The sequence below is a fragment of the Orbicella faveolata genome, unplaced genomic scaffold (genome assembly GCF_042242905.1).
Source record: "Orbicella faveolata isolate gen_17 unplaced genomic scaffold, um_ofav_v1 contig_34, whole genome shotgun sequence".
In the NCBI taxonomy this organism is placed as follows: Eukaryota; Metazoa; Cnidaria; class Anthozoa; order Scleractinia; family Merulinidae; genus Orbicella; species Orbicella faveolata.
Genome location: NW_028301563.1, coordinates 29151288 through 29207500, shown reverse-complemented (window position 1 = coordinate 29207500; position 56213 = coordinate 29151288). Strand labels below are relative to the sequence as shown.

Here is a 56213-nt window from a genome sequence, read left to right as displayed (position 1 = left end):
ATGGCCATTTGATGGCGGTCGCTGGGTGATTACCTCGTGCTGTTTCAGGTGTAGATAATCACTTTTATAATGGGTAATGCCATACTCCTCAGAAATCCAATTTATACTTTACTGCGCAGATGACGACGATGGCACGATCAAAAACCTCGACGGTTCTAGATATTAAGTAAAGACCAGAATAAATACCTGGAGGGACCTGACATGATGGATAACAGTACCGTGGTCAGCGAGTTGAAAGAAAGCTTCAGACTGTCTCAACCTACCCTTAGCCTTATTTTCGGAGGCATTTTGTTTCTCGTCGTCGAGGCAACAAACTGCTTGTTAACCATTCCATCATGAATGTTCCCGGAGTTATCGTCGTGTATAAACGGTTAAGAATCCGAATATCCTTTCACTGTAAACCTCTACTAATCCGAATACTCTAAAATTGATGAATCCAGGAACTTTTACGAATCCAAAAAAACTCCTTTAGTGTAAACCTAGTCCTAAATCGACCACTGTAATGTTTACATGATTTGTCTACCAGTGATATGATCTGCAAATTTCAGGTAATCGATCAAACAACCAAAGTAGAAAAGATGGATTTTTTTTCCCCAGTATGATTGAAACTTAAACGCAATTTCTTCCTCGGCTAATTCAACTCAAGAAATTCCAGGTTTTCTAGCTGAGTTTGAGCATATTGTGTAGGTACAAATTTTCTACACAGCTAGAAGAGCTGAGATGCCGTCACGCAGTTAGTAGTTTATAGAAATTATGGTATTTCCACTTGACTTTATTTGTCATTTTCTCTTGTTTGTCAGTCAATGATTCAATTGGCATAAACCATAGAGAACTGGTTAAGTTTATCTCTAAAACTGCCACTGTATTATAAGTTATCAGTGAAATCTATGAAACAAACAAGTGTTAAAATCATTTCCCGAAGTACTGTAGTAACGTTCTTTATCAGGGATGTCGTGGGTGTTGCAATGCAAATGAAAAAACATATATATTTATACTAACTTAAACAAAAAAAAAACCATTTTCCATTATTTTATTCACACAACTTTTCCAAAATTGCTTTCATCGGATTGCTGGAAACGAATCTTTTACTCGAGAGTGGCTCTCCGCGTCACGCAATTGTTTACATCCCAACGGCGGATTTTGGGCAAAATCTACGAGAAACACAGGCCAAGGCGGGCGACTTGAAACCATTTGCCCAGAGATATTTTTTGATATCCTAACAGGTGGGTGTATATTTAACCCGTAGAAAGTGTTTTTATGGTATTTTAAGTTATAGCCCATAGAAAAATATGGCGATGTTATAATGCAATAATTCTCCTGCGGCATACTGTAAAATTTTGCGTGTCAGTTTTATCTCTTTTCGGGCCCAAAACTAACTTTGATTTATTTTATTTCTCGCTCAGACATACGACGAAGACCTGAACTGAATATAAAATCTATTGAAAGATTCTCAAGTAGCTGTTCTGCGGAGCGCGAAGCAATCAAATATTCGGAAAATTCAGCAAAACCGGAAGTAGATTTTGAGCCCAGTCGGGTCGAAATCGTTTTTGGCGTATTTCTACCAAAGAAAGCTGTATTAGCAGAAACTAACTATGGTCCGTTTCTATTCTTACTAGGACCTATCTATGGACAAAATACAAGCGAAATCAATTTTTCGACTTGTGCCAATGATAGGCGATTTAGGTCCATTTTTATAGGCATTCACTCTTAATGTACCCAATAAGACTGAAAAAGAGGGCAAACCATTGTCCTTCGTCTTCCGGCAACTTTCGGGAAATTTTCGATTAAGCAAATTTGCAGATTTATAGCAACCCAAAAATGCTATGAGCAAAACGATGAGTGTATGGTACGATGAGATTACTTTACTTGATTACTTTAGCATCAAGAGAGGAAAGTTGACCACCGATGCAAACGACTAGCGCATATAAACAGAACATTATGCCTACCCTTTATCCAGCTGTTTTGCTTGTCTGCGCCAAGTCCCTTTCACAGCAGATCTCAGATTTGGCAGATCTCGTTTCTTTCCTTTACCAGCGGAGCCCTCGAAATAACTCAGAATGACTGCAAAATAGGAATGTAAATGAATACCTTAGAGTCTAGGTTCTTACGCCTCCGATACCTTTTTAAATTTAGTTGTCTATAAATGAAAGAATTAATGCAAAACAGACAGCGAACAGTGTCACTGATTCCAGCACAATGTACCATCACTGCCCCGTGTGCAAGCAAGAGAATTATAGGAATGAATTTACCAACGTTTAAGTTGCTTTCCACTGTTTCTTTATAACTGCTGACTGCTTGCAGCACAATAGCGCCAGTAACGGTTTTCTGAAGTGACGGCTTCTTAAGGCCTTTGGAACGACAAACGAGCGGAGATCCTGGAGATCGGCCGTGTTCCATTGAAAAAAACGTTTTTAACGGATTCGGCCATTCGAGATACTAGTGTTATTACGTCATTGAAAATGACAGCTGCTGGTGTTATGCAATTTTTACTGGTTGATGAAAAAGATAAACCGCAACAATCTGACAGTGGAGCCATCATTTTCGGGCATGGCATCACGCGCGCGTTGATTTGCATTTGTTTGTTTTTTGTTTTTTGTTTTTGCAGCGCGTGGCGCTGGGAGTAAGTACGACCGCTTGCGGTTTATCGTCTCGCGTTTTTTACTTCCCAGGGCGGGATTGATTGCTTTTTCGAAAAAGTCACAGCCAGAAAAAACAAAAAACTCACTTTTTTACCAGCTAGGGACAGTGTTTTAAATAAGTTTTTAGCAAGCCAGACGCTGAAAGAAAATCCCAGCCAGTAAATAATCTAATGCTAATATTTCCCAGCCAGCGTAATTGTAGCCTGTCGAGCGGGTTTTCTGTCGAGCGGCTCCGTCGGGTACTCCTGAATCGACCGTCGGAAGTACCAATGGCTCAACCAATTGTTTCTTTAAAGCTTTGGTGGCCATGTTTCTGATCTTCTTGAGTGCAGATAAAGCTGCAAAGCACGATGATACGTTCTTAGTTACGTGTTCAGCCCATTTAAGGTTTTCCTGAATCCACACACTAAGGGATTTGTCATTAAGGTGCGGGATTGCAGAATATCAAAATATCAAATTAACTATGAGATTTTGAGATTTTGAGATTTTGATATTATCATGATAACTATATCAAAATATCAAATTAACTGTGACATTTTGAGATTTTGAGACCTGGATATTTTCATGATATTATTTTGATATTATCAAATGATTGTTGATATATCTTTTGTATGCCATCTCACGGTGATATTTTGATATTATCAAATGTTTGTTGATATATCTTTCGTATGCCATCTCACGGTGATATTTTGATATTATCATGATATTTTGATATATCAAAATATCAAATTAACTGTGAGATTTTGGTGATATTATCATGATATTTAATATAAAAACCATAATCATCACAAATGTGTGCTGCCTCGTTCTTTAAGCGCATGCTGTATGATCCTCGTTCTTTAAGCGTGCGGAGCATAACTCACGGTCTTTAAGCGTGTGGCGCTAGAAATGCGATCACAAATGTGTGTGATTTTGGTGATATTATCATGATACTTTATATAAAAACCATAATCATCAGAAATGTATATTTATATAAAAACCATAATCATCACAAATGTGTGCTGCCTCGATCTTTAAGCGCTTGGTGTATGATCCTCATTCTTTAAGCGTGCGGAGCATAACTCACGGTCTTCAAGCGTGTGGCACTAGAAATGCGATCACAAATGTGTGTAAAATCCTCGTTCTTGAAGACTGTCGCGCTAGAAATATGATGAGTGAACACGCGTGAGAATAAATCCCTCTTTAATATCGCGGCGTGCAAAAAGCAATAACATGTGTATTAACAATGCCCATTAATTTTCACTTCGTCCGCCTAAAAAGACCTAAACATAAGGTCTCAAATAATTGCATAAAGAGAACTGCAGAAAATGTCACCGTTTACAACAACTTCTTTTGCGTTAACTCCACCTCAAAGTCGAGTATTATAACATTTTTGACAAGCCAGAACAAGACGTTGAGTAATATTTTGTGTAAGGTCAAAATTCCTTTTTGGATCGCTCAAACCCCTGTTTGCAAGATTCAGTTGTCCTCGCAATACGTTTGCTAAATTAAAAAGATAGAAAGGTAAATCCTAAGTTAAATGAGGGCAGTTCAACATCATTAATTTGGGCAGAAAGTTCTACATCATGGTCTTGTTGTTGCTCGAAAACCTTCGAATACGCTTCCACTTCTTTCAGCTCTGCATCTGATAAGTTCATTCCATTCAGATTTGATAGTGTATTTTGTTCTCTCAGGAATTTGCCTTTATGGGTGATAAACCATTGTAGAATCTGGCATTCTTCCTTATCTCCCAAAACTTCTGACGGTGGGACGCGGAAAGTCGTACTTGCAGCATAGTATTGCGTTGGCTTGTTGTTGGCCCTTATATAGCAAAGACTGTGATACATCACTTCACTTTCTCCGCAAGCGAGTTCTAACTCTTCACTCTTGTACACCATACTTCGCATGCGAATGAAACGTTTTTGGATTGACAGAAATTCCTTCCTTGAAATCTTTATAAACGAAGCGTTGCTGTTTTTCAAGGTGGCTTCTAACACACTGTCAACTGACAGTACTAATCCGTTATGCATGTGTGTGGCCGATCAATACTACGACTTTACTTTTGATCCTTATGCAACGAATGTTTCCTTTTAGCGTCTCAAGACGATCATGCATTAATAAACCGTTTCATAAATGACAGAACTAGATACTGGAGGCCCCAAGGGAATTTAGCATGCATTAATATTGGTTTGCAATAATTAAACCTTTGTAATCTCTAGTTAAGCAAGATGAACTGATTTATAATCAGTGTGTTTTAAAAAGTTACCTTTTTTTACAATGGACTCACGATATTTGTGATAACACGAGAATTACTTTACTAATTAACTAATTTTCCTGATTTGGAAATCGCTATTTTAGTTTGTTAGGAATGAAAGGAACAATAGTGTCGCACGAGACTGTAAAATCCAGATCAACGATAGCGCACGTAAACAGAGAACAGAATTAAACGAACACAATGTCTTTCAGCGTTTACCTCAAGAAAAGTGATAGCACGTGAATATACCTCCCTCTTTAATAGCGCAGTGTGCAAAAAGCAACAACATGTCTGTTAAGAATGTCCTTTTATTTTCACTTCGCACGCATAATAACACATCACAATTAGTACTCCAATGATTTCAATAACGCTACTACAGAAAATGTCCCTGTTTACAACAACTTCTTTCGTTTTAACTCTGCCTCCAAATCAGTATTGAAGCGTTGGTTGACAAACCAGAACAACACGTTCCTCTTAAACTGAGTCATCTTGCGAGTTAGGTCCCAAAACAATAACAAGGTTCTTGGTGCATATGACGAACTAACTCAGTTTTACAATATGCTTGACCATTACAAGACCAACTCTACGTTGGACCGAAAGACACTGCTAGCCCTTAACGGAGGAGCGCAATGGACACGGGACTTTAAAAACGGTTCAGCGACGATGGATTCCACTTGCCTTAACATCACCGGCTTCATCCAACCTGCTTACGTTGTTAAGTTACTCTCACAAGATAACTTCGATGGCTTTAATGACCGACAGCTATATGTGTGCCTTGTAGAGCGAGATGTTGATTATGACGAATTGGTACCATTTGATCACAACCACAAACCCCCAACTGAAACGTGTCTACGAGATCATTGGTAATTTCCACAAGGCCCCAGTTACCTACAAAATGGAGAAAGATGCCCACGAACTGTTTAAAAACTATCACGACGAGCTCAAACGAAGAAAACTTTCTATCAAGTTTGACGAAAACCGGCGCGGAATCATCGCAAAGGCGATTGGTCAAATGGCACGCGTGTGTATGATTGTTCATGTCTTAGACAACGCTGTTGAAATGGCACAACGACATCTTGATACTGATGAGCACAATGACACTCAAGATCAGGTTTCGTCCACCATCGGAAAACATGCTGCTCTACAAGCAATTACCATTATGAATTACGTTGTGGACACAAAGTTTGCGATGATGCCACCAGAAGAGAAACTACAGGATGCACCTGAACCAGCACTAAGCACATCAGCTATGCCTGTCAATGCCGAGAATTCTTCCCAAACCCTAGCCTCCTACTTTCCACAAGAAACGCTCACAGACCTTTATGGGAAATACGTCAAGAAAGTGTTGCTGCACAAGGGAACTGTAGTTAAAGCCAGCGAAGTTTCCGGTCGCCATCTCATGCCCCCTGTCAATCCACTGCCCAACACAACCAACCGCTATCCAACTTTGGCTGCAGAAGGTTTCCTAAAGTCTATGGAAAGTTTGGGACTCGGAGACATTGACCGCACTGCAAACGGTAAAAGCATATTACTTCGCAAGAGACGCCTCGAAGACATGCCAACAGAGGCCAAAAACAAACTTAGAAAAATCAAACTCAGTGATGACGAATATGAACAATCCATGGAATAGACGTTTCCCTTTGGAATAAATTGAACAAATTTCCAATAAGTATTTTCAACTATTTTATAAAGTAACTTTATTATTGGAGTCTTCTTATGCTGTAACTTATATAAACATCAATTGCTATAAGATTTACAGGTTTCCATTCATATAAAAATGTGATGTTACATATTCGCAGCATTTTCTTTCCTTCCAACTCTTGTAATAAGGTGAACATGATTTAAAAACAAACTTAGAAAATAGAACTCAGTGACCAAAAATATGAACAATCCATGAAATAGACATGCTTCTTTAGAATAAGATCAATATATTTCCCATTTTTCAATTATATTGTAAAGTAAGTTTAAATTGGAGTCTTCTTGTTGCTATAACATTTATAGGTTCCTGATATTATCATAATATAAAAACATCAAGCCCCTCTACACTTCCTTACATCTTTGCAAACATTTGATATTATGAATTCTATGTATCAATATTTTGATATCATGATATTCTGATATTATCATGACATATGAAAATATCAAGCCCCACCACACGTAGTCTCACGGTTGTGACATCCACGCAAACATTTGATATTATAATATTTGTATCGATATTTTGATATTATCATGATATTCTGATATCATCATGATATATCAAAATATCAAGCCTTTCGACACTTAGTCACATCCAAGCCAACATTTGAAATTATGAAATCAATATCGATATTTTGATATTACCATGATATCCTGATATTATCATGATATATCAAAGTATCGAGCCCCTCCACACTTAGTCACATCCAGGCCAACATATGATATTATGATATCAGTATCGATATTTTGATATTATCATGATATTCTGATTATATCATCATATATCAACCAATCTTGTTATTTTGATATTAGCATGATATGTCATGCCATTTAGCAGTGGGAATATCAAAATATCATAACCCTTTATCAAAAATGATATATCATGATATTATCACTAAAAACTGCTAGAAATGTATGACAATAAATTTGATATATCAAAAGTGATAGCAATGCTTGATATAATGATATTCTGCAATATCGCACCTCACTCGCATTTGTGCAGGGTAACTCTTTCTAACACGTTTCCATTTGCGCTTATCAGGGGAACTTGATCCTCTAATTTATGCACTGTTGACATTTGGTGTATGGTGATTAGCATTAATTTGCTTGGTTTTTTTGCATTAACGAGTAAGTTTGAATTGCTCGACCAGCTTTCAAGGGTTTGCATGGCGCCATTCAATTCTTCAACGGTAGTGTCCAGATTTGAAGAGGCACAGTGTTTAAAGGAGTAGGTCACTCCAAAAACCGTGTATTTTTTTCCATCACCAATAAAAAGTTCACATTGAGTTGAGTTACTCACCGTTGTTTTAGCTTCTGAAGTGGATGCGATCCCAATGAAAAAGAAGTGAAGAGTTCGACACCGGGAGCCGCCATTTTGAAAGGATCTTGAAGGCCAGGCCGCATATTCGGGACGTCATTCCGTCCGAATTGGCGCAAAGCTCAAAGGCTAATGCTCTTCTTTTCTGTTCTAAATTCAGTTGTGAGCTGAAAAATTTGGCCCGGGCTGTAAAACCGGAACCGAAAAGGATAGAGAAAGAGGAGTGACTTTCCTTAACTTGCCTAAAAAGAACAAAAAATTGCCAAAGAAGTGGTTCGAACAGCTACGTCGGGATGAGAGATTCAGGCCAAAAAAAAACTCGAAAATGTGTATGTGTGCAACGAGCATTTCACAGACGACTGTTTCAAAACTCAATACCGATTTGATCTTGTGGCTGGAAACACAAGAAGGAGGTCATTGAAGAAAAATGCTTTCCGACAATTTTTCAACGGAAGGCCCTTGTAAATGCACGTATGGCAAGCGAACGGCGCATCGCAAGGAACGAAAAGAGGTAGCTATCAGTTATACTTTTCATTTTTAAAAACATTTTTGCCCGGCAGAACTGTCGTTGACTTGATTGGGTAAACATTATTTCTACGCAAGAAATTGAAGCTCCTCGCTGGACTACAGGGCTTGAATTTCAAGAAAAAACCTTGGGGCTAGCTGGCCCCTAAGTTTTCAGGTTTGGTCGCCAGCACAAGTATTTTAGTCGCCAAAAATTTTCGACCCCTCAGGCAATATATTTTCACGAAAAAGACGCTAAAACGGCGTGAATCACGGGTCAGTTTCATGTATAATCAGTCTGCCGCTTTTTTTTCTATAATAACAGGGAAAATGACTGAATGAAATTCTTTTCATCATTTACCAGTCTTACCAGTATTTATAAAAAAACCTTCTATGTTACAAGCTTTAATTCATTATATTTCGTAGACTGGCGCTAGGGTTTCGTGTTTTCGTGTTCATTGATGCATAGCGACTGCAAGCGTTTTTTGGAAGTGATTTATTAAATTTCTTAGGGTACCGTGGGAACTTCAAATGCCCTGCAGATTTCTTTAAAATTACAACTCAAACTAACCCGGTACGGTTTTCTTTTATAGAAAAAGTATTTTTTTTTCGCTGTATAAATCTCTTGTGTGGGCCAAAATCAGAGCGTGTTTAATAATCGGCCTTGACAGCCAGGGATGAGTTAGAATACTTACAAATTTTTAAATGCTATCTAATTTGATTTGGAATACATCGGAAGAAGTAGTTAACTGTACATCAGTCCTATCTACATATCGACAATTACCGATAACAACTCCTGCTATAGCGAAATCCGATATCCGCATGTAAATAATATTTTGTCTGAAATGTGTTACAATTTGTTTTCAATTTTATCAGCACGATTCATCATTAATTAAGGACAGTGTTTTTGCATTCACATCATTTTGGGGAAATACAGTTGCTAATGAAAGCAAATATACGGGAAAAAATGAAGCTTTAATTTTACTGCATGCTTTGTCAAGTAACGAGGCGAGTAAACACGACACATGCGATACGGATAAACACACTACCAGAGTGAATTTTCCTTCATCAGCTGATGTTTACGTATGTAAAAGTTCCGTAAACTCTTTTCTTCTATCCAAAATCTATTACATATGCTTAGCTTTCCAACAATACAAATTACAATTTTCACAAAAAATCTTATGTAATGATAAGGAATGTCGTCAATTTCACATTTCACGTCAAAGACGTCGATTTCACTTCGCATCTTACATGTAAAGTCACTGCGTATTTCAGAAGAGTCCACGTAGTCCATAAGTGTAAAGAAACCTGGCAAACGCGTACGAGCACGGACAAAAAGTATCCAAATTTTATAAGTAAAAACACGGACTTGTGAGGTGGAAAGCATTCGCTCGATTTAAACACACCATTGAAAACTCGTCAGTTTCTGTGATACCAGAACTCCCTCCGCATGAAACCACCAGTAAGATAAAAATGGAGACAAATCAGGTCAAAAGCATTATACTGGGGATTTATTTAATCCACCAATTCAATTCTAAGAGCAATATACAATTAAAAATAAACTTCCTCTTCCGCTAACTGCGTTCATTGCAATTGTACTGTAAAATGTACCTTCCATCTTGGTGACCTACTCCGGCTGTTCTCGGCAACAAACACATTCTCTTTGCGTCGGCATAGTTGCACATCTCTCACAAGTACACCACAGAGCATTTTCCAACCAATCGTTCCATTCAACTTGATTATTATCATCCCCGGAATCACTAGCACGTTCTAGCTTCAAGCGCAGCCATACTAAAGCTCAAACGAACAAACATTCTCGGACGGAATGACGTCAGGGATATGCGGCCTGGCCTTCAAGATCCTTTCAAAATGGCGGCTCCCGGTGTCGAACTTTTCACTTCTTTTTCATTAGGATCGCATCCAGTTCAGAAGCTAAAACAACGGTGAGTAACTCAACTCAATGTGAACTTTTTATTGGTGATGGAAAAAAATACACGGTTTTTGGAGTGACCTACTCCTTTAATAAAGGTCGTGTCGTCTGCGTATTGGAATGCGGTGCAGTCATGGATGTCGCTAAGGTCGTTTGCATATAAATTGAATAAGACTGGCCTCAGTATCGAGCCCTGTGATACTCCGAATTGCACGTCAACAAGCTCAGATGTTTTGTCGTTTATTTTTACGAACTGCCGTCTATCACCAATGTAACTTAGAATCCAGGGTTTCTAAATCAATACCCCTACTAGGCACGCAAAGCAAACTGGTCGGTCGACAGAGTGTCTTAAAATAAAGCATGAGCTTTGTCAATAGATGGTAATGTTTCAAAACATGTCAATCATTCATTATTTGGAAAAAAAAAAAGAAAAGAAAAACTATTCATTATTACAGATGCTCGAACACTTAGTAATTATTATTCAATCTCGTGTAAAACCGGTCATTCATTTTATATTCATTGTTTCGCCAGCACTGAAGCGAATCGAATTGGCGGTGCCAATAAGTCGCTATTTTTCGTCGAAGTCTTCAGCGTTTCTGTGTAACTACTGCGCAATATGGAGCAACCAAGCAAGGGCGGGGGAAAAAAGCAAGCAAGAAAACAAACACCTTATCCAAACGACTTCTTAGAGCCGTGGAAGTTAAGTGATGTGGTTCTTGTGGTTGAAGAAGAGAGATTTCATGTCCATCGAAGCACGCTTGCCTTCTGGTCGCCAGTGTTTGAGCGGATGTTCACGTCTGACTTTAAAGAAAAGAACTCGGATGAAATTCCACTTCCAGGGAAGAAAGCGAGTGAAATTAAAGAGCTGCTTCAAATAATGTACCCATCGTTGGAGGAGAAAGTCATATCAAGGAATAACTGTTATTTCCTGCTGGATCTTGCTCGAGAATATCAGATAGCCTCCATAACTCAAAAGTGCGAAGATTTTCTAGTTTCCGCGGTGAAAACAAGGATGGAATACGATGTATTAGCCGTGCTGATCGTTGGGCAAAACTACGAGCTACAAACACTGATAAAATCATGTGTATATGAAGCTCGTCGTTTACGTTTGAAAGAATTGAAGCAGCACACGAAGCGCGGAGAGATTGACCCAGACAATTATCTGCAGATTGCTGAAGGAATTATTGAACGACTCGAGAACCAGTGCAAGGATGTTAAAGCTAGTTTTTCAAAAAACTTGCTTGAATCGAGCAGATGCCTTTATCAGTATGCAGTAAGGAAAGGGAATATGCCACCTTATCAGCCGTCAGTACACTATGGACCACAGGCGGCCGGTGCATATTTAGATGCCACGTTACAAGCAAAGGATACTGGTCTAGGTGAGGTTGCGAAGCATTTGAAGGAATTGAAAAGCGGATTAGACACTCTGCCATAAAAAAAGGAACTTTTGCATCGTAGATTAGGGTACAAAGATTTATCTTAAAGGAGCTCAGTCACGGTATTTTGAGTTATTTTTGCCACATACAAAATTACCTTTAAATGGTAGGAAACCTGAAAATAACAGTTTAATAAGATAGAAAAACACCGAAGAGCTAATGATAAACCGTAAAGGAACAAGGATGGCTAAGGATGGAGAAGATTAACACGGCGGATTACAAATGACGAATTTGAAAAATTGAGGCTAAACTTTTCAATATGCGCAAACCGGGACTGAGCTCCTTTAACTAGACGATGTACGGAACGTCTATTGATGAGGTCTCAATGGCTATACACGATGAAACGTACTCGTTTCAGTGCTGGATGGCGACCGGCTTAATTCGCTTTTCCGAAGATAGGATTCCCGAGTTAACGTTTAGAGAAACACACCACCATTAGTAGCCGTCCAATATTCCTGCTGTGTTCGTTTGCCTACTAACAACTACTTTATTTATGTAGTCTAGCTCACGACGACGTCGTTAATTCACGAGGACATTCAGAAGAAAGATTTACTGATTAAGGTTCATGTCTGGACTGCTCTTAACTTGATATTGGATTGATGACAAAAACCTCCGCCTAATATTACGCTGCCGTTTCTTTCAACTATGAGCTTTCGTGAGCTACGGCTGAATGATTTCAAAAGTCATGAGACGTACAGGTAAAATGAAATACAGTCAGACATTTACAAACAGATTGTTGAGGGAATGGTAGAAAAGCATGAGGTGAATTGAAATTCACATTGTGGGATAGTCCCCTTTCCTAGGTCAGCTTTTTATGCAGGGCCAATCGTTAGTAAACCGCACGGTATATAAATTATATGTTTTGGGTGAGATTAAACTTTGTTGGCCGATTGATCAATCAGTAGCTAGTGAAACCGGCGGACTGATATGTGCCAACCGAGTGTTAAACCTAATGTCGTAGCTGAATGTCATAATTAATCTTGCATTGGCCAAGTCAACTATTTTTTAAAGTTTATATTCTAAGGAGTTATTCACGAACTCTCCGGAAAGCTCTTCCGAGAAGTTATGCTCTCTGAATAGTGACTATGTTCGCTTTCCTAGAAAAACGCATTTTTACTTCCGGTTATTTCTCCTATTTCACTTCCGCTGACTCAAACAGAACTGAGAGCTTTGGTTTCTATTCTAGGCGGACGATCGGATGTTCTGGGAAAATTCGAGCACAGGTTTCGCTCTTTTTTTTTTTCTGAGAAAAAAAAGAGCCCTCAATATATATACTATTTTTCCTTATTTTGTGGCAGGCATTTGTTAGTCATTTAATTGATTGTATTAGCTCATCATTTTGGGGAACGAAGTAACAATACTAACAATAAAACACCTTTTTAAGGATCATTTGAAAAGATGGAAAATTGATTTTTGTCAGGTTTTTTTTTTTTAAACAATTTCTCTTTTATCTATTTAGTATTTTCCCCCGCATAATTTCACTATATGTAAAAAGTTAACTTAAGTAGGATTACATAATACGTATGCTGTTGCGCAGATCACGTTTTTATACCTTAACCTTTTGTATGCTAGTGAGCACTTGTAGAATGAAGTACACAACTTGAGTTTTTACTGAACGGTTTGAACTAATAAAATAATGTGGTGTGTCTGTTATGTTGTATTTATGTTTCATTTTTTCCCCTATATTTGAAGGAAATATATGTGGGACAGTTTTTATCTTTTTTTATGAAATTGAAAGAAAGATCTATTAGCGTATGTCTTGAGCTTGGTGAATTTTTTTTTTTCACGAAAAATATATCTATAAATAAGGTTTGAAACTTGTGCAAGCGCAATCAGTGAAATCCTAGTTGCCACACAAACAAATCATGAATAACCGCATGGCCGTAAGAGTCCGTAATCTGACGGCCAAAATTGAAAGACAGTTTGATTAACATCAGCGTTAAATAAACACGGTGAACTACATGTAAGTTACCATAGTATTATGCATGTCATATATTTTCTCTGATCACAGAATTCGATCTGTTTTACTACTGTTCAATAGCATCCTCTATAGTAAAAATTCAGAGACGTGGAAGTTTAGCGACATCGTTCTTGTGGCAGACGTTTTATCTCCATCGATCGACTCTTTCGATGTGGTCGCCTGTGTTTGAGACGATGCTTACAGCAGAGTTTAAAGAAAAGATCATGTATGGAATTACTCTTCTAAGCAAAAAGGCAAGTGAGATCAAAGAGCTTCTACTGATTATTTATCCAAAAATATCATGGGAACGTGGAAAAGCGTAACGAAATAAATAAAATTCAGAGGCCAGAGAGAGTTACCAGTTTAAGGTATGAATGTAGTCATGCCACATGAACTTCCCAAAGCTCTTCCTGGAAGCTTGGAATAGCGTCAATTCGCTTTCCTAGAAACTCGTATTTATGCTTCCGGTTATTTTCTCCTATCTCACAGCTGATCCCTGTTCCTAGGAAAAGCGAATTTTCTCGATCGTCTCATATTGTGCAATTTTTCTGCTTTAGTCCTCGCAGAAACATCCGAGTGCGTCAAAAAGAAATGTCAAAAAATTGTTATGATACATTGCATCATATACACGTAAAATTATCTTTTAGCCCTTACTCGTGTGTAATCTAAGCTTGAAGTCACTGGGTCTTAGTGCACGAGTTTGAAATTGAAAATAAGAGTCTATTACAATCCTCAATTTTCTGTGTTTGTTTCAACTTCTGCTGGCACCCTCATATTTTCGAGATTTTTCCGATCACAATCCCCACAGAATTGAGCGAGTAATATTTGCCTATCTAAGCTCTGTCAGGCTAGTTTAATTGGCTTCGACGTTACCACAGCAACGGAGGATGACGTCATGTGTTGTTGCTATTCTATATGTTATTCTACGCCCTATAGAAACATGGTTCGACTACATTGTTAGATTCCGCATTTCCACATTTCCTGAAATTTCCAGACTTCCAACCTTGGTAAGAATTACTCAAGAAATATTTCCACATTTCTAGATTTCCACATTTCCAGACTTCAAAAGATTGTAACTAAACTATTAAAGACATACTTCCACAGTTCCACACTCCTACTGAGTCTGCGAGTTGACCATTAATGCGCAAATTTGCTCTACAGTGGTTAATTTTAGTTTCTACTCATGTCATTCTGATAACGCGTTCTGTGCTCTTCTATCCCAAGTAAAAGCCCTTTCTTTGAAGTCACACCACAGGGAAGAATTGAATCCGCCATTTTTCGAGTTTCCACAGTCCAGTTGTAATCCATCGCTTCTGTTTGAGTTACTGTGCAATGGATAAACCAAGCAGTGCTTCACCTGGTCCACCCGACTTCTCAGAGCCGTGGAAGTTTATGGAGTTCCATCCCCGCCAAAAATCAAAGTTGATCACAACATTCAACTTGACAGTCTAACTATTAACTTGGCAAACATCAACATCATATTTCACTCTTCAACTTTGTACTTTGTATCACAATCACTGAAACTTTAAACATCAACTTTCAAAGTGACAGTTCAACGTTCAACTTTATCCATCAACATTCATGTTAACATGTCAACAATGATCTTGACACATGGGCTGTCAGCGAAAGATGAAGTTTGAATTTCCAAGTCGAATGTTGAGTCACCAAAGGCGCACCAATCCCGCCAAAATTCAACTTGAGAATTCGACTTTCAAGCTGATAATTTAACATGAAATGTTACGTGTTAATATACGCGTTTAGCCATGAACATTGCTATTGCTGATGACGTAAATATGTTCACCATGACGTTATGTTCAATTTCTCAAAGTTGGTTTCAACCTCATTCCCAGGGTCCTCTCTCTTCCTCCCTCGAGAAAGTAGCCTGGTTGCGGCTGGTCGCGTGTCCGCTAGATATTTTTTGCAGATTCCAGAAAAATGATTGGAGGGAGGGGCAGGACAGTTAAAGTTTGTCTCCACTAAGCTCACCTACTGAGCCCAGTAGGGAGTGGAATTTGTAACTTCGGCCGAACTCACAGCGAAGGCACTGACTCATTCGACATTGGAGTTCAATGCATCAAAGTTCGTCTTAAAGGTTAGCCCTGCATTTGGCTGAATTTTCCCATCGATAGTTGAACAGTCTCTGTTGAATTGGACTTTGTGGTGGTGAAAATAATTGACAAAAAACTTGGAAATGACGACCACAACAATAAATGAACCGCGCGGTGAATTTAATTCATTTTTCATTCGGCAAAATCACAACGTAGGTATTTACTCATTCGTTTAGAGTTAAATACGTCGTTCGTTCGCCTACAAAGGTAGTTTTGAATTTCATTGAATTACTCCCATCGGGAGTTTGACGGTCATTCCATTCTTTTGCGGCGAAAAAAAATTACGAAGAACTTGACATCAACAACGACTGAGTGCTGAATACTAATAACTTGATTAAGCAGCTTATATTTTTCGATCGGCAAAATCACAACGGAGACATTGACGCCTTCGTGTAGAGTTTGATACGTCCAGTGTTGGGCCAAGAGACTAGCTTTGAATTTGATTGAATTCATCCAATCGACACTTTGACGGTCATTCGGTTCTCTTACTGTGAGAAATTTTATGAAGAACTTGACAACAGCGACATCGGTCGCGCGTTTGCAAAATCCAGCGGCTTTCGTTTTAAAACTGTTTTAGCGGTGAGTCCAATTTTCGGCCAAGAAACTAGCTTCTCATAGAAGTTCAGATCATGGCGACGAAGCATTGGTCAGGCTGGATCTCTGACAAACAACTTGCTTCACGTTCAAAATAAATAATGTCTGTATAACAACGAAACATTTACCTCCCTAGACAGTGTTGACTAAATTTAAGTTGAGGACCCACCCTCTGTGCGGCTTTGGTTGGCATACGTAGACTCGTGACCAGCCGCAACCAGGCTACTTTCTCGAGGGAGGAAGAGAGAGGACCCTGGGAACGAGGTTGAAACCAACTTTGAGAAATTGAACATTACGTCATGGTGAACATATTTACGTCATCAGCAATAGCAATGTTCATGGCTAAACACGTATATTGACACGTAACATTTCATGTTAAATTATCAACTTGAAAGTCGAATTCTCAAGTTGAATTTTGGCGGGATTGGTGCGCCTTTGGTGATTCAACATTCGACTTGGAGATTCAAACTTCATCTTTCGCTGACAGCCCATGTGTCAAGATCATTATTGACATGTTAACATGAATGTTGATGGATAAAGTTGAACGTTGAACTGTCACTTTGAAAGTTGATGTTTAAAGTTTCAATGATTGTGATACAAAGTACAAAGTTGAAGAGTGAAATATGATGTTGATGTTTGCCAAGTTAATAGTTAGACTGTCAAGTTGAATGTTGTGATCAACTTTGGTTTTTGGCGGGGATGGCGATGTTGTACTTTTGGTTGAAGAACAGAGATTTCATGTTCATCGAAGCACGCTTGCCTTCTGTTCGCCAGTGTTTGAGCGAATGTTCACGTCTGACTTTAAAGAGAAGAACTCGGATGAAATTCCGCTTCCAGGGAAGAAAGTAAGTGAAATTAAAGAGTTGCTTCAAATGATGTATCCATCGTTGGAGGAGAAAGTCATCTCAAGTAATAACTGTTACTTCCTGTTGGATCTTGCTCGCGAATATCAGATAGCCTACATTACCCAAAAGTGCGAAGATTTTCTGATTTCCGTGGTGAAAACACGCAAGGAAAACGACGTATTAGCCGTGCTGATCGTTGGGCAAAACTACGAGCTACAAACACTGGTAAACTCATGTGTACATGAAGCTCGTCGCTTAAGTTTGAAACAATTGAAGCAGCATACCAAACGGGGAGAGATTGACCCAGATAATTATCTGCAGATTGCTGAAGGAATTATTGAACGACTCGAGAAACAGTGCAGTGAAGTTAAAGCTAGTTGTTCTCAGAGGTTACTTAATTTACGCAAACGTCTATACATTCACACAAAAAAGAAAACTAGGTTATTTTTTTCGTCAGGTTTCGAATACATCAAGTACCCAAATAGTCCAACTACCGATGATTATTTGTATGCCTTAAGTAAAGACAATTCTGAACACAAATGCAACTCCAGCTCGACGCCTCTCTGTCCTGGGTTAAGTGAAGTTTCGAAGCATTTAACGGAATTAAAACGGAAGATTACAAACTTTGCCATAGACAGGAACTTTGGCATCGTAGACGGCGATAACATTTGCTCGATAAACATGTTACAGTGGTTATTTTGATGGTGTAAGCTGTTCAGCACCATGCGTACAATTGCGGTATCTACTACATTATTCAAATATTATAGTAGTACGCAATTTTCCATGAAATAATTTTTTCCCCCTAATATTACAGTCTGGAGAAAAAAAAAAGAGGATTGAAATATTGTCAGTATATATTAGCTAACAGTTATATTTGGCGGTATCTTGTTGTAATCAAGGATAATTAATTTTACCGGCTACACTTGAAGTCACATGTATTTTAGAATTTAATGGATATTGTGATGCCTTTAGAGACGGTGTAGTGGAAGATGTAGTTTTAAGTCACTTGCATTTCTTTTGCTAGTGATCTAGTCCTGTGGACTTCTCACTAATAAATAGCACAGTTTATCAATCTTTGGGGAGGCGCGGTGGCCTCATGGTTAGTGCGCTCGTCTCCGGATCGAGCGGTCCGGGTTCGAGCCCTGGCCGGGGACATTGTGTTGTGTTCTTGGGCAAGACACTTTACTCTCACAATGCCTCTCTCCACCCAGGTGTATGGGCCACTTGGCTCGCATGCAGACTTTGCCTTATCAATCTAGCTAGTCTGATCATGACAATGTCGAAGGGTACAGTAATAAAATCTTAGTGTAATGTCTATTAAAATGATACTTAAAAAGTGTTCAGTGGAGTAATTATCCAACTGGGCGGGTTGTTCAAAGCCCGATTAAATTTTGATTTGAGTTTTGTAACTTTGCGATAATGTTTTCTGTAAATAATTTTTTGCCCTTTTGTTTTGAGTTTGAATAATCTCAAACTAAGCAAAACATAACCAGTGAAAAACATTTTTACGCAAGAGAATTTTATACTTCGGTTAAATTTTAATCTTGGGCTAACGTTAACCGGTTTTCGAACAAAAGTGGCCCTGACTCCCGGCAATGGTACTCCGGGAAGCTAATTTGCTTTCATAGATCGTTTTCACGAGACGTAATCAGGGCCACCAAAGTTATTATCCTCATCAGGCATGAGGGGTGACAAATTTATATCTGTTTACAATTTTGCAGCTCAATAGTGTGCCACGGAGGTACACCAGCTGTTGTGAAACCGTTTGGCTTTTCAGCTCAGAACTGAGTGGAATCCAACTTTACTGCGGAGTCTTGGTTATACACTGAATTCATTCTTGACTATTAAGCGCAAAATCTATCTAGTTAGCTGGGGCGGATACAGGATTCTAGACAAGGTGCCTCGAGATACGGACAGGCGAAGGCGATCCACGGCTAACCAAGTCTTAGACGGCTAAGCCCGCATGTTACACCGCGTTATAATGTCGCATTTTTTTTAACTTTTTTTTTTTTTTTAATATAGAGGTTTTGACCGAATCCCTGACCCCCTGATCCCTCCCCCCCCCCCCCCCTCCCATTCCTCCTCATTATCCACCCCAGAGTTAGGGAAAACTGTTAATGAGATTTTTTTCTTCAAGTTACACACAATTTCAATGATTTTACTGCAATATTTCTACTATTGAAATACGCTAGAGGTTTCCTTAGTTACGTTTGAACTTAAGTTACAACTGAGGCATTGACATTGGTTAGGGTGCTATTTGGTGGACTAGTACACACTGCCGTGTTAGTAACCATTTCTGTTGAACACCCGAGGCAGGATTACGCAGGCTAGGCATCAGAAATTATTTTGAAACATGCATGAAGAAAATGTGTCTTGATGACTCAGGAAGTTTTTGACAATCAATGTTTAAATGCAGTGTTTGAAGACTGCGCTATTTTGACTTAGCAAATGGCAAGTGGAAATTATGCATGGCGGATATTATTGCCCTGAAAACCTTCAAAATAATAATATAAACATCTAGAAAACTCAAGGCACCCGTCTTTCTGACTCTCCGTCTCTCAAGCGTGAAAGCCTTTAATTTGGTTGAATCATTTTCATGCTCATTGTCGCGCGACTATCATGATTGTGATCAAGTCACGTGAAACAGGCAATCTGCATGTGTACGTGTGAGTCGCCATTTTCTGCTCAACTAGTGCCACAACGAATCATATCTACAGGAATGCGTTTCGCTCTGTTCTTATTCTGTGCAATAGCTACCTCAGGCGAGCCTGATTTAGCTGCTCCACCAGATTTCTCAGAGGCGTGGAAGTGTAGCGATGTCGTTCTGGTCGTCGAAGACCAGAAGCTTCATGTCCATCGTTATACCCTTGCAATGTGGTCGCCGGTGTTTGAGAAAATGTTTGCGTCAGAGGTTAAAGACAAGAACTCGTATGAAATTCCTCTTCCAGGCAAAAAGGCAAGTGAGATCAAGGAGCTTCTATTGATTATCTATCTTAATATATCTGGGAAAGCGTGGAACACCGTAACGAATCAAAATTGCTACTTCCTAGTCAAGCTCGCTGATGAGTATCAGATGGAAGAGATTTTTAAGAGGCGCGAAGATGTTTTGGTCGAGTTGGTATCTTCTAAGCCAGATAATACCTTCCTTGATGATCTGACGTTTGCACAGACGTACAAGTTAGAAAAACTGCTCGGAACAATCGTCAACAGAGCTCGTCAGCTGCAGCTGCGAGATTTTAAGAGTCACGAGATGTATGATAAAATGGATCCGCATATTTACAAACTGATTGTGGACGGAATCATAGAAAGGCTTGAGACGAACTTGAACTACAGATCTCGTTATAGATAAGGGTTCTGACGCCAAATAACTGCAAGTACAGACGTATAATCATTTGAGATGACGCAGGCGATGAAAAGTGTACGCATTTTTAATAGAGTACTCTTGCAGCTCGATTATTAATACTTTTGCATGCGGTATGAGATTCGTTTGATTTGAGGAGATGAAAATAATCTCAGTTTGTCTCCGGTTGAATTAGTATCAGGCTGATCCGAGGATGTGCGCAATCGCTAAGTAAGTCATATAGTTATGCTTTTCTCTATACATTTTAACTTGAACCACACAAAACTTTCCCTGGAAGGCAGGTACAGTATCGACTCGCTTTCCTAGAAATTCACATTTTCATTTCCGCTTATTGTAATCTTTGTTCCTGTCGGTGCCTATTCTGCCAAGATAATCCGAATTTTCTTGATCGTCCCTGACCGTGTCATTTTTTTTTCCGTTTAGTCCCCGCTGCAGCATCCGAGTACGCAAAAAGGAAAAGGCAAACAAATCTGACGATACATTGCGCGTTGAGATTAACCTTGTTTACCGTTCATAGAAAATTCCGGAAATCTCGGTCAGAATGTAAATTATAAGACTATTTTAATTATGGCTCGACCTGCCAGAAGATTTTCAAAATAAACGGAACGTCATGAAATTGACGAAATTGCTTAGCATTTACAATTCTTCACCGCCATCTTGGAATTATGATTAGGTCGATCGAACTCGTTCTTGTCTCTCTCGGTAAATTAGGGGCTATTGCTGGTTTTCAGTGTCACGCCATTCAAAATAGATTAAAATAAAAATCAAAACCGTTCGATAGATTAAGTCCAGAATCTAGGAAATGAAAGAAGGTAAATGTGCAAAGACTCTCGCCAAACCTTCTGGTGACAGCAATTTTTCTTATGCCAGATATGCGGGGAAATTTTTACCCAAGTTTATAGGGATTTGTATGGAGACGCCATGCTGGTGCCCGTCCGTATGGGTACCAACATGGCGGCCGGAAACCAACAGGAACATCTGTTACCGAGTTTTGCTACAAAAGCGTGAATTTATCCCTCGAGGAACTCTAAAACATTAAAATAATACTTTTTCTAAGACATGAACTGTTCAGATAGCCAAATTCCCCGAAATAAGTCACTTTAACCATCATGACAGCTCTGTAGGCCGTCATGTAAATGCCGCGTGACGCAAAAGTTTAGAAATTCAAGTGTAGTGTATCACAAAACCAAGAACCCATTCGGAGCGAACATTTGTATGAATATTAGTTTTCAGCTGCTGTTATACATCATCAAAGTAAATGTCTCAGGAAGATCAATAATTTTATAGTTTGAATTTTAGTGACGTCATGTGAAAAACAGCTATTGAGTAACTGGTAAGAATGGCCAATCCGAACGAACTTATCATCCAGCATTTTCGATTACCATTTGTGTTGACCAACCGGTTTCTCCGTGAAAATGTTAAACAGTTTAACTTTTAACCCCACCCCTAATTGTGTAATCTGGAACAAAACGACGCATCATGGCAGTGGCATATATATATATATCTAACCGAATTCGCAAAAACATGCCCGCATTGACTCAAAGACAGTCCCAGCGGCCAGGAGTCCTCTGACCACCCCCCTGGCTAGGAGATTGGCTCCTCCCGCATGCACGTGGCATGGACCACTCCAGCAGGGTGCCATGTCAACACAGAAGCCTCAAACAAGGTCAAACAACTGAGTAAAATACCCAGAAACACAGTCAATATCGAGCTTATTTAACACTGAAAACTCAAGGTCTAGCTAGTTGGGGGTGTCAGTACAAGACACCCTCCCCTCCCCCCTGCTTTTGACAGCTCGCCGCCAGCAAGCCACCAGCAGATAGGCCAGTCATTTTGCCATGCGCTCAGTCTGGCCCTGACGGAGCCCCCTCTGGGTTTAAAGTCGCTGGCTTAGCCGGCGTTAGAATGATGTGGTGCCAGAACGAACAAAGGAGGTAAAAACCTAAACATCGGGCTCGAGAGACAAAAAGCTTGGTCAAATTGATGCATAAAAATATCTCTACAAACGTGTCGCTTTCTGGAAGTAAAGCTACAGCAGTCTCCGACGAAGCCGGACAAAGATAAATTTGATAAGAAACTATATACTGTACCAAGCTCGATCTCAGGCTCTCTCTCCTTTGCCTCTCTTATCATCAAGGAGAGAGACCCTGGTTGAAACAGTTGGTCACGTGGTGTACTTTTCAAGAACAAACTGATTTAGCTACTTTTATATAATGTGTAATGTTATCAGAAAATGGAAAAAAACATTTACAAATACGCTTACATGTAACTGATTTTCCGGTTTATGTGCTTTCAGAGGGAATTTTCATGACCCATAGTTCCCTATTCGATTCTATGCAACCGCTTTTGGGCTAGCTACATTATCAACTGATATCAAGCTTCAGAAAAGTTTGTTCTTGATTGGCATCGGCGTTACCACAGCAACGCACTATTGACGTCACGTGTTGTAACTCCATGTCTTGCAATGTCCTGCAGAAACGTGATTCGGCTATGGTTAGCCAAATGTTGCAAAATTCAACAACTTGCACCTTCATATTCAACAACTTATATTTATTTATATTTAACAACATGTTAGACTGCAAAACAGTCGTATTTTTTCCGAACGCGAGAGACGGTCAATATTCGAACGAAAGGTCTGGAGCGAGTGTAAAAGCGGCGAGGGAGAATGGGGAGAGACGCTAAAAAAGCGGAGCAGCGTTGTGGATGATTTCACTGGCATCAGTTTTACGCTTTCAGTGTTTCGGGTACCCAAAACACTAGGGATTTGTGACAGCGTTCGGGGTAGTTCGGAGGGAGGGACGGGGAATTTTGTTGAATGACGATATTTTGAATGTCCGGGGAACTTTCAAAACTTTTGTCATAGAAGAAGGTATGTTATTAAATCACTATGCATGATAGAAGCTGAATAATTATTATTGTTGAATAATAATAAAAAAATAATTGTGATCGAAGTTGAACAAATATTGTTGTTAGATGAAATTGATTTTGGTAGAAGCTGAATAATTATTTTTGTTGAATGAAAATCATTTGGGTTGAAGCTGAACAAATATTGTTGTTGAATGAAATTATTTTTGGTTGAAGTTGAACAAATAGCTTTGTTGCATGAAAAGAATTTTGGTTGAAATTGACAGAAAATGCGTATTGTTGAATATAAATATAAAATGTTGAATGTAAAATATATGCTGTTGTACATAAATATAAGTTGTTGAATATGAAGGTGCGAGTTGTTGAATTTTGCAACATTTGGCTAACCATATCCGGCTGTATAAATGTATAAAATTTGATTGTAAAATATACCTCTACTAGACACTACATTATATAAAAGTGAAATGGTTTCTGGCATTCTAATTAAATCTCTTTTTCGAGAATATTCAATATGTTCTTTCAGTAAAATAAGAGGCCCGACAAATTCCTCTCTGGTTAACATACTTGATACTCTGGGAAAGCTTCTGCAGTCTCGACCCGGGCTCCCTGTTCCTTTCCTCCCTTGTTTCTTAGGACAAGGGAGGAAAAGAAGAGAGAGTCTAGGATCGAGTTGCAGTTTCTCCCGCCTGTCTCCTATCTGCTGAATACCTGATTGGCTCACGGTCGTATCATCAAGTCACGTGAGGATGGCATTCCATGAGTTGCTGTTTTCTCTTCAGTGTCGATCAAGGAGTGCCACGAAACAATCCAGACAATTACTCAAGAGTCCTGTGATTTTCACAAATATTTGCAATGGCTACGTCAAGTAACATGTCCACTTCAGCTACCCCACCAGATTTCTCAGAACCGTGGATGTTTAGTGATGTCGTTCTTGATGTAGGAGAACAGAAGTTTCACGTCCATCGCTTTGTTCTTGCCATGTGGTCTCCGGTGTTCAGGAAGATGTTTTCGTCAGAGTTCAAAGAAAATGACTTGTATGAAATTCCACTTCCACTCAAAAAGGCAAGTGAGATCAAGGAGCTTCTTCTGATTATTTATCCCACTGTATCAGAGAAGGGATGGAAAACTGTAACGAATGAAAATTGCTATTTCCTGGTTGAGCTCGCTGACGAGTATCAGATGGACGCCATTAAGCAGAGGTGCGAAGATTTCTTGGTCGAAAAGGTAAAAAATACGTCCGGAAATACATTCCTTAATGAACTGAGATTTGCACAGCCTCACAGACTAGAGAAACTCGTTCAAACCATAGTCAACAAAGCCGTTCATGAGCTACGGTTGAATGATTTCAAAAGTCATGAGATGTATGGTGAAATAGAGCTAAACATTTACAAACAGATTGTTGAGGGAATGGTTCAAAAGTATGAGGGGACTGTCAGTTATATCTCCTATAATATGCCTGCTGGACGGATCATTTAATGATACTCACGTTATATAAAGTACGTTTTGAGCTGACGATAAACTTTGTTGAAAACTATCAGTTTTGAGTCCGGCGGACTGATATGTGCAGATCAAGTATTAGATAACTGTCGTAGATAAATGCTTTAATCTTGTATCGTGCACGTCAGCTATTAATTTTTAAAAGCATTCTAAGGAGTTGTTCACGAACTCCGAGAAATTATGCTTTATGAATAGTGACAATATTCGCTTCCTAGAAAAACGCAATTTTACTTCCGTTTGTTTCTCTGATTTCACTTCCACTTACTCATGCTTTGGTATCTAATCTTGGAACAAGATTCCATTTTAGGACGACGATCAGATGTTCAGGGAAACTTTGAGCACAGATTTTGCCTTTTTTTTTTTTGTTTCCCTATTTCTTGAGATAAGTGGAAGGCATTTGTTAATAACTGTATTAGCTCATCAATTTTGCAAATGACATAAACAGCACTAAGGCGGATAAAACATGCACTTTTTTAAGAATCATTTGAGTATATATAAAATTGATTTTTGTCAGCTTTTTTTTTAACAATTTCTCTTTTTATCTATTTACTAAATATTTTCCCCCAGATGATTTCACTATATGCAACTTAACTACGTTGGATTACATAATACGCTTAAATTCATGCTGTTGCAGATCACGTTTTTATACCTTAACCGTTTACTTCTGTATGCTAGTGAGCACTTGTAGAATGAAGTACACAACTTGAGTTTTACTTAACGGTTTGAGCTAATAAAATCTAATTAAATAACGTGGTGTGTCTGTAATGTTGTATTTACGTATAAATGGAGACATAAATGGTATTGTAATGCCTTTAGGGACGATTTAATTGATAAAACAGGCAAAAGAGTCACCAACCTTTAATATATTACAATATAGTTTTGTAAGTAAAGCCTGATATTTTTTACTGTGCCAATGAATTATCTATAATCACCAACCCTCAGTCTCCATCGGGAAAATCACTTTTCAACGATTCCTTAAGAAAGTTTAATTAGGGTTGGTGGATCCGTCGCATTTCTCGCAGCCATGGACGTGTTGTACCTCTTTGTACTTTATTTGAGATAGTCGCTCATGGCGGCAAGGTTTTTTCGAAGTCAGAAACGGGCAGGAAAATTATGGCGTGCATTATTCTGATGAAAGCCCTCAAAATTATAATGATAATAACACAAGCTACCCATTCCTCCGCCTCTCAAGCGTGAATGTGTTTGCCTGACTTAATTTAATGACCATTGTCATGGCAATAAGTCTTGTTCGAAAGGCAATGTTTGTGTCGCCATTTTTCCTTGAACAACGATTCCGGAGTGATTCGCTCCGTGATATAATTGCTGTGCAATGGCTGCATCAAATAACAGTTCAGTTGGTCCACCAGATTTCTCCGAGCCATGGAAGTTTAGCGATGTCGTTCTTGTTGTAGAGGATCAGAAGTTTTACGTCCATCGATCGACTCTTTCGATGTGGTCGCCTGTGTTTGAGACGATGTTTACATCAGAGTTTAAAGAAAGGAACATGAATGAAATTCCTCTTCCAGGTAAAAAGGCAAGTGATATCAAAGAGCTTCTACTGATTATTTATCCAACTGTATCGCACACGGGATGGAAATCTGTAACGAATGAAAATTGCTACTTCCTTGTCGAGCTCGCTGATGAGTATCAAATGGACGCCATGAAGCAGATGTGCGAAGACTTCTTAGTCAAAGAGGTATATAATACGAGCGGAAATAAGTTCCTGGCTCATTTGCCACTTGCACAGACCCACAAACTAGAGAAGCTGGTCAAAACCATAATCACCAAAGCTACTGAACTCCAGCTAGATGATTTTAAAAGTCATGAGTTGTATGATAAAATGGAGCGAGACATTTACAAACAGATTGTTGAAGGAATGATAAGAAGGCTTGAAGGGAGATTTAGGGTTTCAGAGCACAGATTTCAAGGTGCACCGATTTTCGGTACCGGGAAATGATTTCAAAATATCAAGATACCGTATCAAAATATCCCAATGTCAAGATAATATCAGAATATCATCGTGACATATCATAGTGCATGATGTTAAAATATCATGGTAACGTCAAAATATGAAATATTTTACAATACCTCGAGATTTTGGAATCCCAAACCTTTAGTGCCGGAATGATTTCAAAATATGAAGATTCCGTATCAAAATATATCCAATATCAAAACAATATCAGAATATCACTGTGAAATATCATGATGCATGATATCAAAATATCATGGTAATGTCATAATGTCAAATAAACTATTTCATAATATTTTGATATTCCGCAATTTCAAATCTTTTTGCCAGCTGAATGAGGTGCTGTATTGCAGAATATAAAAAAATCAATTATTCGTATTACTTTTCATATAAAAATTTTTTTCTCACATATTCTTAAAATGATTTTTGATAGCAACTGATAATATTGTGATATTTTGATAGTGGTAAAAGGCAATGATATTTTGATATTCTGTACTGCTTAAAATATCAAAATATTATGATGTTATCAAAATTTCAGTGACTATCAAAATGCCATGTGTTTGAAAGTGTTGGGTTGTAACTGATATACTCAATGACAAATGACAATGAAAATTTATTGTGTAATACGCTTCGCTGTGTGGGTTAGCTGACGTAGAACGCCGAAAGGGGCTGCAACAGCAAACCAGCTAGTTTACAGGTATCGCACACTAACATAAGATGAAAATTAAAACAATATAAAATTTAACATAGTTATGAAAACGTCTGGGAGCTTCTGGGACAATTGGATGTTTTGCACAAATTTGCGCTAAAATCTTGTAATTAATAGCATCAAGTTTTGTCAGTTTTGAGCAACTTCTATTATTAGCTGCAGTATTTAGTTTGTTGTTATTGTTGTTGTTGCTCTTGTTGTTTTTGTGTATTACAAGATTTTCATTGCTACTTAATATTCTTTCGCAAGGTTCTTGTGACAATCATAGCCTAGCTTGAAATATTTTTTTTTCTGTTACATTCTGCAGAAAATGAGTGATTGAAATATTGTCAGTATATATTAGGTAACAGTTTTATTTTGTATAGTTGAAAACAAGCTATTAAGTATTATTAATTTTACTGGCTGCACTCTAAATTATTATATAATTTAATGGATATTATAAAGCCTTTAGAGACGATGTAGTTTTAAATCACTGTCAGTTCTTTTAGTAGTAAACCAGTTTTGTTGACCTCTTACTAACAAATAGCACAGTTTATAGACCCAGCTAGACTGATTGGTACCAACAATAAATGATGACTGACGCAGGCTAGATTAATCTCACAGTAATTTCTACTAAAGTAACGCTTTAAAAGTATTCAGGGGAGTAATTTTCCAACTGATTGCCAACAATAGTACCCCAGAAAGCTTTTCCTAGAAAAGCTTTACCTAAAAGTTAATTCGCCTTTTCCTAGAAAAGTATGTTTTAACTTCCGGTTCCTTTTTTCGAAATCGCTTCCGTTCCTCGCGTAGATCATTTTAACGTGACGTCACCATTTTCTAAAATCAAAAACTAAAGAGCCACCAAAGTTTTCATTCTCATCAGGCATAAGAGGTGGTAACTATATATCTGTTCAGAATTTTACAGCTCAATAGTGTGCTTCGTTCGAATACTAGCGCAGTTTGAATTTCAGAGTTATGGCGGTGCGTGACACAGAGTTTGTGGAAAAATATAAACATATCTCATGAGTTTTAGCCTTTTTAAAAGTAAGGACAATTTCTTACGTAAATCCTTGTTTGTTTCCTACAGATAACCAGTCACCTAGATAGCCAAAGTAAGCCCGGTTTACACTATTTTCGGGCCGCCATGTTGGTGTACCACGCATGTACACCAACGTGGCGTTTTCACACTGGGCCCTGTGAATTTCTGTGAAAAGTTTCGACGAATATCTCAAGTTTGGGAAAACGCACAGACCTAACACTCGTAGAAATGTCTTCTTTTTTTATTTCCTATAACATCACAATTTCTTGACATCATTTTCTTAGTGGTTTTCCATCTATGTTTTTATTGCGTGACAGTGAAAACGATCTACACCTGAAATCCGATTAGATGGCGGACTCTACCTTACCTCGAGCTGGTTTAATACCTTCCTGGTTACCTTACAGAGTCCTTACAGTGTCTCATCTTAATAAGCAAGCTATCGAATGCGAAAATAATTCTGTCCAACTAAAGGTTGATGCATCACCTTACACCACGCAAAACGTGGTTTGGCTTCTTTCACTTCCGCATTGATCCAACGAACGTAAAGCAAGTTTGATCGTCGTACACGGTTATTGCAGCGGTCTTCAAAACATTGGATTTACCCGCAAAAGAGTGAGTTCCATTAGGATAGATAGTGGAAAAGAAACGAATGTCACACGCTTCGCCAGTTCTCGCGGAAGAAAGTTTACAAAAAAAACACTCGGGTAGTAAAACTAATCATGTAATGAATGCATTTACGGTTCTCTTTGCAGGACGTCTTGTTCGTCATAAACACTGCGAACGCTCCATAGTAGTATATAGGGAATTGGGCAAATACCGTTTCGCAGAGGGAGCTTTATTTCACCGTTTCGCAACCCCCACCATCAAGTCGGCCCTCTCAACCTCGGGCCGACTTGATGGTGGGGGCTGCGAAACGGTGAAATAAAGCTCCCTCTTTGAAACAGTATTTGCTCAATTCCCTATATACTACTTACCAAAGGGAGAGCCACATATTAGAAACAAGCGAGCCCGTTGTTATACCGCCCGAGCCGGGATGACACGAGCACCAAACAAGTGCGGGTGGCTGATGCGGGGCCGGAAAGAAGGCTGCGGAAAGCGATGTTACGGCGTTTATTGCGGGCAGCACAACTACCAGATGAAAAAAGGAATTATAGGAGCGCATTTGTTTTTTCGTCAACCAATTTTTCGACAGCCATTTTTGGAGAAAGGACACATCTTTTGGTTGCAAAATAGATGCAGGTATTTGTTTTTTGCGGAGAACAAATTTTCGGTTGTCGAAAGTGCACCCAATACTAGGAGCGCACTTTTTCGACAACCAAATTTTCGACAATCAATTTTCGACTAGGACACAGCTTTTGGTTGCAAAAAAAAGTACAAGGTCCTGGATCTGCGAACAAATTTTCGGTTGTCGAAAGTGCGCACAATTGAACAATAGAGCCAAACACAGAACAAACATGGGTTTGCAACAAAAACTTGTGGATTTCGACAACACAACAATAGTTCTACAACCTGCCAATGTTGTTGCTCTATTTTTCCCAAGAGCCAAAGACACAGCAGAAGCAGTCGAAGACGACGACGATGCAGCAGCAAAACAAACCTTCGAAAGAGAAGACGAAGACGAAGACGCAGCAAAACAAACCTTCGAAAGCGCAGATGCGGCAGCAGCAGACGAACACACAGCAAAACGAACCTTCGAAGACGAAGACGCAGCAAAACAAACCTTCGAAAGCGAAGACGCAGCAAAACAAACCTTTGGAAACGCGGACGAAGACGCGGCAAAACAAACCTTCGAAAGCGCGGACGAAGACGCGGCAAAACAAAACTTTGGAAGCGCGGACACAGCGGCAGGCGAAGACACAGCAAAACAAACTTTTGGAAGCGTACACACGGCAAAACAAACATTCCGAAGCGCAGACGAAGCCGCAGCAGCCACAGCAAACACAGCGACAAAACAAACCTTCCGAAGCATGGGCTTCCGGTGCGAAAAATCCGTCGCAACGCACCTTCTTCTGGAAAACGCGTACCAAAGCAACCTGTTGTCCGACATTTCCAAGGTAGACTATCTGGAAGGGAACCTCGGTAGCACGAATTTGCGCCCGCTGGAGGGTCTGCCGGCCTTCGTAGACGACATATTTGTCTTTTGCTACGTTTCTCGAGAGGAGTGCGTCTTCCAGAGAGGAAAACTGTGCTGCACAAGTGGGGAGAAGGGGGCGGCAAAACTAGTGGTGGCGAGCATCGCGAACGCTTTGGAAAGAGCCCTGGGGAAAAGGGGCTACATGCAGACGTCCCTCGTGCACACGGTCGCGGTCGGAGAAGCTGCAACCAGCACAATCCGCGCAACAATTGCGAAAATCGAGAAGGACACACTCTGCAGGGCGAAAGGAAAATGGAAAGAAATCCACCCGAAAAAAGCGATTGCCGGGTATTTCGTGGCGAAATGCGATGTTTCCGAAATCCCTCTGGAGGATATCCACAGCAGTCTGCATGTTTTCGAAAAATGTCTGGAGGGCTATGGCTACGGAATCTACAGCATAGACTACACGCAGGATTTTTCAGGAGTTCTGGATGGCGAAGCGCTTGTGGCCCACCTTGGTTTTCGAAAGGCGGGGGATTTCTGCACAGCAATCGCCAAAGAACAGCCGACGATTCTAGAAAACACAAAAACCGTCGGGAAGCACGTCTGCACCTGGATAGCGGCACCCGAGGAAGGGCGCACAGCGCGCACAAAAATATACAACAAAGTCGTGTCGAATTTCGAGGCAGGAGAAATCCGCGAACCTGTTGGCGGCCATCTGGCAGACTACGCCGACTGCCCGAACCCGCACCTCCGCCAAACCTTCCTGCACCCGGACGTGCAAGCCCGAGGATGCACACGCATCGAAGTCTCTCTGTACGCGCCCCCACAAAACGAACTTTCGAGCAAGAAAGCCACAGACTACATCGAGAAAGTCTTGGAGCAAGTTTCCACCGAAGACGAGGAGGACGGCCTCTTCGTGGTTCAACCCCCGAGCAAACAGTGGCAAAACCTTGCCAAAAACCTGGATCGGTGTCTGGTTCTCGCGGACAGACCGCAAGGAAATATCTTTGTCGGCTGGTACGCCCACACAGAGACAGGAAGAATTTCGGGGATCCACGTACGCCCCACACCAGCGAAAGTGCGAGACGAAGAAAAGTGGGAAAAAGCTGTCTTGTGGGCGGCGGGGGACTTTGGCTTCCGGAATTGCCCAATTTTTCGGGTAAACATCCTTGCCGCAGACAAAGAAGGGGTGGAGCTTGGTCCGCTCCGTTGCTACACAAAAGACGAAAACGCTCGCACAATACTCGCCGCGAGCAAAAAACCAACACAGCTCCACCCAAACGGGGGCGACCCGTCGAAGCTTCTTCCGCCAACAGACAAAGTTGTGTGGGAATGGCGGGACAAAAAATGCCACGCAATCGGCAACGATTCTTCGAAATACAAGCTACAAGAAATGCAAGAAATCGCAGAACAGCGCAAAATATCCGCACTTTCGACAAGAAACAGAGAAAGAGTTCTCGAAGAGATTTGGCACGCCCGCACAGCCGAGGGGTGGAGACGAGAGATTTGGCAAAGAGAAGAACAACAGCGAAAAAAAGAGGAGGAAGCGGCAAAGACTCGAGCAGCGGAAATTGCCAACCTGCGAAAGTACGCCGAGGTGAAGAAAAACATCGAAGCAAAAAGCATGGAGATTCGTGTAACAGTGGTTGGCAGTCTGTCTGGTGCGACAAAAAAAGTTGTGGAATTGCCAGCAGGCAGAAAATGGGATGTCCTTGGTTTTCGAGGCAAAGAAGACAAAGTCCGTGTTGTATTGCGGCATGGGAAAAAAGCGGCAGTTGCTGTTTGGGCGACAAAAGGTTTGCAAAAAATCCTTCTAGAATGTGAGGACAGCTTCCGTTCGGACGAGAAAGACAGCACTAGTCGGCAGCTTTTCTGGCTAGTGTCTTTCACAGGTGTCGAAAAATTTGGAGGGTTGGTGCTGCGAATCGAACCTTCGAAAACTTTCAAAAACTGGGAAGGAAAAACCATCGTGTGGAACCCCATACAGGTGGTATCCGCGCCAGACAGCGGAAGACTTGCACTCTTGCAGACTCTAGGATCAAAATGCGAGGAGTACGAAGTCGTTCGTGTGGAATTGGCCAAAAACTGTCTGCAGAAAATCCCCGCGCCGGGAAACAAAACGACGAAAAAAACAACAGACTTCCCGGAAGGGGAGTACATATGCAAACGTTTCGCTACTACAACCTTTCGAAACGCCTCGCGAACAATTCTGTTCTTGCTCCCGCTCGGAGAAGATGGGGAACCGGCAACAGACGAAGAAACTCCAACAAACGGAGTCTTTCTGGAAAAAGAGATAGCGGCGATGGGCGGCATCGAAGCGCTAGAAAAAAGAAAAACCCCATTGCGTTGCTGGCTTGGCGAGGAGAAGACAACACCGAGCAAGAGAAAGTGCCGCAGAGTTGCGATAGCGTAGCCGTGGGGCAAGCCCCACACCCCAAACTTCTACACGGGAACAATAGTTCCACCTTCGAAGCAGAAAACAAAGTCTCCATCGCAAGCAACAACAAAGAGTTCTCCAAGATTCCAGTCCAACCATTTTTTCGCTGTCTCCGAGTCGATATGGCCTACAATGCGCGCCGATTTGTTTTCCAACGAAGAGACATACTTGCAAAGAGCGGACCAATCCTTCCAACAAACCTTTTCTTCTTCCAGCTGCTGGTATTTTTTCTCGCATGCACGGAATTGTTCGAAACGGAAACATTTCCACAGTATTTGCACAGTATTTGCACAGTATTTGCACAGTATTTGCACAGTATTTGCACAGTATTTTCTTAACATTGCACAACATTTGTATACAAGAGGGGGAATTGCTGCACAAACAAACAAGACACCAGTTGTTTTCATTTGGAATTATGCACAAACAAGACACTAGTTGTTTCCATTTGGGATTCTGCACATACTGCTATATTTGCAAACATGCCTCCTGCAAAAAAGCTTTCTGCCGAAGAAATTCGAGAAATCGTTGCCGCGCGGGGAAAGGAGTCGCCCGCATCGATCCGGGAGCGCTTCGGGATTGGCACAACAAAGCTATACAGAATTTGGAAAGAAGCCGCTGCAATCGAACCGAAAGAAGCCGCTGCAATAGAACCGAAACAAGCTGCTTAATCCTCTTTTTTTCGCTGTTGTTCTTCTCTTTGCCAAATCTCTCGTCTCCACCCCTCGGCTGTGCGGGCGTGCCAAATCTCTTCGAGAACTCTTTCTCTGTTTCTTGTCGAAAGTGCGGATATTTTGCGCTGTTCTGCGATTTCTTGCATTTCTTGTAGCTTGTATTTCGAAGAATCGTTGCCGATTGCGTGGCATTTTTTGTCCCGCCATTCCCACACAACTTTGTCTGTTGGCGGAAGAAGCTTCGACGGGTCGCCCCCGTTTGGGTGGAGCTGTGTTGGTTTTTTGCTCGCGGCGAGTATTGTGCGAGCGTTTTCGTCTTTTGTGTAGCAACGGAGCGGACCAAGCTCCACCCCTTCTTTGTCTGCGGCAAGGATGTTTACCCGAAAAATTGGGCAATTCCGGAAGCCAAAGTCCCCCGCCGCCCACAAGACAGCTTTTTCCCACTTTTCTTCGTCTCGCACTTTCGCTGGTGTGGGGCGTACGTGGATCCCCGAAATTCTTCCTGTCTCTGTGTGGGCGTACCAGCCGACAAAGATATTTCCTTGCGGTCTGTCCGCGAGAACCAGACACCGATCCAGGTTTTTGGCAAGGTTTTGCCACTGTTTGCTCGGGGGTTGAACCACGAAGAGGCCGTCCTCCTCGTCTTCGGTGGAAACTTGCTCCAAGACTTTCTCGATGTAGTCTGTGGCTTTCTTGCTCGAAAGTTCGTTTTGTGGGGGCGCGTACAGAGAGACTTCGATGCGTGTGCATCCTCGGGCTTGCACGTCCGGGTGCAGGAAGGTTTGGCGGAGGTGCGGGTTCGGGCAGTCGGCGTAGTCTGCCAGATGGCCGCCAACAGGTTCGCGGATTTCTCCTGCCTCGAAATTCGACACGACTTTGTTGTATATTTTTGTGCGCGCTGTGCGCCCTTCCTCGGGTGCCGCTATCCAGGTGCAGACGTGCTTCCCGACGGTTTTTGTGTTTTCTAGAATCGTCGGCTGTTCTTTGGCGATTGCTGTGCAGAAATCCCCCGCCTTTCGAAAACCAAGGTGGGCCACAAGCGCTTCGCCATCCAGAACTCCTGAAAAATCCTGCGTGTAGTCTATGCTGTAGATTCCGTAGCCATAGCCCTCCAGACATTTTTCGAAAACATGCAGACTGCTGTGGATATCCTCCAGAGGGATTTCGGAAACATCGCATTTCGCCACGAAATACCCGGCAATCGCTTTTTTCGGGTGGATTTCTTTCCATTTTCCTTTCGCCCTGCAGAGTGTGTCCTTCTCGATTTTCGCAATTGTTGCGCGGATTGTGCTGGTTGCAGCTTCTCCGACCGCGACCGTGTGCACGAGGGACGTCTGCATGTAGCCCCTTTTCCCCAGGGCTCTTTCCAAAGCGTTCGCGATGCTCGCCACCACTAGTTTTGCCGCCCCCTTCTTCCCACTTGTGCAGCACAGTTTTCCTCTCTGGAAGACGCACTCCTCTCGAGAAACGTAGCAAAAGACAAATATGTCGTCTACGAAGGCCGGCAGACCCTCCAGCGGGCGCAAATTCGTGCTACCGAGGTTCCCTTCCAGATAGTCTACCTTGGAAATGTCGGACAACAGGTTGCTTTGGTACGCGTTTTCCAGAAGAAGGTGCGTTGCGACGGATTTTTCGCACCGGAAGCCCATGCTTCGGAAGGTTTGTTTTGTCGCTGTGTTTGCTGTGGCTGCTGCGGCTTCGTCTGCGCTTCGGAATGTTTGTTTTGCCGTGTGTACGCTTCCAAAAGTTTGTTTTGCTGTGTCTTCGCCTGCCGCTGTGTCCGCGCTTCCAAAGTTTTGTTTTGCCGCGTCTTCGTCCGCGCTTCCGAAGGCTTGTTTTGCCGCGTCTTCGTCCGCGTTTCCAAAGGTTTGTTTTGCTGCGTCTTCGCTTTCGAAGGTTTGTTTTGCTGTGTCTTCGTCTTCGAAGGTTGGTTTTGCATTGTGTTCGTCTGCTGCTGCCGCATCTGCGCTTTCGAAGGTTTGTTTTGCTGCGTCTTCGTCTTCGTCTTCGCTTTCGAAGGTTTGTTTTGCTGCTGCATTGTCGTCGTCTTCGACTGCTTCTGCTGCGTCTTTGGGTCTTGGGAAAAATAGAGCAACAACATTGGCAGGTTGTAGAACTATTGTTGTGTTGTCGAAATCCACAAGTTTTTGTTGCAAAACCATGTTTGTTCTGTTTTTGGCTCTATTGTTCAATTGTGCGCACTTTCGACAACCGAAAATTTGTTCGCAGATCCAAGACCTTGTACTTTTTTGCAACCAAAAGCTGTGTCCTTGTCGAAAATTGATTGTCGAAAATTTGGTTGTCGAAAAAATGCGCTCCTAGTATTGGGTGCACTTTCGGCAACCGAAGATGTGTTCTCCGCAAAAAACAAATACCTGCATCTATTTTGCAAACAAAAGATGTGTCCTTTCTCCAAAAATGGTTGTCGAAAAATTGGTTGACGAAAAAAAAAAAATGCGCTCCTATAAAGTCGGCCCGAGCTTGAGAGGGCGGACTTGATGGTGGGGGCTGCGAAACGGTGAAATAAAGCTCCCTCTGCGAAACGGTATTTGCCCAATTCCCTATATACTACTCTCCATTGAAACAAGTATCTAAGCCATGAACAAAATCGTCCCGGCTCCGACCTCACTGAGCTCTTACCAAAGGCATAGAACTGATGGATCTATTTAGAAAAATCAGCTCAGTTTTCACTTCTAAAAAACAAGTTTGCCAATGTCACTTTTAGTTCAAGAAAATCAAGTATCTCAGATTTAAACTTTAGCACATATTAAGAATCTTTTATTGTTTACACTCAAACCTTTGCAGTGTTTGTATTTTGTGTTCCATTAAGGATTAAAGCTAACATCTTCATTAATAGGCCCTTTGCGGCTGGGGTCACGTGACTATATCTTTCCTAGAAAATTGTTATATTTTGGGCTATAACTTAAAGAATGACAGAAATGGAAAGAACGCATCGAAAATGCCAAAATGGCCAACTTTAGCAAGTTTATACGACAGTTTGAATTTTCGGAAAATTTAGAGGATTTGTATGGAAAATGTTGCTGGAGAGCAAAGTCTTGCTCTCCAACAATTTTTTGCATACAAATCTTCTTATTCTTTCAAAAATTCAGACCGTCATAAAATCTCATTGATGGGGGCCTCAAACTTGGCCATCTTGATATTTTCAACATCCTTTTTCCATGTCTGACATTCGTTAAGTCAGAGCCCATAATTTTATGAAAAATAGGTCACGTGATGGCTTAGCTGCAAAGGGTCTATTTCACCAAAAACATTCAACATCACCCATTCAATATTCATGACGAGAGCTTTTAGATGAGATCGTAAATTGAGAATTATCAGAATTGTAACAGCCAGTAAAACCGACACCTGACGCGTGATAGTGAACATTATTGAAACTTCAGAATATCGTGTCGCTGTCGCGATAAAGAGATTGCAGAGAGACAAAAACTGTCTCGTAGAAAATACATGGCCAGTATTTTCAATAAAGTATTTTCTGCGGAAAAATGAACTCGTGTCTCTCCACGGCGACATGATATTCTGGAGTTTGCCTATTGTTCACGGTCACGCGTTTTGCATGTGACATTGACCAATCAGCGTACATTTAATTTGGATTTAAGTTTCATCAGAAGTTATAATTATGATTACCATGTGCATTTATTAGCAGAAAATTGGCCCACAAGCCGATTGCTCTGCTTTCTGCTGCTACACCGTGCTGCCGTGACCTAACCCGGGTCGAAACTTAACGTCCAGGGTTGCGATTCTTGGCTTTCAGTTTGGAGTCTATCATGTTATTGTCTACGTAGTAATCAGCCTTTCTTCATTGTTATATTTCTAACTTTTTTTTTTACAGATCCTACGTATACCAGCAGCTAGCATTTTCGTTTGCTGTCCCTTGCATCATTTGCATTTTATGGTTAGCATTTTTTTGTACGGCTAACGCTTAAAATGTTCCAACTTTTACGCTCACCGGCTACATTTTTGGCCCGTTTTACGGCTACCGGTTTATCCCTGTGAGATCCACTAACATTGTACAAACCGTTAACGAACCGATTTCTCTGTTCAAATGATAAACAACTTAACTTTTAACCCCATCCCTTGTGTAATCTGGAACAGAACGACACATCATAGCAGTGGCATAGATACATACAACACGCAAAACAGACAACAGTCTTGCACGGTAAAGAGCTAGCGACATTTGAATCATGTTGTGCCAGAAGAAACAAAGGAGGTAAAAACTAAACATAAAGCTACAGGGTCAGCAGTCTACGACAAAGTAAGACAAAGCGAAAATTTGATAACAAACATCATACTGTACCAAGCTCGATCTCAGGCTCTCTCTCCTTTGCCTATCCGTATCATTAAGGAGAGAGACCTTGGTTGAAACGGTCACGTGGGGTGCTTTTCAAGAACAAACTGATTTAGTTATTTTTATATAATGTGTAATGTTATCAGAAAATGGAAAGAATATTTACATGTAAACTTACATGGAAATTTTCAGGTGTATAAACTTTCAGAGGGAATTTTCATGACCAATAGCTCTCTATCCCATTCTATCCAACCGCTGTTGGGCTAGCTACTTTACCAATAGATATCAAATTTCAGAAACGGTTTCTTTTGATTGGCATCGGCGTTACCACAGCAACGCACTGTTCACGTCACGTGTTGTAGCTCCATGTCTTGCAATGTCCTGTAGAAACGTGATTCGGCTGTACAAATGTATAAAATTTGATTGTAGTAACTCTTACTATTAAAATATACTCTTAGTAAACACTACATAATGTAAAAGTGAAATGGTTTCTGGCATTCTAATTAAATCTCTTCGAGAATATTCAATAGGGTCTTTCAGTAAAATAAGAGGCCCGACTAATTCCTCTCGGGTTAACATACATGATAGTCTGGGACAACTTCTCCAGTCTCGACCCCAGGCTCCCTGTTCTTTTCCTCCCTTGTTTCTTAGGACAAGGGAGGAAAAGAAGAGAGAGTCTAGGATCGAGTTGCAGTTTCTCCCGCCTGTTTCCTATCTACTGAATGCCTGATTGGCTCACGGCCGTATCATCAAGTCACGTGAGGATGGCATTCCATGAGTTGCTATTTTCTCTTCAGTCTCGATCAAGGAGCGCCACGAAGCAATTCAATTACACAAGATTCGCCGTGATTTTCGCAAATATTTGCAATGGCTGCCTCAAGTAACATGTCCACTTCAGCTACCCCACCAGATTTCTCAAAGCCGTGGATGTACAGTGATGTCGCTCTTAATGTAGAAGGTCAGATGTTTCACGTCCATCGCTTTGCTCTTGCCATGTGGTCGCCTGTGTTCAAGAAGATGTTTACGTCAGAGTTTAAAGAAAAGAACTTGTATCCAATTCATCTTCCAAGCAAAAAGGCAAGTGAGATCAAGGAGCTTCTACTGATTATTTATTCAACTGTATCACACAAAGGATGGAAATCTGTGACGAAAGAAAATTACTATTTCCTGTTCGAACTCGCCGACGAGTATCAGATGGACTCCATTAAGCAGAGATGAGAAGATTTTTTGATCGAAAAGGTAACAAGTACGTCCGGAAATACCTTCCTTGATGAGCTGAGATTTGCACAGACTCACAAACTACAGAAGCTCATTCAAACCATAGTCAACAAAGCTTTTCATGAGCTACGGCTGGATGATTTCAAAAGCCATCATATGTATTGTTATTTAGAGCCAGACATTTATAAACAGATTGTTGACGGAATGATAAAAAAGCACGAGGAGAAGCAGAATTTACAGCTGCATGGGATGGTCACCAGACCTTACTAGGCCTGGTATTTTTCCTGTTCCAATATATCGTTAGTAATCCGTACGGTATATAAAGTGTTGGTTTTGGGTGAGATTAAACTTTGTTGGCTGGTTGATCAATCAGTAGTGAAACCGGCGGACTGATATGTGCAAAACGCGTATTTAAGTAAACGGTCGTAGATAAATATCTTTATCTTGTATTGTACAAGTCAACTATTAATTGTTAAAAGTATTCTAAGGAGTTGTTCACGAACTCTCCGGAAAGCTCTTCCGAGGAGACATGCTTTATAAACAGTGTCAATATTCGCTTTCCTAGAAAAACGCATTTTTACTTCCGGGTTATTTCTCCGATTTCAGTTTCGCTTACTCCTGAGAACAAGATTTCATTTTAGGTGGACCATCAGATGTTCTGGGACTGTCGAGAATATATAGTATATTTTCCTTATTTCTGATATTAGTGCAAGGCATTTGTCAATTAATTAAAAATTGTATTACCTCATCATTTTGGGGAATGCAATTATCAGTACTAACGATAACACACCTTTTTAAGGAGCATTTGAAAAGATGTAAAATTGATTTTTGTCCGGTTTTTTTTTTTTTTTTTGACAATTTCTCTTTTTATCTATTTTAGAATATTTTTCCCCAGATGATTTCACTTTATGTAACTTAAGTAGGATTACATAAGGATAAAATAATACGCTTACATATAAATACACGTTGTTACTGGTCGCGTTTTTATACCTTAACCATTTTGTCTTGTATATCTCTAGTGCATGAGCACTTGCGCATTGAAGAACACAGCTTGAGTTAATGCTTTGAACAAATAAAACAATGCGGTGTGTTTGTGTTGTTGTGCTTATGTTTCACTTATTTCCTTTATTCGAGGGAAATATGGAACAGCTGTAGAAGAAGATCGATCTATTATGATTGTTGTCTTGGTGCAATTGTTGAAAAAAAAATGAGAGAAAAGAAAAGGATAGTAAAGAAAGGAAAGGAAAGGAAAGGAAGGGAAAGGAAAGGAAAGGCAAGGAAGGGAAAGGAAAGGTATGGAAAGGAAAGGAAAAGAAAGAAAAACTAAACAAAGACAGAATTAATTTACACGCTACTATTGCAAGCGCAATCAGTGAAATCCTAGTCTCCGCACCAACAAATCAACCGACATATACATCGCATCGGCGTCAGCATATTAACAAAGTTACCATAGCATTCTCTGGTCACAGAGTTCGAGCTGTTTTACTAAAAATAATTGCTGTAAGATAGGCCTGCTTTAGTAAAAGTTCAGTTGGTCCACCAGATTTCTCAGAGCCATGGAAGTTTCGCGGTGTCGTTCTTGTGGTAGAAGATCAGAAGTTTCACATCCATCGATTGATTCCGTTTTGATTTAATCGCCGGTGTTTTAGATGATGTTTACATCAGAGTTTTAAAGAAAAGAACTTGGTTGAAATGCCTCTTCCGGGCAAAAGGCAAGTGAGATCAAACAGCTTCTACTGATTAATTATCCAACAAGTTAAATCTGCGAAAGCGTGAAAAGCTGCAACGAATGAAAATTGCTTCTTCCTGTTCAACTCGTTGATGAGTATCAAAGAGATCGTTGAGGGAATTACAGAAAGACTTGAGGAAACTTGGAGCTAGCCGATTGAAACTTCCAACGTTACGCTCAATGTGCTATTTACACAGACCTACAAGTTTGGCAAACGTCTTTGCACAATCGTTAAAAAATCAACAAAGCTGCGGGCTAGAGATCTTGAAAGTCATAAGATATATCACAGAATTCATAATGCTGAGCAACAGATTTATGAACAGCTAGAATCTGAGTGGAGGAAGAATTGAAGAAAGTATTGGGAAGGATTTTAGCAGCTTAGCTAGCAGCTCTGTTATAGATACTGAAGGGTTTCAACTAAGGGATGCCGCAGACTTGTAAGACTTATAGCTATTTGAGGTGACACTGAGGATGAAGCATGCATAAGCATTTTGAAAAGGGTAGGTACTCTTGTAACTCATTTTACTCATACTTTTAACAGAGCATGCAGTATGAGATCTGATCCGTTTGATTTGAGGAAATGAGAATACTCTCCGTTTGCTGCCGTTAAAACCAGTATCTGGCTGATCCGAGGATACACACAATAACTAACTAAATAAAAATCATTACCCAGAGATCTAGAGTTACTAGTTTCTAGTCTGATCGTAGTTATGCTGTTCTCACATTCAATCATGAAATCCTTAAAGCTTTTCCTGGAAGCTAGGAATAGCGTCAATTCGCTTTCCTAGAAACTTGTATTTTTACTTCCGGTTATTTTCTCCGATCTCACTTCCTTCCCGGAAAATGCGAATTTTCTCGGTTATCCCATATTTTGCAATTTTCTGAATTTTTCCTTTAGTGTTCGCAGCGGAATCAGAGTACGTGAAAAAGAAATGGAACATTTTTTTTTTTTTCTGATACGCTGCATCGTAAGATTAACTTTTAGCCCTTACCTGCGGGTAAGTCTGATGCGTAAAGTCAATACGAGCCAAACCGTCAACACTGGCAGAGAACAAAAATCTTAATGCATGAAATTTGAAATCTTCAATTTCCTATGTCTCTTTCAACTTCAGTGGTGGCACCCTCGTTTTTTTGTTTTTTGTTTTTTGTTTTTTTGTTTTTTTCGAGATATTTCCATATCATCTCGGATCGATTGAACGATTTTTATTGGCATCGGAGTTACCACGGCAACACAGCGTTAAAGTCATATGTTGTAACTACCGTCACTCTTTCTTCCAGTATAAACCTGGGTTGGCTGAATGAATGTTTTCAATTTGAATAATTATAAGTTGTGACCTCAACTTTCAAAATATGTCTATGTCTTTAACAGGTACATTATATGGCGTGACGTAAACAAGGGATAGCTTGAGTTCTAGCAACGCAATTGAAACTCTACCACCTCTGTTGAGCTGCTGTGCAATGGATAAACCAGGAACTGCTTCACCTGGTCCACCCGACTTCTCAGAGCCGTGGAAGTTAAGCGATGTGGTACTTTTGGTTGAAGAACAAAAATTTCATGTTCATCGAAGCACGCTTGCCTTCTGGTCGCCAGTGTTTGAGCGGATGTTTACGTCTGACTTTAAGGAGAAGAACTCGGATGAAATTCCACTTCCAGGGAAGAAAGCGAGTGAAATTAAAGAGCTGCTTCAAATAATGTACCCATCATTGGAGGAAAAAGTCATATCAAGGAATAACTGTTATTTCCTGCTGGATCTTGCTCGCGAATATCAGATAGCCTCCATTACTCGAAAGTGCGAAGATTTCCTGGTTTCTGCGGTGAAAACAAGGAAAGAAAAAGATGTATTAGCCGTGCTGATCGTTGGGCAAAACTACGAGCTACAGACACTGATAGAATCATGTGTGTATGAAGCTCGTCGTTTGAGTTTGAAAGAATTAAAGCAGCATACCAAGCGCGGAGAGATTGACCCAGATAATTATGCACAGATTACTGAAGGAATTATTGAACGACTTGAGAAACAGTGCAAGGAAGTTAAATCTAATTGTTCACAAAAGTTGCATAATTTGAGCATATGTCTATATAATCATGCTAGTAGGAAAGGAAAAGTCTCATGTATTCAGTCGATGCATATGTATGACCGTTGGGCACCTAGACCAACTACCGATCAATATTTGCATGCCTTAAATGAAGACAATTCTGAGCACAAATGCCCCTCGAGCTCAAAGTCTTTCTGCCCTGGGTTAAGTGAGGTTTCGATTCATCTAACGGAATTGAAAAGAATACTAGAAACTTTGCCATAGACAAGAACTTTGGCATCGTATACGACGATAACATTGCTCTATAAACCCGTGTTGCAGTACTTATTCGATGGTGTCAACTGCTGTTTCGCACCATGAATGCAATTGCGGTATTTACCATATTAAGGAAAATTGTTTGGTCCTGTTAGGGAGGTACTTGTGTCTCCTGTCTGAATTTCGCAAGCAGCTCTGTCGACATTTCGCAAGGTTCTTAGGACAATTGTAGCTTAGCTTGAAATATATATATTTTTTTGTAATATCACTTTCTGTAGAAAAAGAGTGATTGAAATATTGTCAGTATATATTAGGTAACAGTTTTATCTTGTATGGTTGAAATCAAGTACTATTATTTTTACTAGCTGCACTTTAAATTATTATATAATTTAATGGTGGTTATAATGCCTTAAGATGCGATGTAGTTTTACATGAATGGCAGTTCTTTTAGTAGTGAACCAGTTTTGTTGACCTCTTACTAAAAAAATAGCACAGTTTATTGATCCAGCTAGATTGATTGGTACCGACAATAAATGACTGACGTAGGGTCGATAAATCTCAGTGTAATTTCTACTAAAATAATGTTTTAAAAGTATTCAGTGGAGTAATTTTCCAACTGATTACCAACAGTAGTACCCCAGAAAGCTTTTCCTAGAAGCAATTCGCTTTTTCCAAGAAAAGTACGTTTTTAACTTCCGGGGCTTTTCTTCGAAATTCACTTCCGTTCCTCGCGTGATCCTGGCAATAGATCGTTTTCTTGTGACGTCGTAATTCTCTAAAATTCAAAATTAAAGAGCCAGCAAAGTTTTTATCCTCATCAGGCATAAGAGGTGGTAAATATATAATTATCCGTATACAATTTTACAGCTCAATTGCATCGCAAGATTAACTCTTAGCCCTTACCCGTGTGTATTTTAGATCTGACTAGCGTGAAGTCAATACGAGCATACATCTATGAATATGATGGATGGTAAATGAAAAAATGAAAAAATCTCGAAATGTAGTATAATTTAATGTAAATAGACAGGAATCGTTTTATACTTATATTATATTTTAATTTTAACAGTGTCCCCGATTAGTAAGCTTAAGGCTAGCTAGAAGACTAGACACTCAAATAAAGTTATTATTATTATTATTATTATTATTATTATTATTATATGAAATTCAAAAAACAAACAAACAAACAAACAAAAATAATAATAATAATAGCCAATCTTCAATTTCCTCTGTTTGTTTCAACTTCTGCTGGCATCCTCGGATTTTTCGAGATTTTTCCATTCACCATCCCCGCAGAAATGAAAGAGTAGTACTTCTTTATCTAAGCTATATGTCGCGCTTGCTTTTGGGTTTAATTGGCATCGACGTTACCGCAGCAACGCAGTATGACGTCATGTGTTGTAGCTATTTTATATGACTATTCTACGTCCTGTGGAATCGTGGTTCGACTGCATTGATTGCAATGAATTTTACTTTTAAAATAAACATTATTATACAATTACATTCTATGAAAAGCGGAAGCGCAAAGTAATGTGGGATACCTATACCATGTATACAGGTTGAGTGACTTTACAGTCAGTATAAAATATAGACTGCGGACTGCAAACCGTGGACTACGGACTACGGATTACGGACTACGGACTGCGGACTGCGGTCTACAGACTACGGACGACGGACTACGGACTACGGACTACGGACTACGGACTACGGACTACGGACTACGGACTACGGACTACGGACTACGGACTACGGACTACGGACTACGGACTACGGACTACGGACTACGGACTACGGACTACGGACTACGGACTACGGACTACGGACTACGGACTACGGACTACGGACTACGGACTACGGACTACGGACTACGGACTACGGACTACGGACTACGGACTACGGACTACGGACTACGGACTACGGACTACGGACTACGGACTACGGACTACGGACTACGGACTACGGACTACGGACTACGGACTACGGACTACGGACTACGGACTACGGACTACGGACTACGGACTACGGACTACGGACTACGGACTACGGACTACGGACTACGGACTACGGACTACGGACTACGGACTACGGACTACGGACTACGGACTACGGACTACGGACTACGGACTACGGACTACGGACTACGGACTGCGGACTACGGATTGCGGACTGCGGACTACGGACTGGGTATATAACAAGGACTCAGATAAAACGCAGACTGCGGACTAAATGCGGCCTACCGACTGCGGACTGACTTTACAACACGGACAAAGGTACAAAATGCCGATTTTCCTGCCAAGTGGCCACGGTGCATGAAGGGAATGGTATTTTCCCGCCATAAATGTCATTTGGAAAAACTGCACATGTGCTAACACCCCAAGATGGCCGGCATTGAAGGTAAGGGCTGCGATTATTTCACATATTAATTAATTCTTCTTTTCTCGCAGAGTTTCGATTTCCAAGATAGCAAAATTTTGATAGTATAGACCAAAGTGCCTTTCTGGCTGTTGTTATCTTCACCGGGAAGCAATCGACAACTCCATATGTTGCCTTTACTGTTTCATTTCTCTCTACCTGGTTTTGAAACTTTTCGATTGCTTCCCACTATATGATCAATATGTGAACATGATCAAGTTACACACAGTTTCAGTAACGTGAACTATACCATACTCTACAAATAAGTTAAGTGTATGCGTGATTTTTTGGGGAGTTTTTATTTTTAGTTTAGTTTAGTTTTCTAAATTTGGGGGACGTTTACAATAAAACAATTATTCTACTAGCACTTGTTGGATATGAAATGGCTATAGCCAACTCGGCGCTACGCGCTTCGTGGGATATCTACCATCACATATCTAATGCGCGCTCAATACGCCAGAGATTTTCTTAGTTACGTTGAACTGAAGTTATAGCTAAGGCATTAATATTGGTTAGGGCGGTGCCATTAGGTGGGCTAGTAGATACTGCTGTGTTAGTAGTCATTTCTGTTGAACACCCGAGGCGGGGTTACGCAGACACCGGAAATTATTTATGAAACATGCATGAAGAAAATGTGTCTTGATGACGCCACAATTTTTTTGACAGTCGATACAATGCTGTTTGAATACAATGTCTAAATGCATTGCTATTTTGGCTCAGCAAATGGCAAGTGAAAGTTATGCATGGTGGCAATTATTCTACTGAAAAATGATCATAAAAACAGGAAAACAGAAGCCACTAGTTTCTGTCTCTCAAGCATGAAGGTGTTTGTTTGAATCATTTTAATGCTCATTGTCGCGCGACTGACCACGTGAAACCGAGGCAAAAGCTATTTATGAGTCGCCATTTTCTGCTCCCTTGGTGCCACGAAAACTCGATTCCGCAGGATTGCGATTCGATTCGCTCTATTTTACAACTACTGTACAATGGCTACCTCAAGTCAGAATTCAGCTGCTCCACCAGATTTTTCAGAGCCATGGAAGTGTAGCGATGTTGTTCTGGTCGTCGAAGATCACAAGTTTCATGTCCATCGTTACACCCTTGCAATGTGGTCGCCTGTCTTCGAGAAAATGTTTACCTCTGAGTTTAAAGAAAAGAAGTCGCGTGAAATTCCTCTTCCAGGCAAAAAGGCAAGTGAGATCAAGGAGCTTCTATTGATCATTTATCTAACCAAATCTGGGAAAGCGTGGAAGACTGTAACGAATGAAAATTGCTACTTCCTAGTCAAGCTCGCTGATGAGTATCAGATGGAAGAGATTTTCAAGAGGTGCGAAGATGTTTTGGTCGATTTGGTATCTTCTAAGCCAGGTATTACCTTCCTTGCTGATCTGACGTTTGCACAGACGTACAAGTTAGAAAAACTGCTTCAAACAATCGTCAACAGAGCTCGTGAGCTGCGGCTGCAAGATTTTAAAAGTCACGAGATGTATGATAAAATGGATCCGCATATTTACAAACAGATTATGGAGGGCATTGTACAAAGGCTTGAGGAGAATTTTAACAGGCACTACCCCTATTATAGATAAGGGCTCTAGCGCCCATTAACTGGATGCACAGACTTATAATCATTTGAGGTGACACAGGCGATGAGGAGTGTATGCACTTTGAATAAGAACCTCTTGAAGCCAAATTTAAAAATACTTTTGCATAGAGTGTGAGATTCGTTTGATTTGAGGAGATGAGCATTATATCTCTTTGTTGTCGGTTGAATGAGTATCTCGTTGATTCGACGATGTACACAATAACTAACTAAATAAAAACCATTGGCCAGAGGTCTAGAATAACTAGTTTATAGTCTGATCGTAGTTATGTTGTTCTCACATTCAAACATGAACTCCCAAAAGTTTTTCTTGGAAGCTAGAAATAGCATCAATTCGCTTTCCAAGAAACTCCTATTTTTACCTCCGGTTATTTTCTACGAACTCACTGCTGTTCCCGGAAAATGCGAATGCTGTCGATCGTCTCACTGTGTGCAATTTTTCCGCTTTAACGTTCTCAGCGGCATCAGAGTACGTCAAAAACAAATGGCAAACAAATTTGACGATACATTGCATCATAAGATTAACTTTTAGCCCTTTCTCGAATGTAAATTTGATTAGCGTGAAGTCAACACGAGCATAGTAAGACTTAAAAATTGTTGACACTGACTAAAAACTTTTTGTGTGAACGTTTCGGTTAATTATACTGTAATCTTGTTCAGCATAAATGGCGAACGAATGTAAATAAGTGCTTTGTAGAGCGTTTCACTGTCACGCAATAAAAAATAAAATCAAAAACCATTCAGCGGATAAAGTCAAGAAATTGTGATATTATAGAAGATAAATAAAGAAGACAGTTCTCCAAGTTTAAGGTGTGTGCGCTGTCCCAAAATTAAGACATTCGTCGAAATGTTTCCGCGCAAATTTACAGAGCCTAGTATGGAGCCGCCATGTCGGTGTTCCTCTGTGGTACATCAGTATGGCGGCCTGCAAATAGTGTTAACATCTGGAACTTACTTTGACTATCTAGGACACTGATTCACTGCACTGAACAAACAAACATTCAAATAAGTACTTTTCCAAATACTTAAACGTCTTAAATGGCTAAAAATCACAGAGATAAATAAATATTCTTCAACAAACGCGATCGCAGCTTAATGTCACGCACCGCCTTAACTCTGAAATTCAAAATGCGCTGGTTTCCAAATGAAGGACGCTATTGAGTTGGAAAGTTGTGAACAGATATGAAATTACGACCTCTTATGCATACTGAGGATAAAAAATTTGGTGGCTCTTTAATTTTGGATTGAAAAATTTGATAACGTCACCTGAAAACGTTCTATAAGAGCCGCGGGAAAACGTTTGTTAATGTCAGGAAGGTAAATGTGTTCGTTAATGGCATTCGGTTCACGAATTGAGTACCACGCTTCTAAAAATAATCTTTTCGACTATTAGGAACAGCGGTCAATAATCTTGACGTCTTCAAGGTCAAATTCGCGATTGTATTTGTATGGAATGTTAGGCTAATGAAGAGTTCTTATCTCCCGTGAAAATCGCTCTCTTGTGTTCTTACGGATCTTGATGTTTGACCGATATAAACTTTGTCGCAGTCTTTACAATTAACAATTATTCGCCGAAGGCGAGGTGAACATTGTTGAGTATAAAATGCTCTTATAAAGCACTCATTTACATTCATACGTCACTTATGTTGAAGGAGGTTATAGTATTTTAAACCGAAACGTTCACACAAAAAGTTTAGTCAGTGTCAACAATTTTTTATTCTTACTATTATCATGCCTGACTGCAACTACGGAATTTTCAATTCGAGCATGCAAACATGAATTTGAAATTGAAAAAAAGAGGCAATTCTAAATTCCCTGTGTTTGTTTCAACTTCTGCTGTCACCCTCGGATTTTTCGAGATTTTCCATTCACCACGAGTAGTACTTCCTTATCTAAGCTCTGTTGGGCTTGCTTTTGTGTTTAATTGGCATCGTTGTTGCCAAAGCAACGCAGTATGACGTCATGTGTTGTAGCTTTTCTATATGTCATTCTACGACCTGTAGAAACGTGGCTGCACTACATTGATTGCAATGAGTTTTACTTTTAAAATGAACATTACATTATTAAAAGCAGAAGCGTGAACTAATGTGGGATACCTATACGACTTGCGTGCTTTCCAGTCAGTATAAAATATAAACTGTGGACTGTGAACTGTGGACTGCGGACTGCGGACTGGGTATAAAACGTAACTCAGATATAAAACGTAGACTGCGGACTAAATGCGGCCTACCGACTGCGGACTGGGTATAAAACACGGACAAAGGTACAAAATGCCCATTTTCTTGCCACGTGACCACGGTGCATGAAGCGGTCAGTTATCAAAGTCCGTAAATGATTGTCAGTAACCGACCACCTCTATTTAGCGGCCACGGCCACCTTTTGGTCGTCCCGATGAGAGTTTTTCTATTGTCCTTAGCCCTATTAAACGGCAACCCAAAATTTAAAAACCGTAAATTTACTTTATTTTGGAAAAAAGCGATGGTAGATAAGAATCCGAAGTAGAAGGTGACGAGTGCTAAAAACATTCAAACACATATTTGCCATAATTGTTTAAATAAAGGAAATCATAATCGTTAGGGAGTTTGGATATCTGACCTTAATTAGCATAGAAATTTACGATTTCGTTTGTCCGTTCCTTTACATAGCGTTAGCTTCGATTGAGCCATAATATATATACGGAGAGTCCGTCGATGAGGTTTGACATCATTGATAAAAGATGTTCGTCTCACTGGTGGATGGCGTCCGGCTTAGTCTAGTTTTACGAGAGCCGAGTTAACCACCTCTAGGAACCCAGAGACATAAAAATAACGCAATGCAAACACAAGGTAAGCCATTTTATTCAAATTATTTTCTACACGTAGCATTTAGAGTAATTTTCGAAGCATTCTCATACGTTGTCTTATAAACGGCTAAAATTGTAACGCAATCGCCAGCAGCATAATGTCACGTTTTAATCGTATTCAACGTCTGGGCCGCCTGTGCTCACACTCAACCCATGAGATTGTAGGGAGAATTGGCAACTGTTGATTCTTCTTTACACGGTACACGGTACACGGTTCAAATCACATCCAAATTACTTTACTTGACGCCAGCAGGCGAAAAAGCGATCTATCGACTGATAGTGCGAAGAAGAAACGTTGTTATAACATAAAAGATCGGAGAAATACGGTAAATATTAACTCATAGCTCACCTTTTCAAGATCCTGCGAACGCCCACCGATCTATACAAACGCGCCGAAATGCCAGGTTTGAAGGTAGGTTTTACGTCGTGTATGGTACTTCTACTGTGCCCGTCAAACCAATGTTGACAATCTTCCCGACCCTGGCGCAACACAGACTTGTCAAGTTCCCGACCCAGGGGAGGCAATTTTATGTTAAACTCCGTGGGTATGCCCGATCCCCCCGGGGGAAACCACTGACAGGTGCATTATCCGCGCAACGCAATTAGGGGCCGTCAAACATTTCCTGCAGTGTTCTTTTCCCTAGTTTAACAACTACTTTCTTATGTCTTTCTCATGACGTTGTTAATTCACGAAAATATTTAAAAGAAATATTTACGGATTAAGCCTGGGCTGCTCTTAACTTGATATCGGATTGATTGCAGAAACCCCAATATAATTCTGCGCTGTTTTAGGTTCAGCGGAGTTTGATTGATTGACGATAGTTAAATCCAAGTTTCTTTCAACTATGAAATCTTATATTAACGTTATATAATAGCCTGCATTATTAATTTTACGTACTAGATTTTACATATAAACGGAGACATAAATGGTATTGTAATGTCTTTAGGGACGATTTAATTTATAATTAGGTTGAACGTTATCAGTAAAACAGGCAAAAGAGTCACTAAACTATAAAATATTATAATATAGTTTTGTAAGTAAAGCCTGATGTTTTTTACTGTGCCAGTGAATTATCTATAATCACCAACCCTCAGTCTCTATCAGCAAAATCACTTTTTAACGATGTCTTAAGATTCTGTACGAAGGATTGATTAGGGTAGGTGTATCCGTCGTATTTCTCGCAGCCGTGGACTTGTTGTTCTTTCTTGTACTTTATTTGAGATGGTCGCTGTAGAAGTACGAATTAGCTCATGGTGGCAAGTTTTTTCGGAGTCAAAAACTGGCATGAGAAAATTATGGCGGTCATTATTCCACTGAAAACCCTCAAAAAATAATAAAGACAGCAAAACACGAGCCACACATTCCTCGGTTGTAGGTATTTGCGCGACTCACTTTTGCGCCCATTGTCATGACAATAAGCTATCGTTAAGTCACGCTCGAATGGCAATCTTTGTGTCGCCGTTTTCTCCTAAGCCAGTCTCCCGACGCTTCTGATTCCGGAGTGATTCGCTTTGTGATGTAATTGCTGTGCAATGGCTACATCAAATAACAGTTCAGTTGGTCCACCGGATTTCTCCGAGCCATGGAAGTTTAGCGATGTCGTTCTTGTTGTAGAAGACCAGAAGTTTCACGTCCATCGATCGACTCTTTCGATATGGTCGCCTGTGTTTGAGACGATGTTTACGTCAATGTTTAAAGAAAAGAACATGTATGAAATTCCTCTTCCAGGCAAAAAGGCAAGTGAGATCAAAGAGCTTCTACTGATTATTTATCCAACTGTATCAGAAACGGGATGGAAATCTGTAACGAATGAAAATTGCTACTTCTTGGTCGAACTCGCTGATGAGTATCAGATGGACGCCATTAAGCAGAGGTGCGAAAATTTCTTGGTCGACGAGGTATCTCGTTCGAGCGGAAATGAGTTCCTGGTTCATTTGACACTTGCACAGACCCACAAACTAGACAAGCTCGTTAAAACCATAATCGGGAAAGCTAGGGGGCTGTCGCTGGATGATTTCAAAAGTCACGAGATGTATCATAAAATGGAGCCACACATTTACAAACAGATTGCTGAGGGAATGATAAAAAGACTTGAGGGAAGACCCTTGTGTAGGTCCTGTAAAAGTATGGTCCAGCAGGCACAAGCCTTCATATTGAGGTGACGTATTCGAGAAGAACGCCGGCCTGGAGTAGTTTAGACAATCACTGAACGCGCATACGTTTAGATCCGCAGAAAAATGCCCTGACATTGTTGATTTTGATTACGTTTGCTTGCTGATAGCGGCAAGGATTACAATTCGTGATCACCTGTAAATTTTATGTAGAGCAGGAAGCCGCTGAGGCTCATTTACTCGATCGACTAACTTCGACTCCGGATAACTTCAATCATTCGAATTAATATTCTTACCAAACAACCCAATTGGAGAAGAGCTGCTCCCAACTCGTAAGAATGGCAACTGTATCTTTCAGCAAGTTTGGTGCAGAGGAGCAACTTCCTTAGAACGTACGGTTAGAACTATTGTTCTGCTTGTCACACAACGCTTTTATTTACATACATACATACAGACAGACAGACAGACAGACAGACAGACACACACACACACACATACATACATACATACATACATACATACATACATACATACATACATACATACATACATACATACATACATACAGACATACATATACATACATTTTATTTGTTATGAAATTAAAACTACAATTGTAACATGCCCGCGGATAGCTAAGCTAATCTAGGCGGGTCATGTTTGGACGAGTTATTAATATACAGCAAGGTACAACTAAATACAACTGAAGGTAACAAGAGAACTAAAGAGACTAGAACTGACAACGATGACTAAAGACAACTAATAAACTAACGATATTACAAATAATAATTAACAACAGTTACGACGAGAGACTACAGATACACTAAAGCGAAATTATTGAGTATTAATGAATACATACTAGGAGGAAAATAAATTCAGCTTTACTTTTTGAACGATTTCTGTAAAATCAATATAACAATCTTCTGAAGCTAGAATTTCGAAAAGTATTTGTTTTATTTTCCTCTTAAAGACATTTTTTGGAAGCTTTCTTAAATATATAGGCATTTCATTCCAAATTTTTGTTCCGATTCTAGAAAATGAATTCACTTGAATTGAGAGTCTAGAACTTTGTTTGTAAAAATTCTTTGAGACAGAGGATCGAGTATTGTAAGAATGAATATCAGAAATGTCTTGAAAGAGATCTTGAATGTTTCCAGGAGCATTTCTGTGTCTTATTTCAAACATAAGGTTAGCTAAAAGCTCATAATACAAAGATTTTAACGGTAAAACACTGGCATCAATAAATAAAGGAATCGTATGTTGATTTCGCTCAGCAAAATAAATAAAGCGAAGAGCTCGCTTTTGGAGCTTGAGAAGCTTTTCAAGGTGTGATTTATATGCTTGGCCCCAGGCCACCAAACCATAAGTTAAATAAGGAGTAACTAAGGATCTATAAATAGTTAAAAGAGTTTGTCTCGGCAGAAAGTACCGTAGTTTACAAATCAATCCTACAGTTCGGCTTATTTTAATAGCTACATGATCAATATGATGTTTCCAAGAAAGATTATTGTCAATTATTACACCTAGATATCTCACAAATTCTTTACATTCTAGAGCCACCTTCTTTTGTTGATCATTATCGAATATCATAATTTTGGGATGATAAGTAAGTTTTCTCTGAGCTGGTCTAAAGATAACAAAATTTGTTTTTTTAATGTTTAAGGTTAATTTATTAGCCGTTAACCAATCGAACAACTTGCAGAGTTCTTGATTTACAGTCGACTCAAGAGACTTAAGATTTTTGTCAGCATATACGGCATTCGTGTCGTCAGCAAATAAAAAAAAATTTAAGTTTGTCAGAGGATTCTTGGATATCGTTGACATAAATTAGGAAAAGTAAAGGGCCTAGGACTGAGCCTTGCGGTACACCAGAAGTGGTATTTTGCCTTTTAGATATATAAGAGCCAATTTGCGTAGTTTGAGTTCGACCATCCAAGTAAGATGAGAACCACTTATTTATAACACCACGAAAACCATAGTGATCTAACTTGTGTAAAAGAATTTTATGATCGACTGTATCAAAAGCCTTTTTCAGGTCAATGAATACACCACATGAGAACAAGCGCTTGTCCATATTTTCCTGTATGGTACTTACAATGTCAAGAATTGCATGCTGTGTTGAATGCGCTTTGCGGAAGCCATATTGAGATGAAGAAAGTATATCATTTTGCTCAATGAAAGATTCCATTCTGGAGTAGACCAGTTTTTCGAAGATCCTATTAAAGTTAGACAGCAAAGAAATAGGCCTATAGTTGTTTGCATTAGTGTTATCTTCGGCTTTAAAAATAGGAATAATTTTTGCCATTTTTAATTTAGTGGGATACATCCCAGATGAAATAGAAAGATTTATTATTTCCGCAAGTGTAATGCTTACAACGTTTGACGAGTACTTCAACAGTTGGGTAGGACATGAGTATAAACCATGAGACTTGTTATTTGGTATGCGCAAAATTTCCAATTCCACTTCAGTTGGGGTAACTAGATTGAAAGCAAACGACGAATCGGGAGAGTTAGATCTGTTCATAAAATCAAAATAATTACGCTGAACGGTTGGTAACTTATTTGCCAGTTTAGGTCCAACAGAAGCGAAATGGTCATTAAGTACGTTGGCTATTCTATTATGGTCACAGGTAACAGAATCATTATCAGTAGGGACTTTAATAGAAGTAATAGGTTTTGTGTTCTTCAATTTACGAGCAAGTACATTCTTTATTCCCTCCCAAGTTTTTTTCATATTAGTTAGGTTATCATTAAAAAATTTAGAATAGTATTGCAGTTTACTTAAACGCGTTAAGGTACAAATTTTGTTCCTATAAATTTTGTAGTTGGCGGTGTCACCAGATGCATATAACTTATTTTTAACTTTAATGGAGATTCTTATGCCTTTGGTGATCCATGGTTTGGAGAGCTGTTTTGCTTTGCGGTTTGAAATTGTCTTCATAGGTACATGTTTATTTATCAATTTGTTAAACTTGTTGTAAAAAGAAGAAAATAAATTGTCCACGTCACACGGTTTTTTATCTGTGAGAGTATTCCAGTTCACAGTAGACAGATCGGCGTTAAAACTGTCCCTAGAGAATCTAGAAAAATCCCGCACGTTAAATTTTCTTATCTTAATTTTATCCCTCATAGACTTCAGAATACAGAATTGCGAAAAATGATCACTTATATCAGAGATGATATTTCCACTAGCCACAACTTGATCAGGATTGTTGATAAAAATGTTGTCAACTAGGGTGGCGGAGGTAGAGCGGACACGCTTTGGTTTGTCAATTGTGGGAACGAGAAAACAACTTTGAAGGGAAGTCAAAAAATCGTGACTATACGAAGATGACGTACATTTTAAAAGGTCAATATTGAAATCACCCATGATCACAATATATTTCCGAGAGGAAGCAAATTTTTCAATAGTCTCATCAAAATATGATTGAAAGATTTCAGGAGAATTGTGTTGTCTATAAAAGATTCCACAAATAACATTTTTCTTATTCTCAAAGGGAAACTCAGCCCACAATACCTGAAAAGCTTCATTGGAGGTCCTTTCTAAAACACGATAATCAAGTGACTCATCAATGAACATTCCCACACCCCCAGACGCCCGAGGTGTTGGAACATATTCAAATACATAGCCAGGTATATGTGCGGTGCACAGTTGTGAATTTACATTGGTGATTTTTGTTTCAGTAACTCCGATGACATTAAAATGAAAATCTACTTCACGCAAAAGTTGAGTTTGAAGATTTTCCAGATTACGATTCAAGCTAACTACGTTGTTATGAAATATAGAAAAGCTAGAGATAGTTTCATCCTTTGACAACTTCGTTTTCATTTCCTTAAAACTA

The 56213-nt window shown here is 39.9% G+C and overlaps 10 protein-coding genes and 1 pseudogene across 10 annotated transcripts; 10 read left to right on the top strand and 1 right to left on the bottom strand.

The window, feature by feature from the left end:
- The first annotated feature begins 5073 nt into the window (after nt 1–5073).
- LOC149105684 (uncharacterized) lies at nt 5074–6622 on the top strand (annotated as a pseudogene).
- A 4234-nt stretch (nt 6623–10856) lies between these two features.
- LOC149105683 (BTB and MATH domain-containing protein 36-like) lies at nt 10857–13408 on the top strand. The gene has a single exon (XM_089271830.1). It carries the CDS (start codon nt 10936–10938, stop codon nt 11752–11754), a length of 819 nt encoding a protein of 272 aa, XP_089127956.1. The 5' UTR covers nt 10857–10935; the 3' UTR covers nt 11755–13408.
- A 1639-nt stretch (nt 13409–15047) lies between these two features.
- LOC149105682 (BTB and MATH domain-containing protein 36-like) lies at nt 15048–18039 on the top strand. Its single transcript, XM_089298898.1, has 2 exons — nt 15048–15108; nt 17120–18039. Exons 1-2 carry the CDS (start codon nt 15048–15050, stop codon nt 17962–17964), a joined length of 906 nt encoding a protein of 301 aa, XP_089155024.1. The 3' UTR covers nt 17965–18039.
- A 1881-nt stretch (nt 18040–19920) lies between these two features.
- On the top strand, nt 19921–21403 carry LOC149105681 (BTB and MATH domain-containing protein 36-like). Its single transcript, XM_089272166.1, has one exon. It carries the CDS (start codon nt 19982–19984, stop codon nt 20609–20611), a length of 630 nt encoding a protein of 209 aa, XP_089128292.1. The 5' UTR covers nt 19921–19981; the 3' UTR covers nt 20612–21403.
- A 2721-nt stretch (nt 21404–24124) lies between these two features.
- LOC110045412 (BTB and MATH domain-containing protein 38-like) lies at nt 24125–25734 on the top strand. Its single transcript, XM_089271401.1, has one exon. The coding sequence runs from the start codon at nt 24341–24343 to the stop codon at nt 24962–24964; it is 624 nt and encodes a 207-aa protein (XP_089127527.1). The 5' UTR covers nt 24125–24340; the 3' UTR covers nt 24965–25734.
- Nucleotides 25735–26057: 323 nt separating this feature from the next.
- On the top strand, nt 26058–28252 carry LOC110045411 (BTB and MATH domain-containing protein 36-like). Its single transcript, XM_089271400.1, has one exon. It carries the CDS (start codon nt 26316–26318, stop codon nt 26940–26942), a length of 627 nt encoding a protein of 208 aa, XP_089127526.1. The 5' UTR covers nt 26058–26315; the 3' UTR covers nt 26943–28252.
- Nucleotides 28253–33859: 5607 nt separating this feature from the next.
- LOC149105680 (uncharacterized) lies at nt 33860–36028 on the bottom strand. Its single transcript, XM_089272375.1, has 2 exons — nt 35878–36028; nt 33860–35676 (listed from the first exon to the last, which is right to left on the bottom strand). Exons 1-2 carry the CDS (start codon nt 36026–36028, stop codon nt 33860–33862), a joined length of 1968 nt encoding a protein of 655 aa, XP_089128501.1.
- Nucleotides 36029–38240: 2212 nt separating this feature from the next.
- LOC149105679 (BTB and MATH domain-containing protein 38-like) lies at nt 38241–39824 on the top strand. The gene has a single exon (XM_089271402.1). The coding sequence runs from the start codon at nt 39040–39042 to the stop codon at nt 39388–39390; it is 351 nt and encodes a 116-aa protein (XP_089127528.1). The 5' UTR covers nt 38241–39039; the 3' UTR covers nt 39391–39824.
- Nucleotides 39825–42371: 2547 nt separating this feature from the next.
- LOC110045405 (BTB and MATH domain-containing protein 36-like) lies at nt 42372–43715 on the top strand. Its single transcript, XM_089271196.1, has one exon. It carries the CDS (start codon nt 42578–42580, stop codon nt 43415–43417), a length of 840 nt encoding a protein of 279 aa, XP_089127322.1. The 5' UTR covers nt 42372–42577; the 3' UTR covers nt 43418–43715.
- A 2796-nt stretch (nt 43716–46511) lies between these two features.
- Nucleotides 46512–47650, top strand: LOC110045422 (BTB and MATH domain-containing protein 36-like). Its single transcript, XM_020751024.2, has one exon. It carries the CDS (start codon nt 46804–46806, stop codon nt 47401–47403), a length of 600 nt encoding a protein of 199 aa, XP_020606683.2. The 5' UTR covers nt 46512–46803; the 3' UTR covers nt 47404–47650.
- A 4041-nt stretch (nt 47651–51691) lies between these two features.
- Nucleotides 51692–55379, top strand: LOC110045409 (BTB and MATH domain-containing protein 38-like). The gene has a single exon (XM_089271197.1). The coding sequence runs from the start codon at nt 51793–51795 to the stop codon at nt 52420–52422; it is 630 nt and encodes a 209-aa protein (XP_089127323.1). The 5' UTR covers nt 51692–51792; the 3' UTR covers nt 52423–55379.
- The last annotated feature ends 834 nt before the right edge of the window (nt 55380–56213 follow it).

What these genes read in the sequence shown, in the direction of transcription:
- LOC110045411 (XM_089271400.1), top strand. Translation starts at nt 26,316, where the DNA reads ATGGCTGCATCAAATAACAGTTCAGTTGGTCCACCAGATTTCTCCGAG.
- LOC149105679 (XM_089271402.1), top strand. Translation starts at nt 39,040, where the DNA reads ATGGCTGCCTCAAGTAACATGTCCACTTCAGCTACCCCACCAGATTTC.
- LOC110045409 (XM_089271197.1), top strand. Translation starts at nt 51,793, where the DNA reads ATGGCTACATCAAATAACAGTTCAGTTGGTCCACCGGATTTCTCCGAG.
- LOC149105680 (XM_089272375.1), bottom strand. Translation starts at nt 36,028, where the DNA reads ATGGTTTTGCAACAAAAACTTGTGGATTTCGACAACACAACAATAGTT. An exon ending in AGCAAAACAAACCTTCGAAA is followed by an intron (nt 35,677 to 35,877) that starts GCGAAGACGAAG and finishes GCGCGGACGAAG; the next exon opens with ACGCGGCAAAACAAAACTTT.
- LOC149105683 (XM_089271830.1), top strand. Translation starts at nt 10,936, where the DNA reads ATGGAGCAACCAAGCAAGGGCGGGGGAAAAAAGCAAGCAAGAAAACAA.
- LOC149105682 (XM_089298898.1), top strand. Translation starts at nt 15,048, where the DNA reads ATGGATAAACCAAGCAGTGCTTCACCTGGTCCACCCGACTTCTCAGAG. An exon ending in CTCAGAGCCGTGGAAGTTTA is followed by an intron (nt 15,109 to 17,119) that starts TGGAGTTCCATC and finishes TTGGCGGGGATG; the next exon opens with GCGATGTTGTACTTTTGGTT.
- LOC110045412 (XM_089271401.1), top strand. Translation starts at nt 24,341, where the DNA reads ATGGCTACGTCAAGTAACATGTCCACTTCAGCTACCCCACCAGATTTC.
- LOC149105681 (XM_089272166.1), top strand. Translation starts at nt 19,982, where the DNA reads ATGCGTTTCGCTCTGTTCTTATTCTGTGCAATAGCTACCTCAGGCGAG.
- LOC110045422 (XM_020751024.2), top strand. Translation starts at nt 46,804, where the DNA reads ATGGCTACCTCAAGTCAGAATTCAGCTGCTCCACCAGATTTTTCAGAG.
- LOC110045405 (XM_089271196.1), top strand. Translation starts at nt 42,578, where the DNA reads ATGGATAAACCAGGAACTGCTTCACCTGGTCCACCCGACTTCTCAGAG.